The sequence below is a fragment of the Scomber scombrus genome, chromosome 1 (genome assembly GCF_963691925.1).
Source record: "Scomber scombrus chromosome 1, fScoSco1.1, whole genome shotgun sequence".
Taxonomy (NCBI): Eukaryota; Metazoa; Chordata; class Actinopteri; order Scombriformes; family Scombridae; genus Scomber; species Scomber scombrus.
Window position 1 is genome coordinate 9874195 of NC_084970.1, and position 72089 is coordinate 9946283.

General features: G+C 39.3%; 2 protein-coding genes across 4 annotated transcripts; both read left to right on the plus strand.

Moving 5' to 3' along the window:
- Positions 1-1082: 1082 nt before the first annotated feature.
- On the plus strand, positions 1083-18574 carry nod2 (nucleotide-binding oligomerization domain containing 2). Of its 2 annotated transcripts, XM_062441763.1 has the most exons (13): positions 1083-1111; positions 3472-3541; positions 13199-13326; positions 13522-14072; positions 14538-14655; positions 14901-16680; positions 16823-16906; positions 17001-17084; positions 17203-17286; positions 17370-17453; positions 17674-17757; positions 17907-17990; positions 18265-18574. In XM_062441763.1, exons 4-13 carry the CDS (start codon positions 13587-13589, stop codon positions 18335-18337), a joined length of 2961 nt encoding a protein of 986 aa, XP_062297747.1. In that variant the 5' UTR covers positions 1083-1111; positions 3472-3541; positions 13199-13326; positions 13522-13586; the 3' UTR covers positions 18338-18574. The 2 variants fall into 2 exon arrangements, with proteins under 2 accessions (XP_062297747.1, XP_062297820.1); XM_062441836.1 differs by lacking the exon at positions 17001-17084.
- Positions 18575-19218: 644 nt separating this feature from the next.
- On the plus strand, positions 19219-44251 carry cylda (cylindromatosis (turban tumor syndrome), a). Of its 2 annotated transcripts, XM_062420128.1 has the most exons (16): positions 19219-19544; positions 20749-21291; positions 24721-25032; positions 26528-26633; positions 27576-27677; positions 32631-33019; positions 34436-34601; positions 34716-34857; positions 35479-35601; positions 35975-36066; positions 36297-36363; positions 37880-38012; positions 39351-39459; positions 39707-39825; positions 40169-40385; positions 41909-44251. In XM_062420128.1, the coding sequence occupies exons 2-16, from the start codon at positions 20800-20802 to the stop codon at positions 42091-42093; spliced, it is 2754 nt and encodes a 917-aa protein (XP_062276112.1). In that variant the 5' UTR covers positions 19219-19544; positions 20749-20799; the 3' UTR covers positions 42094-44251. The 2 variants fall into 2 exon arrangements, with proteins under 2 accessions (XP_062276112.1, XP_062276121.1); XM_062420137.1 differs by lacking the exon at positions 27576-27677.
- Positions 44252-72089: the final 27838 nt, after the last annotated feature.

Genomic DNA, 72089 nt, shown 5'->3' on the forward strand with positions numbered 1-72089 from the left:
AGCTTACTCTTGCTTATCCTGGAGATTTTTCAATTTCAAAGACGGAGGAGCAAGTATAGTCCTGGCTTGAGTCGTACTATTAGATGCATACAAATTGCAAAAAAAAAAGAAAAGATAAAGAACTGGCTTTTCAAATCATAGCCATCATCCCCTGAAAGTGACGATCCTGAAGCATTAAGTCTGCACAGGTTGATGGAGCAGTAACTTCTGCAGAATGGGCTATTCATGAGAAAAAATAAGCTTTTGTCACTTGTTTGCTGCTGCAGGGTTGAATTTCTTAAAAAAATATCTTGTGTATATCTTATGTACTTATTGCATATTAAAACTTAATAAGTACATAAATCAGAAATTTGAGAGAACTATGACATTAAAAACGGTAATCAGACAGTGGAATGAGAATCATAGTGCATCAGAAAGTATAAAATATACATGTATGTACTTTCAACAAAGTTTAATTTCTACACATTAACAGTGTTGGTTGGTAATTTAAGAGGATTGTAATGTTAAAATGTTTCATTGTACAATGGAAAGTAAACACTGTATGCCAAAATACATGAACAATAACTATATTTAAACAATCGCTGTACATTTAGTGTATTATGTAGTTCTGTTATGGATTTTCCCATTATATCTACAGTGACTCCATATTAAAATACAGGTTTTACTATGTATAAAACAAGGAAACAATACATATACATGTAATAAAAACCTTCAATGAAACAAAGGTTTGTAAATGTATGACGTTAATAGTTAGATTAAAGACAATCATTCAAGGGTATGTCCATGGCCGTAGCTACCATTGAGGACACAGAGGTCATGTCCTCGGTATTTTTTTCTTTTCCACCCACTTTTAAAATGTCAAAAATCAGTACATCAGTCTATCCACTCAGCGCTGTATTCAGTATTGAATCCGTTCCGCTTGTTTGTTGAGAGAAAACCCAAATCAATGAAACTCCGCTCCACGTTTTCGCTGATACCGGCACACATATACACACACACACACACACACACACACACACACACACACACACACACACACACACACACACACACACACACACACACTGCGCTGCTGACACTCGGTCGATGCACACACACCGGGAAGCTTAAGGTGGGTTAAACACTGTCACAACAACATGTTCAGGACATTATTAACTTACTGAAACTAGATGTTGTTTATGTTTCTGTCTCTACACAAACTGCTGACTTAGCAAACTGTTAAAAAGCGCTAATGCTATGTTAGCAAATAGTGAAAAGATGAGGTGGTTAGTTTTTATTTGGTTGTTACTGTTGAGAAGTCTGGTCTGTTTTTGGCTGACAGTCTCTTGGTTTGATGTTTGCTTCCCCAGACAACATGAACATAAAGGTTTTTTTTTTCCAAAGAAGAGTAAAGTAAGTCATCACTGGTAGTAATCAGTTAACTTCAGCTAACTACACCTGAGTCTCTTATAGACAGGAGCTGACTAATAAAAGCCTGGCTGCCTCATTTATAAACTGGCTCATAAAACTGACAAATATTCTACTTTTTGAGGAGCAATCTTTGGCCTGCTGCTGAGGGCTTTGGGTAAATTCCCAGTTTCACAGACTGATATTTTAGTTACATTCAGTATTTATATTCAGTATCATTTGTTCTGATTATAAACATGAAAGAATAGACACTGCTCACTAAATAATGATCATCCACCACCTCTCCTGACATCTAGGTGCATGAGAGTGAGTCAGAGACAGGTACAGGATCATAGACTGTATATAAGAAATGGACGTAACATCCGTGACGTCACCCATTGGTTTGTGGACTGCTGCTCGGAAGCCAATAGTTTCGGATCAGGGCAGCGCCATCTTGAAAATTTCCGCCTGTGCAGGATGCAGGGACAGTGCAGAGAGATCCTTTGCTGTGGTGAGTGATGAAAGGGATTTGACAGTTTAGAATAATTTTAATTTCAGTTAAGGTGCCTTATATGACCAATTAAGTCAGAAGAGTATCACATATTTGAAAATTAGATAACTTAATCTCACCTAGGGCACCAAAATAGCTACAGCCGGCCCTGGCTGCAGAAGATGTGAACTGCGACTTGAAAAATCACCAGAAATATGTTTACATTTGTGAATTGGACTTGACCCGATTTTGCAAACTGTTCATTCATTGGATGAGCCCTTTTCTCCCTTTCTCAGCAGGCCGTGCTCCATTCCAAATTTTAAGACCAAACAAGGAAAATAATATATTGCAGTTACAACTTTTGAATATACAACCATGGAAGTTGTAGAATACTGAAATAGGAGTTGATCTAAGTTGCAAAATTGGAAGTGATAAGAAAGAACTGGACCACAAGAGTGAGCATGACTGAGAAATGCACAGCAAGAAAGCGTTATAAATACATCATGGATTACAATTAACTGATATATAAGTTGCAGTCTTCTTTTTGACCTCGGTATTTGAAAAATCCTGGCTACGGCCTTGACTGTGAGTGTGTTATGTTGACAAAACTGTAAAAAACCAAGCTTTCTGTTAATAGTTTCTTGGACAGGAATTCAATTTTCTCAAAGATGCACCTCCTTCTAGCCCCACAAGAACTTTTCTTTTAAACAGATTTTTCAAGTTAACATATTAACATGATTACACCGTGAGCTGCTAGAGTAAAATGTTTACCATAGTTTTCAAAGACTATCACGTATGTCTGTGCCCCCTCCAGTGTTACCATAAGGGTGGAGAATTGAGCTAGCTAAGTTCTGGTTTCTACTGATTTCAGATTTCAAAATACCAAACTATGCCTTTAGTAAGTAGCTACATTCAAAGAGATGTACAAATGTTACAAACATTTTTTTTTTAAACTTCCAATGTAATTAATACTGACTGCAAATCTCTATTTTCACGATTCAGCTGAAATTTTGAAAATGTCAGGATGACCTGACATCTACCTGAGGTGCGCTGTTGTGATAGCAAATATATAATGCCTTCTGCTTCCTTCAGTAGTCCTGAGAAGAGTGGTATGGTAAAAGTTACTGTATGTAATAACACAGTATCAGTGGTTTTGTTTGGGCATTTCAACCCAAAGAAAAAGAAATGTCTGTGACTTATGTGACCTGCAACGTATCTGCTTATCACCAGCTGGCACAGCCAGTCTCACAGCCGAACACCTGCTCTCATCTATAAACTGTTAGCAACATGTCTCACACTGAATCTTCCATAGTTTGGATATTAATCTGTTCTGTGTCTCCAGCATCATTGCATTGACAACCAATATCTTGTGTTTGCAGCATGTGTTTTTGTCTTTTGTTTTGTTTTGGGTTTTTTTCTCCTTTATTCATATCTTCCTCCCCTCCCTCCCATTGAATTTGCTCTTTCATTGCTGGAATTGTGTTATTTGGTAATTATCTCTGCCTTAGGTTTTTCATTCTCTGACGATATGGATATGTATGGATCTATGACTTATTCATCAAATCTCTTTGTTTTTGTGTATGTCTGTGTTGTAGAACTATTATGAGGAGCAGCCCCTGTAAGACCCAGTCATGCTTTTTCAAAGTGTCCCCACCTGTGCTACATGTGAGTACACACCAAGACAATAACAATATGACTGTATATAACACATGCAGAAAAACACACTCTTACTAATGAGAGAGTTTCTTGTTTTTCTTTTTCTTTTTTAATTACTAATTACTTTCTGTCTTCAGCCATGATGTTGTTAAATGTGGCTTAAAAGACAGGGAGTAGTTAGTGATTTAAAAAAAAAAGCAAAACACAATAAAGATTAAGATTAAGAGGTAAAAATATTCTTTTGTCAGAAAATAATTTTAAAACAGAATTATAATCTTTTACTCAAAGCGTCCCTCTGGTATTCCAAAAGAAATAAACACAAACAGATTGGGCTGGGTAGAAAATGGGAACAACAACAACAACAAGCCTTCGTGCTGTCCCACAGGTCAGTCCAAACCACTGGCCTTACCACAGCAGTGACACTGTGAGATAAACAGTGTTCAAAATGAGGCTTTAAAAACTATCTGCCCAGCTAGCTACTGTCCCTTAGGTACTACAAGTCATAATAAGATGACTGTACACGACAAACATGATTTCACCACTCTCTGTATTAAACTGTCCAAACTGATGAAGTCCCAATTTAGGATGTCAATCCCACAATGCTGTGTGTGCAGGTTCAAATTCAAATGTCACAGTAACGTCCAAGGTGCATTGATTTCACAGTAACATTCAGAGTATAGTGTTATAGTGTGAAATATAGAAGTTAAAGTTGTAATGTCGTAAAGTGATAATAGTGTAATTCATTGAGAAATATTACAGTTAAACCTTGTGAAATCCTGGAAATAATTTACAATAGTGTTAAATTGTTTGATTACATGAATACGTTAATTCATTGCTCAATTTAACTCATTTGAATGGATTGTTTAAAATGTCAATTGAATTTTTGTATATATGTATTCATATTGTGTATATTATGTACATGATTAAGTAAAGATTTCTGTAATTTTACATGCGTTTCTTTACTATCATAAACAGGTCAAATTCTGTAAGATATTACCTCACATTATGTTAAATTACATTTGAATCTGTACAAATACAATTAATAAAAAAAATAAAATATTAATGTAATCTTAAATGATGGTTAATTACCTGACATTTTTTTTTTTTTTGTGTATCATTCACCAGCATTTGTATAAAAGACGAGATGGATGACTGTACACTCTGTTCCAGAGGGTTAGCTCTCTTTGAACCTTGTTGCCTGTTAGGTAAACATTTGTATTTGCCTCGTTGGAAACTAGACAGAGAAGGCAAATATTTCAGGTAATTTAAAGGTTGCACAAGTGAAATAGCACTGTTTCATAACCTGGCAAACCCAGAAAAATCCATACTTTCTCTGCATAATACTGCTTTGATATATTTGCCAAAACTAATGAGAGCCATGACAGATACATTTTTATGTTCTACGGGGAAAACACAAGTTTGAAGACTGGTCATAACCATATGTGGACTTAACTCTTAAGGTGAAAGACCCCTGGAGAAATAAAAGTTGTAAAAACACAAACCAAGCAAACAATGAATTATCCTAAACTAGTTACGCCTGATGTTTTCTCTCTGAATCACAGGATTCTGACAGTGTGCATATTGAACTGGAGACACATTGTTTTGTTGTTGCATAAAATCTAGACCCCGAGATTCTCTTTAGCCTCTGGAGTGAAAAATGCTCTTCATCATCTTCATTGCAAAGTCTCACATAACCGAAGGGCCCATTTCTTACTGTATCATCCTGCATCCTCTCTTCTCTGTAGCCTGGGCTAGGACATTTTTTTTCTGACATTTTCTTCATTTTTTTTTCTTTAACTTTGACTTTGATCTGCACTGCTTTCAACTCTTCACATATGTTGGTAATAGCCTTGGTGTTCGTGGAGTTTTTCTTCTTCAGTGCAGAGTAACGGTGGATAATGTATTCACACCTTTTGAAATGACAGTACTGGAGACAGTGCCCTCTCATCTAAAAAACAGTCTCTGCTGCTCAATCTCTTTGGTTCAGGACTGTGTCAGGTAAAGGAGTGAGGGGTGTGGTCCGTGTTTTACCTATTCCAACTGAAGTCTGCTTTGCAGTTCTGACGAAAGATAATTTTCACTTGCTTTTTAAAGTTCAAGCACTGCTAAATACAGTTACAGCCATTGGTGACAGTCTTTTTACTGGAAGCATAGATGATATTCATATAACAATAAGTAACATGTACATGAAATATGACCTTAACTAACCAAAAACCACCTTATTACCATACTTTCAAAGTAGATTGGAACATTCCTTTAATTTCACCAAGTTTGCTTCAAACCTGTTAAATGATTTAAAGTTTGTGACTGAGGCAAAATAAACATACACCACATGCAGGATTTAGATCAAATCATATAAAATGCAAAATGGTCAGGGTAGTTTTCGAGCATCCACTTCATTCTGCCTCCACAGTACAGCCAATGTGCAGAAATTCCCGTCTGTTGTTAAAGTTTATAGATCAACATGTTTAATTATATTTTAAGCCAGTTGACAGGTATATTCAGTGGCAATGTGACACGTCTTACCTTATCTTACCTTTACTACATGCTGCAGTCATAATGCAGGCCTTCTTGGTCATGTGCCAGGATTCTGTTGTCTTCTACATATATATCTGCAAAGCTGAAATACTTATAGGAGTGTAATGTTTAATCTGTCTCAATATAAAATATAGAGATGTTGATAGATTCCTTAATTCTCTGCTGTAAAGTGAACAAAGGTCAGTCATGGGAAGTGGTTGTCTGAAAAAAAATCTACATGATCATTTATAGATGAGCACTACCCACAGCAATTACAGTGAGCAATTACTCTGAGAATCATCCTCCAGAGACCTTTATGCCTTTTACACCGAAGAAAATACAGAGAGGGGAGCGCTCTTTTCTCAGTGCTGCACAGCGCAGAGGTATTTAAGGCTACAATCATTCACTCACTAAATGTTCATTCTCTTATTCTAATAACTCTGCCAGTACCCAAGAGGATATTCATTTTCTAGTTGTTTTACGGTAAGCACATAGTATTAAACTGTGCAGTATAATTAGAGGTGTCTAACAACTTAATCAAGGTATGATGAGGGATGGGAATGAGTTCAACACAGTAGGTAGTAGTAGATAACACTGAAAAGGAAGCAGTAGTCAGAGGAGACATTTTGTTGATTAAGTGTAATTTCCCAGAGAATAAGAACCACATCTCTTTCTTCTCCATATATAGGGCAATGAACAGCATGGTGACTATCATGGAAAAATTAAACACTGGTAAGAGCTATAATGGGATAAACCTTTCCTGTGCATGTGTACTGTGTTGTGTTTGTGTTGTTGGGAGACACAGGTTACAGGGAATGGTCTTTTTGGGTAGAGATAAACTGCATCTCTGTGTTGCCTGTGGCAAAAAAAAGCATTGATGTTGACTTAAATATGGGGAAATGAGAGGCTGCCATAATATGTTCTGTGTGCTTTGTTTCCAGCAGATAGGCAGAGAGCTTTGAAGTGTGGATAGGCACAGCAGGGTGCTAGCTTCTGTAAAGGCAAGATGCTAAACGCCAAGGATGAGAAGGACATGAGGTAGTGTATTACCAATACAGGAGCAAAGAGGGGAAAAAAAAGGCAAATCCAATGATAATGTACATCTGTTCCAGTGAATTTATGAGCTTTGAACATTTTTTCATGTGGGATAAGTGGATCCTTTTTCTTACAGAATCTCAGAACTTCAAAGCAGATTCGCTTTGGATAATGCAAATGATCGGAATATGCTGGTTTCTGCCTACTCAAGAGCATGAAACGAAAGAGGGAAAAGGGAGAATTAATGCTAATTGGCATGGCAGTCTTTTATGTGTGGAAAGAAGGGCAAAAATAAAACACTTCAATTATTGTCAAGTTCATTCAATTAGGAAACAAGCTGACAAAGTGCTAAAGTTCAGTGTGCCCGACCCAGTGGCCATTTGCATTAAATGTCACTTTTCACTGTCGACGTTTCCCTCGTTATATCTGATGAAATTATAATTAGCAGGATTAAATCCACCCAATAATCACCAAGCTGGCACGGGAGAAAGAGGCTGCTTTGTTCAGCTCTGATGCTGTGGTGGATGATATTCCTCCACTAGTCCAATTTTGCTAATGAATATATTTGCTAATGAATAACATTTAAATGAAAAGAAATCACTTTGTAAACAAATTCAAGGAATGGGGCAATAGAACGCAGCCAAGGCCAAAAAACAGGAGCCAGTGTGAAAGTGAGTCAAGATGCACTCCAACTAATGGCCACAAAATTGAGTTTTTCCCTTTATATTTATTTTTTTTATTTTTATTTTTTATGTTCAATCAGATTAATAACAGACAACCACACCATGAAAGAGCCACTTGTGTCCGGGGGAGATTTTTCATTTTGTATTGTCTTATATCTGTCTGGCTCCAGGAAAAATATTTACTGTTAGCTAACTTTATCTGTCACCAACAGGAAAAGCAAAGTAAAAACACATTTATCATCTGCAGAGAGCAAGGTTCCTTCCAAAATAAAAGATAATAACTGCAGCACTGGGTGTAAAAAGACACTAAAATAACACTTTGAAACTGATTACATAGACTGGACACGTTTTGTGTGTGGGTGTGTGTACACGTCAGGTTGAGTATGATCTATATCCTGAAACAGAATTTAACTACTTCCTCAGTTACTGTTCCTCCCACAGTTCTTAACTATGTGTTGTGGTGTGCTGGTTATACACTGTATTTTATATGATTGTCCACAAATCCCAAACCAAAAACCAACAATGAAAACCAACATGAATTAATCCTTCTAACACGTGCTGTTTACATAGCCAGAGCCCTTTATAGCTCACTTCTCTGTGCCATAGCCCTACGTTGTTATCCAACCACTATTAAAAACACATTAATGAGCCACATCACTGTGCTGGCTCACATGTTCTTTCTTAACAATGAACACAGCCATTATAATTTATTTTGAGAGAGAGGCTGCTTTGTTATCCCTCATACAATCTGTACATGGTGCTGCTGTTGTTAATACTCGCTAACGCATGCATCAAATGTGTATTTATCTGCAGCTGAAAATAGTTCACAACAGATGTACTATTTACTTCTATTGGAGTATTTTTTTACTGAAAACTACAGTGTCAAGCTCTTTAAGGAAGCTACTTTTCTCTACTTTGCCAGTGAAAGGGTGAAGGAAACAGGAAAAATATTGAGAGATGGACTAAAACATTGTCAGTTTGGCTTCTAAAGCAACTAAATGCTTGATAGACAGACTTGCATATCTATTGATGGGTGACATGAACGTTCCACTTCTTTCAGCTCAATTTATAACTGTGTACCTTTATTGATTCACTAAACTCACCACAGTACAATTACAGCTGCAGTTTCATTAATGACATTGTCTCCTCCCTGAGTAGAAAACAATGTTGTGCTTCCCTATTCATTGACCTACTTCATAGAGGAAATGAAGATTCATTCGCTTCATAGATGAAGTTCTAGTATTACCTTGCAGAGATATTTAGACTGTTGTTGCTGACGATACTGATCAGTCAAGCCCTCTTACCATCATCAATGGGGTGCCACAGGGGTCTATCCTTGGTCCATTGCTGTTTACATTACACTCCAATAACATAATCTTCTTATTAACAGTTATAGTTAAAAGTAATGGATGCTTGCTTTAAAACAGGCCTGGTTTTCTCTCTGCACAGCACTTTAAACATGAAAAAGTGACGGTGCCATGCAACTTTATAAGATACAAAACCCACTATAAGAAATGCAAGGCTGAAAGCAAACCTCACCACTACTATACAACATGTAGTACATCAGTCTTTTCACAAGTTGTTTCTTCACTTCATTTCTCAGTGAGGACAGTTGAACTTTTCCAAAATTCCAAGTCCGGACTTCTAGAGAGTGACTCCAGATTAATGAATAAAACAAGGCTCCAGAAAGTTGCATTGGTTTTTAGTAGATCATTGGAGCTCTTTCTTTTTGCAACATCAAAGCCAGGCGCAGCTCTTTGATGTGGCAGCATGCTGTTTAAGGTACAGAGTGAATGGAGAGATGTCAAGCTGCAAGGTGCCTCTGTAGTTTACGTTGAGTGCTGCAGAGAGCTGCAGATGAAAGGAGCAAACAGAGTTTGATAATGAATGTCCAACAAGTAGGACCCATCTCAGACAGCGCACACGCAGCAGGGTGCCCGTGCTAACCTTGAGTGCAGCACCCCAAACCACGGGCGGACGCTGAAGACCAGACTCCTTCAACTTGGCTGCTCCTCAAAAAAGGGAGGGGCTTTCAGATGTGAGCTTTAATCTTCCTGTCAATTAAATCCTGATTGACACACACACCCATACACACATGGTCATTCACACATGCTCCTCTCAACCAATTACCTCTAAAAGAGATGGCATGCACTTCCTCTGTTAAATACCTATCTTTCTGGCTTGGAGAGCCCCCTTTAATTATACACTGATCCTTCCAATGTATGAGTCAGTTTGTGGATTGAAAGAATGCATTGCTATTGCTGTATATAATAATCCTCTTACAGTTAATGTCTCCATTAATGAAATGAGGTAATCTACCTTTATTCGTCAGCCCCTCTGTCTCAGAGGTTTGTAAGATTGCAGGTTGTTGTTAATGTGTAATGTACAGCTTATTTACTTTAAACCATTGATAAAGTGGTTGTCATTGCTCTTTGAGTTTTATTACCCCCTGGTAATAAACATAAAACCCTTTCCTAGTGATAAAAGCCTATAATTATGTAAATAGGTCTGGTCAGAGAAATACAGAATTGGTTGCATAGTATGTTAGGAGACTCTTGCTAAGTTTAAGTTAGCTATAAGTAGTCGTTTCCCCTCTGAAAACAATTTCAAAACACAATTTAAATCTAGTTTTTAGCTTACATTTCACATACCTTATGAGCAACAAAAACAACAATCTATACCTAAACTAATACATAAAGTACAATAATGTCTCATTTGGGTTAAAGGAGTATTTCTTTTGTTTATCATTATTTATTTAAAGATAAATAACTTGGCATGGGATGATTGATGTTCAATGTACAGTATGTGTGCTGTGTTGTTGGGGGTTGTCTCGTGCAATATTGCTTGCGGGAAAAATGAAGTTGCTTGTGCTTCGTTTGATTGATATTGACGAGGGGATTCATTGACATGTTGCTCCGTGTGCAGCCCAGTCATGTCTTCAGTTCAATTTCACAACATCAAGAAAAAATTATTATTTCTGAGCAACGGGAGAATTGGTTATGCGTAACATCTTGCAAAATACATGGAAGATGAGACGTTCTGATTTGCTTCTGGGAGTTCTGTGTCTCTGGCAAACCAATCAGTACACGTACAGTATATCAGTGCACCTGGCCGGACACTGAGCTCAACACATGTGCTTTTGATATCTGCCAAAGAAAGAATGCACAACGATGAATTCACTGGAGCCAATTTATTTCATCTCTGCTATGAGAGAGGGATGAATCCAGCACTAGACTGCACTGATATTCATTGACACACAGGTTAAACTGACTGTGTGGATGATGTTACAGTATTTAGTGCTGTGCAGCTGAACCGACGCCATATGGAGCAAGGCTTAACTTTCTTGCCCAATAAAGTGCAAGTTGAGAGGTAGGTTCTCAAGGCCAAGTTTAAGTCAACCATCTGTGCGTCTATGGTTGTAAAGTAATAAAAGGATTCTGAATTGGTCTTTCTTAGTCCAAAAACCTTGATTTTGAAGTCTGTGTTGAGAACATACATAGAATAGCTCTAGGCAGCACAGGCTGATGCCTATTAAAAAGTCAGTTGGTACAATCAAGGTTGACCGGTCACTGCAGCCTCTGACACTTGAACATTTAATATTATTATTCAACAATTTATGTTTTTTCCCAACGTTCTTCTGTGAAGAACTGCCCCCACTCTGCCTCTGATTGGTCCTGATCCGGATATTTTTACCCTAACTGTCTCACTCCTCATGCCTAAACCTAACCAACCTAACCAATGAGGCCAACAGGTACTAGTCAATCAGAGGCAGAGTAGGACAGGTCTTTGGCCAATAGTAACAAAACATCTTATCCAAACTTCCCTAAATAGTGAAGTTGACTTTTGAAAATACAAGTGTCGCAGCAACAAAACAGTATATCAAAACGTGTGTGAGTTGAAGAAAATCATTAAGACTTCATTCAGCACTTATTTATTGATAACTTAGTCGTAGCTATAAAAAGTTGTACAAAGAATTGCATCCTTTGTTTGCCCTATGTGTTTCTTGGCTAGTTTACAGGCCCAACAACAGTTACGTAGTCCAAATGGATGAAGTTGTAGCCACATAACTTTCTGTACTTTCTCACAAGCTGTTAAGAATTCTGTTGCAAGAGAGGACAAATTATCAACGATATCTTTTGGGATTATATCTGTATTTTCTTATTGTCAATTTCTTACCTTCTTACTTATCTATCCAAACTTGTCTGGACCCCCTGCTGTGATTTGGATGACAGAACTATACACTGGCGCTTCATGTAGGATGCCTGACAGAGAAGTCCAGTACTCTGCTTTACACTCCCTTTGGTAGAGTTGCCTATTTCATAGTCAATAAACAAGAGAAAAGAAGAAACTCACTTTAGAAAAAGTTTTACTCTAGTCTGTCTTTGATTACTCCTGCCATTGTGTGTTTGAGGATTTTCCCCCACAGGGCACAGAGAAGAAGCACAATAAACTAATCATGGCGCTCAGGAGGGAGCTATAATTGCAATAATGATAAATCATCTGACTTTCCAAAAAGTAATTCTTGCATTTACTTTATCTTGACATCAGAAAATATATGGGGAGTAAAAAGCAATCACAATGTGAGCGCTTTCCAGGACTGTGTTTTACATGAACTTTTTGAAGTCCACATCAGAAACACAACATGCTAGCTGCAGGTTCTCAGTTTCTACAATAGAACTAACACTGCAAAAATTATTACCACATCAAATAATGCCACTTTCTGTATATTTCCAACAAACAATTCAAGCCATACAACAGCTTGCAATCGTCAAAAGATTGCCAATTAAACCTCTATCAATTAGCGGACACATATAATATTGCAAAATTATTACTGTGTGCTCTGCACAAAGAGAGAGAGAGAAAGGTGAAATCAGCCTCAGAGGAATGAAGAGAAATAAGGAAATCTAACAGAAGGAAGAATAGATACTTAAGAGATGTGTCAAAAGGGATGAAAAGAAAAAGAGAACAAAGCAGTTTTTATTTAAACAATACTTCCATCAAGTGGTTGAACGACAAAATTGCAACCAGTAAAAAAACACAACTTTCAACTTGCAGTTTCCCCATTCAGTAAATCTACTGGTATTTCTTGTAAATATGCAAAATAAAACAATAATCTTCAAAGTACATGAGCTTCTGCTTTTTTAAAACTATAATTCCGCTTTATGTCATGCCCAAATGCATTACAATCACTTTGAAAGCCTGAGGCAAGAGGATGTGGTAATGCCATTATATCACTGTGAATGGTTTTCCCTAGCATGTGGAAAATTATATTTAACTTCCTCTAAATGTCAGGCCCCCTGTGTAATATTGCTTTTGTTCTGTTTTGAAATAATCTGGCAAACAAATCAAGTGTTACACTGTGAAGTGTGCATACATGTACACAGTTGTTGAACTCTCATCTCATTTGCTGAGTTTGCTTCCCATTTTATAGGTGGGGCTTAGAGCAGAACAAGTTTCGCTATTTGGTGTGCAATGAGGAAGACGCAATTTGGAATTCATGCAGTCTCTGTCCAAAAAACAGATGGAGGGAAGAAAGCTCTCTGCTGTGAAGACTCTAACGTGAGTGACACATTTATTTATCTGTTTATTATATGCCGTTGTTTAATCTAATGTGTTTGTACATGTTTTAAAATGGTCAGTGTGTGTGAATCAACAACACAACATCTATGTTGTTGAATGTTGAGTAACAAAATAGGATTGAAATTACTGGTGGGTGCCAGCAGCATGATGTCATGTCGGTGTTTCTTGTGACAGGATGTGATACTGGCAGCAGTGTTACATTGTATGCCTCTGAGTATGGAAGCTGGCAGTCAGAAAGCATGTTTAACCGGGACCTTGTGTTGAAACAACGGGCAGAGATACTGCATGCACTGTGTAGCAGCGGATCTACTGAACATCTGGAAAGGGTACTGGACAAACTCCTGTCCCAAGGGGAGCTCATATGGGAGGAGTACCAGAACATACAAGTACAGGGTAGGGCACTGTATACCAATGTCAGACAGTTGCTCGACCTGGTGTACACAAAGGGTGAGGACACCTGTGAGTTCTTCCTTGCTGCTGTTAAACAGGTCCTGCCTGAGGCACAGGGAGCTGGCATCACCTTTTCGGGGTGCTGTTCAAATCTAGAAAAAACTGGAGAATCTCAAAGCACATCAAGTCAGACTCTTCTGACACAAAGAGCAAGCCTGGTCACTAAGCTACAAGCCTGCATTGATGGCGCTCTAGAAGCTTTGGTGGAATCAGGACACTTCACCTCATCAGACTGTGATGATGTGCTGTTACCTATACATACCCCCTCACAGCAGGTACTGTAAATAACCCACATTTTATACAACATGATTAAACTGTGGCTTGACATTACTGTTCTTTAGCTATTAGATTGTTTTTGGAATTAAAAAAAACATTGCTATGGTTTTGTCATTCCTGACAATGTGGCATGTTATACAGGAACTAAAGCTGTTCCTGGTTTCATATTACTCACTCTACCCACAGTGTTTTTGGTAGATTGACAGTTTGATTTTAAGTGTTTTGCTTAAAATAGTTTTTATATTATAATGAAATAAGCTACATTTTACCAGTGTTAATTATAAAGCAATAAGTCAACTGAAAATGCACTTGTCTATTTTCTCGGTAATGAAAAGATTAATACTTTACATTTGAGAGTACTATCTTCTCATCTACTTCTAGAAAAGAAAGCAAATAAATGTATTTTCCAAAATGTCAAACTATTTCTTTAATATTGGATCTGTTACCATTCATATGCCAAACAGGCGAGACGTTTGCTTGACCATGTCAGATCAAAAGGTGAGTCAGCAGCAAAATGTGTACTACACTACATTCAGGAATCAGAGTCCTCACTGAACCAAGAGAAATGGACCCTTTCCAAAGGTTTGTCATTATCATAATTGTGTTGACAACTAATGTACTATGTAATTTTATAGACAGCAGTAGGTAACATAAGATTGCACATGCTGAACCTATGAGAGGCTTGAACATTTTCTCATTTCCTTGAAAAATATGGAAATGTGTGGTTGCTCCAAAAATGGAACATGGTTGAAAAATTACTTGTTACACAATGGTTGTATGATTTTCATTTACTGTAATGTATCTCACATATTCACTTTCTGTCACAGAGTTCTCAAAATATCAAAAGAAGCTCAGCAGTTCTGTGTCTGCCCAGTCCTGCTTTCTCAGCAGCTATGGACGGACCAGCCACATGCCTCTGGATGAGATCTACACTGAAGCCCAACTGGAACTAGCTAATGACTTTGCTGATCTCAGTGGAGCTTTAGACCTGGACGACATAGTTGGTGCGGCGGGTACAGTAAATGATGAGGCAGACACGGTGCTAGTATCTGGTGAGGCAGGCAGTGGGAAGAGCACCCTACTGCAGAGGCTGCACTTGCTTTGGGCTCGGGGGGTTTCCCTCAAAGGATTTCTCCTACTGTTTCCATTCAGCTGTCGCAGGTTGAACTCAGAGCAGAGGGAATTGTCTGTCCAAGAACTGTTGTTTCAGCACTGCTGTTGGCCTGACAAGGAACAGGAAGAGATTTTCCAGTTCATCCTAGACCACCCACATCTCATCCTCTTCAGTTTCGATGGCCTGGATGAACTCAAGCAGGGCTTTTCAGATGAACACATGGTCTGCTGCCCCACTCAGCGTGCACCTGTTAATATACTGTTGTTCAATTTACTTCAAGGTTTCTTAATGAAGGGTGTGAGAAAAGTGGTGACAAGTCGCCCAGAGGCAGTAGGCCCTATGCTGAAGAAGCACCTTCGCAAAGAGGTCCTCCTGAAAGGCTTTTCCCCTAGTGGCATTGACTGTTTTGTTAAGAAGCATCACAGAGACCCCACAGTGGCTGCGAAGGTTTTGGAGTCCCTACAGATGAATACAGCTTTGCTTGGACTTTGTCATAGTCCAGTCCTCTGCTGGATTGTCTCACAGTGCCATAAGGAGCTGCTGGGCTGTGGAGAGGGCAGCCCACAAACCATAACAGATGTTTACTTAATGATCTTACAGCACTTCCTCCAACACCAAAGCCCCCTGAAGAGCACCATGGGGTTAGGTTGGCTACAGGAGCACATAAAAGTGGTCTTGCATCTAGGGCAGCTTGCTTTTGAGGGGTTAGGAACATCCTGTTACATCTTTACAGACACAGACCTGGAGACTTGTTATGTAACTGAAAAGGATATTTGCATGGGCTTTCTCATCCTGAGCAAAGATATGTCCTCCACCCACAGCAAACGATATGAATTCCTTCATGTGACTATGCAGTGTTTCTTTGCTGCTCTGTTCATTGTTTTGTCAAACAACACTGACCGCTCCACCATCCATAAGCTCTTTGAGCCGCAGAACATGAAGGGGACACGCCTGAGTAGCAACTGCTTCATGGGCTGCATACCCTCCAGTGACCAACAAGAGCAGGGTTTGGAGGGGGAGTCTGTGATAGCAGAAACATCAAATCTGCAAATCACAGCCACGTTTGTGTCTGGGCTACTGTCCCAGCGGCATCGAAGTCTATGGTTCCACTGCTGTCCCAGTGCTGGGATGGAGAAGAAGGTCAGACAGGTGGTCAAATGTCTCTCCAAAGGCATGCATAAACACTTCAAGTCTATCCCTCAACCTGTACAGGGGGAGAAGAAGAGCATGCACGCAATGCCAGGCTTTGTTTGGCTTATCAAATGCATCTATGAGATGCAGGAGTGCAAGATTGCTAAAGATGCTATGAGTAAGCTGGAGGTGGACCACCTGAAATTGACCTACTGTAACATTGGCCCTGTGGAGTGCACTGCACTAGCTTATGTACTCCAGTATTTAAGGAACCCTGTTGGCCTTCAGCTGGACTACAATTCTGTAGGCGACGTGGGTGTGGAGCAGCTTCTTCCTTGCATGCATATTTGTAATTCCCTGTAGTGAGTATGAAAATATTTAAATTCTTTCTCTGTTTATTTGTATTCATTATCAGTGAACAAAATTTCCCCAATAGCATTTACTGTAATGCAGAAAATCCATGAAATGCTCAAGTTTCCTGTTTTTTTGGGGGATTTTCATCAGCCTCAGAAATAATAACATCACGGATGAGGGGATTCGCAAACTGATTGCTAAGGGTATCCAGTGTGACAACTTCCAGAAAATTGCGTATGTCTTGTCAAGATGATTGATATTATACTACTGTGAAGTTGCAAATGACACTTAGCCAATTAGCATGCATGATCATTTTGTTTCTCTTTAGGCTTTTCAACAATAAACTAACTGATGCTTGCACACAGCACTTTTCTCTTCTTCTGAAGACCAAGCAGAATTTTCTTTCTCTGAGGTCAGCAGATAATTTCAGCACTCGTCAGATGTGCCACTAATATAGAACTTTATTAATACAGCACCAAGATTATGTAGTTTAAAGGGAATTGCAAATGGCCTTCTCTATTTTCATTCAGGCTAGGCAACAACAATATAACTGCAGAAGGAGCAAAGCAGCTGGCAGAAGGACTGAAATTCAACCATTCACTGCAGTACTTAGGGTAAGGTAAAAGTCTTTCTGCGAAATTCCCTGTAATTCATTGATTGTGCATTCTCATTTACTTATCCTTCTTACTATTTCTAGGCTTTGGGGCAATAAGATAAGTGATACAGGAGCTGAGGCCCTTGCCAGTGCCCTAGAGGGAAGCAAAACTCTTGTGTGGCTTAGGTAATATTTGCTTAAAATATTGGTGCATGATAGGTAGACTGAGGCATTGAGGAAAATACATTAAAGATACAAAATGCCAGAAATAAATCTAAAAATATTTGACCACTATCAGGTCCTTTCCAAATGTATATTTCTGCCCCAGCTATACATTTTCCTGCAGATGTAAAACACTGTACTTGACAATGTATGTGAAACTAACTGTAATGTTATGTCATGGCAGCTTGGTTGGCAATGGTGTAGGGAGTGCAGGAGCTTATGCCCTCGCCAAAGTGATCGAGAGCAGTGCATCACTGGAAGAGCTTTGGTAAGTCTTGGAGCAGACATTCACAACAGGTTATACTTGTTTTAATGATGCACATGGCATTTGCTTAAGTGGCTGTTTTGACATTTGAGTACTTATAGTAGTGCTTACATTGCTCCATCTTCTCTCCACCCTCATATTTCCGGTAAAAGGTTGACAGAAAACTGCATAACCAAGGCAGGAGTAGAATGTCTGATTCAAGCCCTGGAACGCAATACTCATGTAAAGTCAGTATGGTAGGTGACTTACAATGAGACATACACTCAAAAATACAATGGTTCTCACTGTTTCTTATGTGGTTTTATAGTAAATACATGTGCTTTAGGGTTGTTTATGTTGTGTGTATGTTTAGACTTTGGGCAATGCTGCTAGTATTAATTTCAAGATAAACTTTTGCTGTGAACGCTAAATCCTATTTCGGCTTAACTACAATGTTATGTTGGCATCAGACTTTCTTAACTTGCTGTGCATTGTCATTGATTGATGTGGTGTTTTCCTGTTACACTGCAGGTTGAGAAACAATGATCTCAGTTTGGAAGAGGTGGAGGAGATGACACGATGTGAATCAAGACTGATCTTCTGATTTGTGTATTCAAGCTGAGGACTGCCTAATGTTTTTATTTATTATAGTTTATTAAAGTTTATTTCAGTTTGCTGCTTAGAGGAAAAGAAAAAATGTTTATACATATAATATACAAAATAATTCCACCTATATATGTCTTGCATTTCTTTTCAAGGTGTACGTAGTGCATCATGCATCACCATAACCACCACAATCACTACAACGACTACTACTATTACTTTTTTACTAATAATATTACATCTGTACACATTATTGTCTAAAAATAAACATTTTGTCTCTACTGACTGGCCTGTAGTCTGTGGTGTACATTCCAGGGGGAAACATTGTATTTTCATTGCACTGCTGCTGTTTGACTTTGGATATTATTGAGATTCACAGTTTCATCCAAAACACAAGATAATGGAAATGTATGCATTGGGATATATTAAACCTTCCAATACTATAAAGCTGGTAAATAGCACTGTAAACTGTAAACTGTAAACCAACTGAAAGAAAATGGTCTGCTTACAGTGTATATAAATGCCTCATTACAATAATTCAATAAAATCAACATGATTTATATTGTAGAATTACAGTATAACACTCTGAAGGGGGCCTTTTGGCAAATTTTATTTGATATTGTTAAGCACATTTTTCTGATCATAGTCCTTTTTTAGTTTTTTATGTGTAAACATTTGAATGCTATTTAAGTGTAAGGCAGCAGCATCTGCCCTGGAAGCTACAATTCAACCAAACTACGCCATTCATGGGGGAAAACCCCACAGAGTGGGACTTTGTAATAGAAATAACGGTAAGCCAATCAGCGCTGGAGAGAAAAGCGCTCGACCAATGCCTGGCCAGGAGTTTCATGACGTTTTACATTCAGTTTAGTCAGGTCGGTCTCCTGTAAATAATATATTTCATAGCTGTAGCGTTACACTGTATGATTTTACGTATTTCCCGTGGAGAACAGGTTCACCTAAATGCTGTTAGCATACTGTAGAGGGTGGCAGTCCTCTGCCGGCCTGCTTTGCAGTTCATTAGCTGGCGAGGCTAACTTTAGCGTGATACTTGGATGTTTAGGACGCTAGCATTAGCTAGCAATTGAGCTAATCAGAGGTTATCACGGGAGGAATCGCTCTTGTTTTCAGAGGCCTGTATCTAATTAAGATGGACATTTGAAATGACAGTCACCTCTGACATCTAATTGAACTAGCGCGTATCAAAGGTAAGGTATTAATGTCGTTGGCGTTAAACGTAAAAGACTTATTGGTGCACGTTAACGTTAGCTACTTCCCTCTCTTAAAGGGCCTTTGACTGACAGTTTTTTTCTGGATGATGACACACTGCATGTTCATAAAACCAGTCATGATAATACTGTTTAGACACGCTGGCTTGAATAATCAAAACTGTATCAACGCTGTGGTTGTCACCTGAAAACAACACCTACTGTTCGCTAATCAGGTCAGCGACTAGCCCATGTCAGGTGGAAATTACTTTCATTTCTCTCCCTGTGTTATCTGGACGTTAATATGTTATTACACCGACGTTGACGTGCCATCATTCATTGACAAAACTACAGTATGATAATAAATCTAATAACTTAAAAACAACCTTTCACGGTCACGCTAAACTAATTACGGATGTAGTGTGAGTTTTTGACTGTGTCGGGTGGCTGATCATCATATCCGAGGTGTCATCAGGGGAAGTCCACTTGTCTGGTATGCGAGTCTTACCCCTGCGTGCCAGAATAAGTCAACTGTCTGCTCATCGCCTATTTTTAGAATATTCAAATCAGGAGATATGAGTAATTTCACACGAAGTCCTTTAAAAACAGGGGCATTGTACAGTGATGACTGGACTGTAGAGGGGAGAATACACAGCGGAGACCCTCAGGAGTGATTACATTTCATATGAAGAATAATTTAAGCCTTTGTCTGCTTTTATGCAAATGAACCAAACAGTTTGCCGGGTAGCTGGTTTCAGCCTGTGCTTAGTGATGAGATGTGCACTGTTACTATCTGAAGTACTGTTTGTGCAGTGAATTGTGCATTCCTCCTCCTTCATTTAGGTCTTTGTCAGTGTTGTATTTGTGTTTAATTTGTTGTGGGATGGAAACACTGTATTCACAACTATAGAAAAGCTTCAAATGTAAAAAAACAAAACACAAACAGTGATATAACGGTATGCAGTATGTGCAACTGGGTATATTCGTGATTGTTTGGTGTAGGTTTGCATCCCACCTGGGTTAAAAATTACACTGGAAAGTCTTGAGAATTAACTGTGTCGTTATTCATAATACGTTTTTGAAGAATATTGCATTGTCATTTATTAAGCATTCTCACTTGTGTCTTTTCAGTTGTACATGTTTTGACATGAGCTGGCTTGAATATATTTATTTTTTAAAGATCAAATGTTATTCTTTATTACAGACCACAGGTCAAGCTTGCCTTGACATTGGACCTCCTGCCTAGCATGCAGCCATGAGCTCTGCCCTGTGGAGCCAGGAGAAGCCCGGTGGGGGCTTCAGGGAGGACTGGCGCTTCTACATGGTGGTGAAGGAGTGTACGGTGGAGAAGCCTCCCCAGAAGACCCTGAGGATCCCCCGAGGAAGCCTCGGCCAGGCTTGCCAGGAACGCAACAGCTTGGGGCGCACACTCCCCCCTTGCAAGGGCAAGAAAAGTCTCCGCATTCTGGACCAGACCAATGTGGTGCTGAGCCTGGACGAGCGGGACGTCCTGGAGCTGGACGAGAAACTGGCTGAGCTGCTGTTTCCCATTACCAACTGTGAGGAGAGATATGCCCTGCTCTGTAACAAGTCTCGGCTAGAGCGCGTCCGTGATATTGACTGTGGTTCTAAGGTGCGCGTCCAGCTGCGCTCAGGAGATGACTCTCTGCCTGGTGTGGTCCGCTTTAAGGGCTCGCTGCTCCCTGACAGAGCCCTCTCTGGAATCTGGTTTGGAGTTGAGCTGCTGGTGAGAATTCTTGTGTTTTTTTTCTCTATTTATTGGGAGGTAAGTGGGTAGATGCTTATTTTGTGTTTGCGCTGCATTCATTGAGCTCCATTACAATAGATATACAGTATAAACTTAAACTGTATATTAGGAAATGTACTCTTGATGTTTACATTTGTTTCAGGATTTTCTTACAATAAAATAGACCAGTGGTTCCAGTGCTTTCTTGGGCCAGTGCCCTCTTATCCATTATACAGGTGCCTTAAGTGAAAACCATGAAGCTTTGCCCAATAACTGTGAGTGATGTGCATGTGCTTCCCAAGAAATATGACCCCAACCTACCAGATGGTGGCACTGTAATTAATGCCCCAAAATTGAATTTTTGGAAAGGCTACGCTCCTCACACTGAAATTTGACACACAAGTCCATCTCAATGTGCTCTACAAAAAAGGGTCATGGGCCATAAAAGTCTGCTGTGATAAGTTGCACGTTTAGCTGAGCAGCATCAGCGAGTGCTCCATGTGTCTACACAGGACAGCATGGGTCACCTGTATATTTGGAAGCACTCAAAGCACAGCATACAAATTTGACTGTAGCTGTATGTAAAATGGAAGAAAATGTGAAAAAACATAAGAAAACCTTGAAGTAGGGATGTCACGATATACCAACATTGATGATAAATCTGATATTTTCAAAATGAAATATTGATATCCAACCAAACAAAAGCAAATGTGAAACCAAAAGTAAAATTACAAAAAAAACCCACCCAAAACATAGCTGCTACTGTATACACATTAATGACCTGAGTCTGATGATTGCAGCCTAGCTTTCAAAAAATGCCTTATTATCAGTTAAAACACAGATAGCATATGTATTTGTTATCCAAAACATCAGAAGAAGCCAGAACAGGTTCTTGAGACTATCCTGAAATCAGGCGATTTTGCTTTGACCCAAATAACGTTTTCTGCATTACACCCTAATTCCTAACAGTGCTTCACTTACCCCGGCAAATATATAAAATGTTCCTCACAAAAACTTCTTGCTTGAATTGTATATTTAGAGCAAAAGTACAAACATTGCAGTGTACGCTCATCCTTTATTAGTGAAAGTTCTCATGGCAGTAGCAACTCAATGAAGTGTTTGTACTGCCAGAGTCAGAGAGGAACGTGTGATTTTGTGAGGAACGTTGATTTTCTAGCGTGAGTGTCAACTTTAGTACCTACATATCTAACAGAAGGGGAAAAAATGCAATGAGTAACACCAGATTTATTCATCCAGATCCTGTCTACACACAAGTGTCTTGCTGCTGTCGTGTGTGCCTCATCAGCTTGTGCTTGTACAGTGTTTGAAAGTTGTAAACACAATGCATCACACATTTGGAAAAAACAAAATGGACCTTGAAACAAATCAAAGTTTTTGATGACTTTTGTAAAGGTATTCTGGTGACTATTTGAAGCTATTTGTATAGAGCACCAAGCAGCGCTGCTGAAAAGCCCAATGTTCACATTGGTATTGAATTTGTACTGACAGGGTCACATCTTTGCATCTTCTGCATTGTATATGGATTAAAATTAGAGTCATTAGTATTTTAGCTGTGTATCACCATATCTGACGGTGTGAAAATGTTTTGTGTGAATACATTTAAATTTTTGTGTAAAAAATATCTGAACAAATAGATTTACTTCTTGAATCTGTAAGGAGATCTGTTGCTGTGCATGACATTTTGTGAAAAAAGGAAAAAGATTTGCGCATTAATATCTGATGTGTTAGTGGATAAAGAAGGTGGATGCACAAAGGTCTTTAATTACAAGAAAAGGTTTGTGGGTGAAAAAAGTTCCCACATAATTCAATTGTATGTGTGAATCCCAAGTTTACAGCTACGAATCAAATCTAATGGCACTTTTCCATTATACAGTTCGACTCTACTCGGTTTGGTACCAGTTATGTCGTTTTCCATTACTTCAAATTACCTCCTCAACATGGGCGAGGTCGTCTGCCACCACACATAGGAACGTCTGCACGTCGTCGAAGGACCACAATGTAGTCTTGTGCATAGGAGCCATGTTAAGTTGTGTGAAACTGGCTGTAACTAATGGCACTTTTCCACGATACAGTTCTAGCACTACTCGGCTCAACTGGGCTCGACTCGACTCGGTTTGGTACCAGGAACAACCTTTTCCATTACTATAGTACCTACTTAACGTGGGCGGGGTCGTCATAGCACGGCTGCGCGAAACTGATGTGACTTCGTTTTATACACGACACAAAACACATAAACAATGGAGGACATTGAGGCAGTGGTGTACTTGCTGCTGTTTGTGGCTTTTTGTCACACAAAGCAAGAAAATTGAGCCGTATGGCTGTAACGCTGTTGCCGGTATTTAAAAATGCCACATTGTTGTGTAGGACGGCTCATGACTCTTCCAGTGACGACACTCTCTGACCAATCAGTGGCCAGCAGTCTGTTGACGTCACATTTAGTATCGGCTCGGCTCGCTCGGAACCTCAGCAGAGCAGGTACTAAAAAACTATCACTAATGGAAAAGCAAAAAAAACTGTGTCGAGTCGAGCCAAGTAGTGCTCGAACTGTATAATGGAAAAGCCCCATATGATTACACATCAAACCTACCAGTACAAATACTTTTGTCTCATCAAGCACTGCGTGGGAAGCTTTCGCAAGGGTGATGGCGAAAAAGAAGTTGCCAGCAATTGTCCCGTTCCGAACAAACATGTTTTTAACGGGCACTGCACTAGTTTTTATCGTGAGCGTTGTTAAGTTTCGAGCTTAGTTGGGTTATGCCTGACATGAGGGTGAGCAGATAATGACAGCACATTCATTTCTGCGGCAACTCCTTTAATCTCAGTATTTATGCAATTATATGACTGTCATGCCATTTGTTCTGTGCTGTATGTAAGCAGCAAAATACAAAGGGTTGCTTATTGCAGCACAATGTTGTTTTTATTCTACTGAGTTCAGCTGTCGTCTTCTTGAGTGGGCTGATGGAGCTCAAACATTCAAACTGCAGCTCAATATAAAGACTTCAGTTAGCACATGTGCTTCAGATAAAATTCTGATTTAATGCCTCTTGCCAAATAGAGATCTCTGTGTCCTTTCTGTTGATATATGCCAGCAAATATAGTGACTTTGCACTTTTACATATTTAAAGGAGCCACCAAAATAAGTGCAATATGTTACAGTATCTTTTGTAAGAGCGTCTAGTGTCTCCACTTGAATTTTGAATGTATTTATCATCGCAGTAAGCTAAGTTGTTTTCCTGCTGCAGCAATCGATTACATGCTCTCACAGCTCTATGATGTTGACATCCCTTCCCTGAACAATGCTGAGCAAGCAGCTTTTGTACCTGCCCTCCTTTTTATGACAATAAGTTGCTCATCTCTTGCTCCTCTTTCTCTACTCCTTTCATTTTTCTTCCACTTCTTTTTCCCCAGGAGGAGGGCCGGGGCCAGGGCTTCACGGAGGGCTCCTACCAGGGCCGCCAACTTTTCCGCTGTGAGGATGAGTGCGGCGTGTTTGTGGCACTGGACAAACTTGAACTCTGGGAGGATGATGACGACGACAACCTGGGCAAGCTGGAGGTGGACCATGTTAATCTGGTGGAAGAGGACCAGGACTACCCTCCACTGGAGATCAACTCTAGGGTCCTAGTTCAGACCAGAGAGGGACCAGAGAGAGGCACCATCATTTTTTGTGACTTGCTGCCAGGCAATGAGAGCCTGGGTTACTATGTGGGAGTTGACATGGTAAGTAAGACTATTTCTAAATGAGAGTCTAGGTAACCACAACCCAGACAACCTCCTGTATCTCTACACGGGCGCTGGAATAAATACTGAATAATAATGCTGACTCTGGTAAATGGAAAATTGAAAAAACATCAGCTGCTTCCACATTATAAAATGTGAGGTTTTGCTGCTTTTTTCTGTTTCATATAATTGTAAATTTTGCACCTTTTAAGAGTTTTGCAATGTAGTTTGCACCAAATAATTAATTTGAAGTCAATGCTTTCTGGCTCTGTGAAATTGATGGATACTTTACAAAATTGTTTGACATCATACAAAACAAAACAAAAAAAAAAATCAACAAAATAATTAATAAAGAAAATGATCCTTAATTGTGGCCCAGAGCAAAGTTAAAAGTGAACTTTAGGACTCCTGCTGTCAGTAAGATAGTGGCTATTGAAGTTGGTGAAGGTATTTTCTAAGCATTTGTAAAATGACAGTGTGAATGGTTTCACTAGCATATAGTACAATGTATTTGTTGGCCCTTGGTATTTCATGTGATTTTCATGGTATCATTTGTTGGATGTTAAGACTGGCACATTTCACTGTAGTACTGCGAGAGTTGTGATCTTTATTTCAGTCGCCCTCATCTCAGCAGAGGGTGACAACGTGCGGAAAGTTACAAAAATCAGCTTAAAAGTGCAGAGTCAAATGATCAGATTTAATTTCAGGTTTTCTGTCATGACATGCTTGTTTTTGTTTATTTTTGTCTTCCTTTGTTATGAGTGCTCACTCGTACGTTTAGGGGCCACGTGTTGTTTCCTGGGATCACAGTAACTGGTATCTATGACTACTGTTGTCAGGCGGGAGTGCTATTGTAGTCATAGAGAAATTGAAACTCATAGCTGAGGCATTTGACTGCTGATCGTTAAGCAGCAGCACCACCAACAGCAACAGCAGCAGCAGCAGCAGCAGCAGCCCACTCAGTGCATCTGAGCCACCCACACAAAGGCAAGGCAGTCACGCGGGGAGTGAGGTAAAGACTTAGTGCTGTATGACCCAACAGCATGGCAAGGGGCCAGCAGGCAGCTGAGGAGAGCCCACTGCTCTGCCTCACTCTGCGTCCAGCCTCGCCCTGCCTTCTCTCGCTGGTGGCACTTGCCTCACACTTATTTTAGATGATCCCGCCGGAGCAGAATCCTGGATTACAAACTCGAGAAGAATAGCATGGTTGCGCTTGCAGAGAAAGTAAAGCTTTCACATGGAAGGTTTTGAGTTGGAAGCTCTATTGTGTAGGTGAAGAAGATGAGATGAGCAGTTGGGTTATCACAATAAGGAGGATTGAGTGTCGTTTTTGGATTAGAGTGATAAGACAATACACCTTCACCTCTTTAATCAGCAAGAGGATACTAAGAGAAGGAGCTGCTGTTGGAGTCAGGCATTTGTATGGCACAAGCGTTTACCAAGATGAAGAGCGTTTGAGAGAGTTATAAGGTTCTCATGTCTCCAACTCTTTCAGGACAATCCTATCGGGGACTGGGATGGTGTGTTCGACGGGAAGCTGCTGTGTAATTTTGCCAGTTTGGAGCACACTCGACTCGTCCCCATCTGTGACGTAATGCCAGGTGAGTCACCTACAGTAGTATCTGTCACTGTTTTTGTACCACGCGCATTTCATCGAAACCTCAGCATTTTTCCAAAAAACATTTAGCATTCCTTCGTTTGGAACAGCTCTGTGCTCCTGAGCATTCTGAGTTTGTGTTTTGCTTGCAGCGGGAACAGAGAGCCTTTTGTGTTGATGTCTCACTTGTTTTTGGAAGTCAAGTGAGATACTCAGGCTCTTTGTTCTCCACATTGGCATATTGATTTGTTTATGTGCGCTACTGCCGCCTCTCTGACTATTCAGGAAATTTAGAGAATCGGGATTGGTAATTTCACGAACATGTCATCTCCCCCTTCCTTTTGTTATCTGTAGACCGGCTACCTGAAGTGTACTTTGTCGCTAAGTAGGGTGAGCTGTAAAATACTAGAAAGTTAAAATCCTCATCTGTGAATGTCAACTTTATTTGCAAAGTGATTCGCAAAAAAGTTGAAAAGTTTATCTCTTGTACATGGTCACGTACTTGCAATTAAATACAATATTTTAAGCCTTGGACATTCCTCAAGCAACACACTATTTGTTGTCACTGGCTAATCATCACAGGCCAGGTTATTACTTCACTGGCTGCAGCGCTACACACCATTACACATGGCAGATCACTTCAGCTACTGCTTATTCCTGTTGCCTGTGTGTAAGAAAACTTAAATAAAGTCTTGAGAACCTTTCTCAGCTATTAAAAGCCAGTCATCAAAATTTGCAAGATATGCTCAGTGTTCTGGGATTTGTTTTGTTTGACACTTTTGCAGTGACAGGGAAAGCAATGGGGTCAACATTAATTTACATACATTGCAAGTAGACTGTACAAGAGATACTTTATACTTATATAGAAATTGTAGTGCATGGTGGTTTAAGGTAGGATGACAGGGGTGCTATGCCTCTAATGTGGATGTATTTCTGGGCTGTGCAGAATATTCCATGCAGGAACAAAGGCTGCAAAAGCACAGTTTTGCCCCCAGAGGCACCAACAGTGACAAGTCGTCCTCTGGCCAAAGCAAACCAAAGAGCAAAGGTACTGCACTGCTGTTATGATATAAACCTAACTGACATACCCTCAGCTTGGTAGAATGATGGTTCTTAAAGGGGCATCCCATCACATTGTCTTGTTGTGATTCAGCAAATATAAACAAGTAGTCAAAAGGCTCTTTTTCTGAAAATGTCTTCACAGATTCTGATTTGGCAAATGATCCCTCTTAAGCAATTTCCTCATAGAAGATGTTTTTTCTTTGTTTCTTTTTTACAGAGAACATCTTTGTGAAACGTACAATATTTTAGGGAAGCAAAGTGAAGATTAACAACCTTTGAAACATGTTTGGTGGAAAGTCCCTTTAAAGACGTAACACTAACAGAAGGCTTAACTCCATTTTATAGAAAAATATGAGAAATTGCGGCTGCAGCTGCACTGATTTGATGTGAATGGAATGTGTCTATATCTTCATTTCTTTTCTTGTGTTTCTTTTCTAGAGAAAACTGTCTAAAGTTTCAGATTAATTTACCCTTTTCTTAAGATTTTCAACCGTTTTATTTCTCATTATGCCTGCTGTTGAAACACAGAGACAAAACACACATGAACACACACACACACGCTTACACCATGCACACATGAGCACATATACATTTTGCTTATATCTCTGTGTTTTTTTTCATGTACTTGTGTTACTTACAGGATTAGGTCATCAGTGTGGCAGTAGGACCAAGTCTGAATTTTACTATACTTTAAATGGCAGCTCTCTTGATCCCCCAGTCCAGCCAAAATCCAAAAGCACATGGTACATTGATGAAGGTAAAATATGGGTACTTGTGGGATGTCAACCATCTTGGCGGCAAGCTCCTGTTTACAACAAGCTACTCACTGATCTATTTCACTAAGGCACACCTTTCATAGGTGCTTTTTACAGTTTAACACACTAACATTGCCATGAATGAGGGGTGATTATCAACCCTTTGGTGAAAGATGTGTGTACTCTGGTACTGTGGCTTGCTCTAAAGAGAAGGATCCTCCAAAACCAGCATTTAATTGAATCAATTTGTAATAGTTGTAGAAGATGGTATAGACATTAGTCATGAAAAGGAATCTGTTTCTTCCACCCTCTAAAACATGTGGCACATACTTAAAACATTCTTTTGAAGCGTTTTTGGTCAGATGACTTAAGGTTTTTCATAATGTTTAAATACAAGGTCACAACAATGAGTTTCTCACAAGATCTCACAACTGAGGTACATAACAACATAGGTACTTAATATTTTATAATTTACATTAATACTAAATGTAGTATTAAGTGTAATTATGAGGTACAGTCTCTCATATTAGTTTTATGAGAAGTTTCTATGAGTTCAAAGTAACTCATAAACAGTATGTAAGCATTATTTAAGAGACCATCTGTCCAAATCACCCCATATATGTGTTGTATTTGATACATATATACTGTTTGCTTGGAAGCTGACTTAGTAAGTGAGCTTACTAATATACTTTCAAACAGCAACTAAATGGAGCTGTGGTGCTGAAACAGTGTCTTCACCACGCTGGATAATATCAGAGATACCACCAACACAGCTGATCTGATGATCCACAAACAGAAATACATTTCAGAGGCTACAAAAGAGGTATATTTTAGACATGGTGTGTAAAAATGAAAAGTGAGGGTTAATGACTAATTCTTTTAAAGTTTTAGACATATGTCATTGTTAAACTGGGCATCTGCCCAAAATTAAAAAGACTTGGATCATAAAAAAATGAGGGGGTTGCATATGCATACACAACTCTCACAGTCAGTGTGGAGTGACACATTTAGAGAAATTGACTTTTTATGTGTTCTGTGATACATCTGACTAAAAATGCTGCAGAAACCTGGGTGGATTAGCTTCACTTGAATTCCAGAATTCTGACATTTCCCCTCCAAAATCAGTAGAAAACTTTAAGTCATGAAAAATAGAGGTTTTGTCCACTAGATCTTTTTCTTTTTTAAACACGTGGGAGAAATGGAGTTCCACAGAAAATCTGTTTTAAACACCATATGTACTATAACGGTGATGTACTGTAATAACTGTGTGCTGGAACAAAAAAATCCTTTTAATTCTGCATAAGCGGGAGGACTGTTACTTTAGTTGCTTGCAAGACGTTACTACAGGCTTGAAGTAACTAACAGAAAAAGCAGTAGCTTGCTGTAAAGGTGTTTCCACTAGTCATATCCTTCATCACCATTTCAGTGTGGAATTCCACCTGCATGGAGTCACTGGTGTTGTCTACGGCTTTTAATAATGCTGCAAACATTGCTGCAGATTACACCTTAACTGGCTGCTGAGCACAGTTAAAAGATGTAACTTTCTGTATTATACTATTTGCCGGTCAAAGCATTAGTAAAAGCCTTCATCTCTGGTGTCAGAGCTGACTAATACAGTCAGCACATTGTGTCATTGTTTTTTTATTTCAGTTGGCGTAGGGATGGATTTATTTTTTAATTTTTTGAATGTAAATCCATTGCCCATGTCATCACCGATACATGTCAGTTGTGAAGTATTTGATAATAAGTGAAATCACAGTGTTTCTTGTAGACTAAAGGATGGCAGGCAGAGTGCCACTAAGTGTGTTTTACATGTACACAGCATTCTGAATGTTAACTTGTTACTCTGTTTATAGTCACATTATTGATATTATTCATATCCTAATCATGAATAAATACAAAACTACTAATTTTCTTCAAAACCTGTGAACTTGTATAAAAATAAGAAAAAGAAGAAAGAAAAGGGGGGTAAGTGTCTCAGTTCTATGGCAAATATGAAGTGACCAACGCTATAATTAAAACTGATAGTGTAACAATGATTCTAGTGTTGCTATCAAGGCAAAAACAGGTCACTTCAGTGCCTGCAATAGTATTTTCATACTAATGCATGTAAACTCTCTCTTTCCTATTTGTATTAGATTAGGATGGGTGGGTGTCACAAATAGCTGACGTGGTGTTTTCACAACTGCTTACTCATCAGTGAATGTATAATCACCTTCACCTTTCTCAGGGGGAATATTTCACCGTTTGAGTTATGTTTTCTTTTTCTTTATGGTGTTTTACTTTCTGTCATGAAGCCATCAGGCCAGTCATCAAATTCATGTGGTCCTCTCAATGTGGGAATATTGTAGTCAATAACTGTCTGTTTGGATATATAAGCTTAAAGGCGAGTGCCACCCACTTCAAGAATTCATGATATTCACGTTATTGCAATCTTGCATCGTTCTTTCTTTAAAGTAAGAAATCAGAGGAAAAACTATGACCTTGTGATGTCAGTGGGTGACTCAGACAATAAATGTTGTGATGACTTTCTTCAGCCATGAAATACTTTGTGTTTGAGTTGTCACACCAGAATTACAAACAGATTTATCTGTATTGTTTAAATATATTTATTATGACTATCTGTGTGAAAAATGAAATTTATTGACATTTATAGTATGAACGACATTATCACCATTATCATACGAGTATGATAATGGTGTAGTTGTGTCATTGCCAGTAAATTTAGCATTGAGATGACTAATGGGACATCATTTCACTAATATCTCACTTCTGCAAAAGGTTATGTGAAAAGTTCCAGTAATTCCACGTTTTGGTTGAAGGACTGCTTGTACAAATGTACAATGTATAAATGAAATAAAAAGTAGGGCAGCATCAGATATTTATTCCTAGTGACATCACAATACCTCCAGTGTTTATTTTTTAGCAAAGAATATGTCTGTATTGACTCAAAAATGTCCATGTTCAAAGATTTTTTCTTGTGTGAATTCTTACACGGGGTGGCACTCCCCTTCCATAAACACATTGTTTTACATTGAATAATCAGTATTTTGAAAGGTGTGATTTGTTCCACGAAGCATGTGTTCACAAGTCATACTAAATTATCAAAGAAAGAGGATTCCACATGTGACCTCTCTGAAAATTGTGAATGAAGTGCAGCAACACTGTAAATGGGAAAATAAGTCTGCATACCAGACATCACACCTCAAGTAAGGGCATTTTCACACTTAGGCTAAATACTTGAGCCTGGATGGAGACTTGTTCCCCCAGGACTAATGGGGGTTAATCTTTATGAGCTTTGGATCAGTTGTTTTAGCACTATACACATAAGACTATGCCATTCCATAATTATCTTTAAAGATTTTCTTCTCTTTCAAATGTCAACAACACATCCCCTCCCAACTGCAGACTGCCACATCACTTCCCCAGCAATGGTGAATTCATATTGTATGTCTGTACAGTATATTGTATGTTAAAACAATCATGTTAGTTCAGCCTATAGTGTGTGGCCTGTCAGGTTCTTACATCTGGCACTGACCCCCCCACCACAGAGCATAGTATGAAGCACAATATCACATACAAAGTGACATTGCTAAGTCAGTTTCAGAAGTATTTTGTAATGTTTCTATCCTGAAGAGCAAGTCTCTCCAACTATAGCTAACTTGTAAATGTGTTTTAAAATACCTCTAGAATATAGAGACTTTTGCTTGATATTTTTCAAGATATTTTTATAACTCAGCAATACGTTTCTTTCTGCTGCATGTGATGGCTATAAAACCTTACAAATAGTAGTCATAATGTGCAAATTGAGCAGCATACAGTAAGAAAAGTTTTCATCAGCATTAACTGGATTAACATGTAACATACAAAAAGGTTTTAGATGGCCTAAGTATGAAAATGTCCTGTAAAAAACATATTTTTTGGTTGACATATTTAAAGATGGAAATGTGTCCAGGTTCCCTTCTAATATGGTGTTATTAATGAATAACTGAACACAAGCTGAAAATCTTGCTTTTGCTGGTTGTTCCCAGTGTGTTCACTGTGACATCCCTGTTACATGTGCACATAAACCAGAAGAACTCAGTGAAACAGGGATTCTCAGCTTGCTGCTAAGTTACTCTTTAAGGACTGACAGTTTACATGATATGAAGGTTGAGTTTTGGTTTCTGGTTTCTCTCCTGCAGTTGGGGAGGACCCTGCCAAGTCACTTACTGACACCCCCCCAGACTTCAACCAGTCCTCACCGCCCTCCAGGGCCCCGCCCTCTGCCTCGTTGTCCAGTGACAACAAGTTCCACTCTCTGCCCTTCAGCTTGAACCGGAAGACTGGGCCCATTGACAGCATGAGTCATGGGCCTCTCTCCCTGTCTGTGCAGTCAGTGATGGGAGAGCAGCCCGAGCCCCCGTCACCTGCTGCACCTCCCTCGCCGCAGCCGCCGACACCTCCCCGAGGTCAGCCAGGTCTGGAGGTGGGCTCTTTAGTGGAAGTGAAAGAGAACCCCCCACTGTGTGGTGTCATCCGTTGGGTGGGTCTGCCTCCTGGCCTGCTGGAGCCTTTGGCTGGGCTGGAGCTGGTGAGACAACACAGTAATGTAAACTTGAAAGTTCACATATATAGTATCAGATAAATCACACATACTGTGTATGTGTGATACATATAAGTGTTAAAAATAATATTGTATTAACTGTTCTGCTTTGTGGCACTACAAACCTAGCCTGTGTTTGTTTGACATTTAAATAGCTGTGCATGTGTGAGAATGGGCCCATCTTGGTCATTTCCACTAATTATTTTCTGTGCATTTTTCAAGCCTGATTATTCCAGTTTCCCCTATTTTCAACTATTAATACATATTGACAGCTTTAAGCTCTCACCTTGGGTTCAGATAGGAACATAGAGTCATTAATGCCACCCAGATGTCTGTTTCACCACATTTGCAACATTCAGGCTGTGACTTGCAACATGTGATCCTTCCTTTATTGTTACATTTGACACATTTAACTGATCAACGCCATACTTGGGACCTATGCACGAGTATGAGTGAGCACTGTGGGACTGGGCAAATTTTCTACAATTTCCGTGTGACAATCCACAAAATTTGAGAAACAGAGGGCTGGCATTGTTTTCAATCTCTGTGTAAGCAGTGCAAATTTCTTTAGTGAAATCAGATCAGTAGATTTATCTGATTGGCAACTACACACCACACTACACAGAAATTCACATAACAAAAGGATCAATTTCAATTTCTGGCTTGATACATCTCATTGCTACTGCTGCCGTTACAAACTGAAATCCCCCCACTCACTCAGTTAAATCTGTTTCTGCTTGAAACACTACTTTTGTTGTTGCTATTCACTGTAATGTATTGAAACCTGAGCCTCCCACCCAGCCCGCTTATTAACTCAACCTTTACTCGGTTCTGTTGATAACTTCTGCTGCAGCTTTTAACTACTATTACTTAGTCTAACTCTGATCCACATACAGTATGACCATCAAAACATCAACAGCTGTTTAACTCATGCACACATTTTTGTTGTCCTTGTTGACTGGCTCTGTGGGAAAATGAGTGAAATACGGGTTGTGATTAATCATGTTTCTCTGAGTGTTAAAACTTAGTCATAGAAGACATATAACTGTTTGGGTTTGTAAGTTATTAGCACAGGGAAAATGCAGAAAAAACTCTGTTAAACACAATCCTATAAAAAATTTTAATATTGATTTTTGGTGTTAGCAGAAGGTCTGAGTGAAATACAACACATCCCTTGCTAACAGCCAGTCACAAATTGGTCAGTAAAGTGTGTTTCAAAATACTTGATCATGAAGTTGTAGCTTCCCGCTCATCAGTTGCTTTTTCTGAGGTTTCAGGTTTCAGGTTTCAGTTTTGGTTTGTACTTATTGGAATCAAAGGTGTAAGGACAGAAGATGTTGTATACTGTGCAAATTGCAAAGACAACATTTGTGATATGTGATATCGACTGACTTTCTCCTCCAGGAAGAAGAGTGTCCTGGTTGCACTGACGGCACCTTCAAAGGTACGCGGTACTTCACCTGCCCTCCCAAAAAAGCCCTGTTTGTGAAGCTCAAGTGCTGCCGGCCCGACTCCCGCTTCCCATCCCTGCACCACTCCTCCAACCCTATAGAGCGTTGTAACTCCATTGGTGAGTCAGCAGGACGAATGAAGATGATTAGGACAGTAAAAAAAAACATCTGAAAGGCTCCTCATTGTTCCCAAATGCTTTGGTTTCATAATTGTACTCTCTGTGTTTATGCAGCATTTGGGGGATACCTGAGTGAGGTAGTACATGAGAACACTCCTCCCCGCACAGAAAATGATGGTCTGGATGTCATGGTGGGAAAAAAGAAAGGCATCCAGGGCCACTACAACTCCTGCTACCTTGATTCAACCCTCTTCTGGTCAGTGCTCTTTTAGTCCAACAGTAAATACTTTCAGTGACAGTGAATGCCATTTTATATTTCATTGTCCTAGGACCTCAGTCATATTGATTGATAGTGTTTCTCAGCCAACAGTGCTGTGTTTGCCCAGAGGCGTATTAGTAAACTGTTTTGATTTTGACCACTGACTCTAACAGGAGGGTGTGTTCCAGCTGTGAGTTGGCTGGTGGACAGTGGTGCATCTGTTGTTTCTGCCAACACTGCCAAAGGGCCTTTGAACAAAGCAGTCAACCCAAACTATAGGAGACCCATGCTTTAAATATGCTTCAACTGGTTTAGAGTTTTGAAATCTATCTTTAAATTTAACCAGTTCAGAAGTAATAAAAACGACCTCCAAGTCCAAAGCAGGGAAATTCAAGCTACCAAAAGTATATTTTTAATTGACTAGACACAAGTACAAACAAACGGCATTATTTGCTTCGTATGAAAGTTAAAAACTTTAATACTTTTGGATGGTATCATTTTTTTAATACAAGGTGAACAAGGTGTCAGCCAAGCAAATAGGTTCATCATCATTGAACTTAGATAAATTAGATAAAAGATATTCATTTTAATCCTTTGGTTGTGTTTTCTGCTCTGCAGTCTTTTCTCCTTCAGCTCAGTACTGGACACAGTTCTGCTGAGACCACGCTCAAAGACTGACGTGGAGTATTACAGAGAGACCCAAGAGCTATTACGCACAGAGATCGTCAATCCCTTGCGCATGTGAGTCTGCAGCTACAGAGCTTTTGGGTTTTTGATCTTGACCATATTGTAGGTTTTCTTATCGCCTGACTTTTATTTATTTATATTTAGATAAGAACTTCTGTTGTAGCCTTGAATGCTAAAGATTTTTAAATAAGAGTTAATACATCACTTAAATATGGATAGACAAAACAACCTATATGGTTTTGAATCCATAATATTCTCGGTTGCATTATACTTGCTTATTTCTTCTTCCTTATTATCATATTTCCTTACTTATACTTCATCAAACCATGGATGTAACATCTGATGCAAATTGCACTGGCAGAGCTAATGTCACTAAAATATGCAGCTGTTTAAGTAGCCTGTAACTTCATTGTTCTTTGTCCTCCAGACACGGGTATGTGTGTGCCACTAAAGTGATGAAGCTAAGAAGGATCCTGGAGAAAGTAGAAGCTGCCTCTGGGTTTACCTCTGAAGAAAAAGGTAGGAGGATGAGACACATCATTTGTTTATCAGTCTTTAAACAATTTCTCATAATTTGTCACCATAACATATGCTGCTGCAAGTCAAGATAAACAAAAGAAAACGGGCTAAAAGCAATTTTAACGTATACTTACAGTACATTTAGCATACACAAAATTGTCTGCACTGTATGGCAGCATTTGTACAGGAATGTTGCACCCAACAGTCTCAAATCTCATCTTGTCCTGCAGATCCTGAGGAGTTCCTCAATATCCTTTTCCATCACATACTGAGGGTGGACCCGTTGCTCAAACTAAGGTAAGGGCCTTTTGAAAAACAAATACAAAACCTCTTTGGCTACATCTAGTGGCCAAAGGCACAGAAGAGGTACAAGCACAACCTTGAAACGTGTGTATTGTTCTTATTGAAACAGTTTGTTATTGTTTTTATGCCTCTGCACCAGTGACAGCTGTGGCCGGAGTGATCATGTTTTTGGGTTGTCTGTCTAACCCTAACCCGAGTACTTGGAAGGAATATCTTCACATTTAGAAACTTGCACTGAAGGAACTGATTAGATTTTGGTGGTCAAAGGTCAAAGTCACTGTGACCTCACAAAACACATTTTGGCCATAACTCAAGAATGAATACGTTAATAATAATAGGATAAAATGATGATATTTAAAAGTTCAAAGGTCAACTTCACTGTAACATCAGGAAGAGAAGGGCAGATTGTGACCATATTTCACATTTGATCAGATACTGAATTGGTGACACTAATCTTTGGTGTCCATCTTGAAACTGTGGTGATTGTTTAGATCTTCTGTGCTGCTGGATTGAAGATGCGTGTGAAGCATCCACGTTTTAGAATGTGTAGCTTCTTAGCAGCAACATCCACATCTGAAGCATCGTCTACTGTCATGACTACAACTTTGGGCTCAGAATCAGCTTTATTGGCCAAGCATGTGAACACATAGAAGGAAAATACACTTAATACCTTTTATTAAATTCCTTCAAAGTCCTCACCACAAATATTATGAGTCTGGACAGACATGGATGTAAACTGCAACTTGACTGGCTGGCAGAGGCATACAACCGCAAGGAGGTATTTCTAGTCTAGTAATGTTTTAGTTGCCAGTTTTACAGAGCAGAAGAAATGCTTGAAATAGTTTAATGATGCATTTATTACTTTTCATACATAAAACCATGTGTATTACAGGGGATACAGTAATGAACATATCTCTGGTTGCCACCCTTTAGCAGACTGCTTACCAGACTCTGCAAATATAATTCTAAAGTCATCACTGCTAAGCCACAGAAATTTACCAGACCATCTCTAAATCTGTAATATGTAGATTTACACAGTCAGCTAAAGTTTCACTTCTGCTGCAGTGATTACACTGGAGATTGAATAGCGGACAGCGTGGGAACTGCAGTGGTTTAACTGTGGGAGTTTTTTGGTCACAGTGTGGAAACTCCCTTTATCATCACGTTTAAGGATCTCTGTAATTCACATGAGCAGAATAAATGGCTCAGAGAGCAAGAGGTCATCATTCTTACGTGCTGTAATACAGGTTTATGTGGTGAAGTGGTAATTCCATAGTAATTCTGCAGTGAGCCGAAAGCCCCCCAAAAATATATAGATAGATATACTTTATTGATCCCATGCTAGGAAATTACAGTTTCAGAAATATGAGTTTCCTCATTTAATAATGCTCAATTTCTTGGAATCATAATCTAAAACATGCAAATACACACAGTCCACTTGATATCTTGCCATCTTTAAAAATTCAACTTTTAAATTTGAAAAGATAAACTAATAAAACATTTTCTGCAGGTCAGCAGGACAGAAGGTCCAGGACTGTTACTTTTACCAGATTTTCATGGACAAGAAAGACAAGGTTGGAGTTCCCACCATCCAGCAGCTCCTGGAGTGGTCCTTCATCAACAGTGACCTAAAGTTTGCAGAGGTGAATTTCATTTTGTTTAAATGCTTTCAACAACTGGTTACCTTGAGATAAAAAGAACAATTGGTAATATTGTTGCTGGATTTGTCAGACTGAACTAGTAAAATAACAGTCATTCAAGATTATCACCACATCACACTGGGTCAGATCTTATCATATTTCTAAAAATGTAGATAACCTATGTTTTTTGAGCTTTAAAATGATCCAATAATTTCATTTATTTAATTCAATAAAGTTAATCAAATTCAAAGACATTAGAAATAGAGTATGCAATAAGATGTCATCAGTAATTAATCATGTCAGTGATAAATATTATTATTCCAGCTTTGCTTTATAACGTTGTAACTAATTTAATAAAAATGTAGCCTTGTTATCCAACAAAAGCAGACAACAGACTCGAGGAGAATGTAAATGGACTAGTGGTGTTTAGGATGAATTCAGAATAAGAAAACATAAGCTAGATGTGTAAAGTAGTGTTCACTTATGGTTGGCTTTGGGGTCTAAGTATTCAAGTTTCAGAAAACAATAAATACATTGTACAATCCTAAATTTCTCTAAAAGTACACCTGGGACACTAATCTCTCCAGAATGGGTTGTGGGATTTTTTATAGCCTTGATATCCTTGATAAGGATACATACAGTATGTGTAATTGAATCTTATGTAAATCAAATTAAACTAAATAATTCAATCTATTTTGGCTGTTTTAAATGAGCAGAAGGAAAACCTTTTTTAGGTAAGACAGACAGAAAGAAAGAGTTCACACTGTGTAGTATCACCTCATGCAGATATCTAAATGCTGTTATTCAAAGGGAAGAGCAGTGGGAGTGCTGGAGAGTTAAAACAGTTTCACACAGGTAAGCTCGTCTTCATGATGTCCTGTATTCCTACCAGCCCACTAGCAGCACTGACCCCACAGCTCCAAAAATCATAGCACTGTGTGTCCCAAACTGGAAATCCCAAAAAGGATACTTCAGTTTCTAATACTGATCAGCCACCTAATGTAAACAGGAAATGTAGAACATAGATCTCAGCCCAAAGCATGAGACAGTTTACAATTTATATTCTGATTTTCAGATCTTCATTTCCTTATCTTTAATTACCCTCGATAAAGTAACACATTTTCAAAGGAACAAGATTGTCTGTCATCTATATTTACTTTCAGACATAACTGTTCATGTCTGTAATGTGATGGATATCAAGTACATTAAGTAGGCTGTGTTCTGGCAGCCTCTTTGCTTCAGGTTTCAGTTCCTGTGAGCTTTGCTGATATCTCCACGCTGCTTTGTTGACGACTACATAAGCGTTCTCTTTCTCTGTTGTTTTTTTTTCCTGACCCCCAGGCTCCCTCCTGCCTTATCATCCAGATGCCCCGCTTTGGCAAGGACTTCAAAATGTTCAATAAGATTTTCCCCTCGCTAGAGTTAGACATCACAGACCTCCTTGAAGACAGTGAGTTGTGACTAATATATATATATATATATTCCCCCCCCCCCCGTGTGTAAATGTGATGTGTTCTTGCCGATCAATGGTGATTCAGAGATCTGTCGCATTTTTTAACGAAATTCCACTGTGTTGTCACTGCAAATCAACTGAGATGAAGGACCCTCTTTTTTTTTTCTTGTTTTCAAACCTACTGAAGAACTACACCTCTGTGCAGTATGTCAGCAATAATAAATATGTGTGTTTGACTGTTCAGCTCCCAGGGAATGTCGAATCTGTGGTGGCCTGGCTCTTTACGAGTGCCGAGACTGTTATGAGGACGGGGATATCACCGCTGGCAAGATCAAACAGTTCTGTGAAAAGTGCAATACACAGGTAAACAACAGAGGGCATTGTTGCAACATTACTTCAACAAAAATCATGTTGTAAAAGTGCTGGTCAGGATGATCCATTTGGTGGCGCCAAATCCAAAGAAATGACACTGTCTTAATGCAGAAGTTATGTTGCAGGAGAGTTGCTTCTACTGTAGATTGTAACACATAGTCAGTTAATTTCCTTTCTTGCCAAGAGTCATTGCTTTTGCTGAAATAATATTGGATTTGTATCTAAATTGCCCATCTGGCAGCGTGAATTATCAAATGTTTACTTTCTGTGATTTTTTGTTTCCTTTACCTGACTTATCCCACAGTATGATGGTGTGTGTCTGCTTGTACTTTAGGTTCACCTCCACCCAAGACGAAAAGCCCATCGGCACGGCAAACTGTCCGTCCCCAAGGAGCTACAAGAAGGTACGGGGCGGCAGGGCAGTTTTCCCCGCCAGAGGATGGAGCTGTTCGCTGTGCTGTGCATCGAGACCAGTCACTACGTGGCCTTCGTCAAGTACGGCAGCGCAGATTCTTCCTGGCTCTTCTTTGACAGCATGGCTGACCGTGATGGTAGGTGTCATGGCTCTTTTGATTTTTGGGTTTGTCATGACATCAAACTGATCCTTGAAACAAAGCTGTTTTCAGGATATGCACAGGATTATCGTTTTTGTAACAGTGGAAAAAGAATTTTACAGCACTTAGTGACACAAATAGAGCCTCAGAAATTCTGTAATAGATTATACTCCTTAATCACTACACCAAACAAACATACACTGTAAATTACTGTTTACACGTTGGACCAAAGCTGTAGTTTGTTAGATTATATTGTATTGTAAGACTTACATTGTGACTTTTCTTTCTATGACATTAAACATGACAGCCACAGCAACTCTGATAACTACTGCTATCAATTTAGCTCCAGTCTGACTTGAAAAAAATGGTTATCAGGGCTGCACCTAATATTTACATTTATTAAAATGAATCAGTTAATTAATTTTCTGATTAATTGTTGATGCAGTGAAATGTCGGAAAAAAATGACTTATATGAGTGGTGCATTATTAAACCAGTTGCTGTGTGTTTTATGCCTCTGTGCTGGAGACAGTCGTGGACAGAGGCATCATTTTGCCCGTATGGACGGATGAACAGACAACATGTGAAAATTATATTTCAGGAAAGCTGTCAGGGAATTTCTTCAAATTTGGCACAAATATCCACTTGGACTGAAGGATGATCTGATTAAATTTTGGTGATCAAAGGTCAAAGTCACTGTGACTTAATAAAATACGTTTTTTACAATAATTCAAGAATGAACTTTCACTAAAATCTAGTCTAATAGAATAAAATGATGAAGTGATGATATTTTTTATCTAAAAGATCAAAGGTCAGCTTCAGTTTGACATCATAATGTTCTGCTAAAACTTTTTTCTGGCCATTATTCAAATACCATGAGTCAAGAACAGAAGGGGAGATTGTGACCATATTTCACATTTAGTTGGATACTGAATTGGTGACACTAATCTTGGTGTCCACCTTGAAATTGTGGTGATTGTAGAGATCTTCTGTGTTGCTGGGTTTGAGACATGTGTGAAGCATCCATGTTTTAGAAATTGTAGCATATTTGCAGCAACACCCATATCTGAAGCATCATAACTTTGTGGTCTGTCAAAATCAACTTTAATGACCAAGCATGTATACATATACAAGGAAATTACACATACAAATTCCTTCAAAATCTTAACTACAGATATTTTGATTCTGGACAGATGTTGATGTAAAATGCAACTTTACTGTTTGGTGAAGGCATAAAAATGTAAGGTGGTATTTCTAGTTTTGTCAATCAACTAATTGATTAATTGACAAAAACGTTTCAGCTTTAATTATTTTTAAAATTATAGTTATTAACATAATTGCATAGTTAAATAAATAGTATGAAAAAAAGTGAATAACTTACCAGTATTCAATAAATAATTTGATATGCATGTCTGCAATTGTAAACTTGTGGCACACCCTAAGAATCACTTGTGACTATGACATAGTTTCGGCTTCACTGTTTATTATGTTGTTTGTAATATCTTTGCATGTGGCTCTGCAGGAGGGCAGAACGGTTTCAACATCCCCCAGGTGTCTCCCTGTCCGGAAGTGGAGGCCTACCTGAAAATGACCCCAGAGGAGCTGCACACCCTAGACCCCAAGAGCATCCAAGGCCAGGCCCGACGGCTGCTGTGCGACGCCTACATGTGCATGTACCAGAGCCCTACCATGAGCCTCTACAAGTAGAATCCTCTATCCCACCCCAGCCCTTCCCCCCCAAGCCCTTCGGCCACTCCACCTACCCCTCCCTCAGGGCAGGAGATTCCCAGAAAGACCAAAAATGAAAAATAAACTAAAAGAAGAAAGGCTGCCTGCAAGCAGGGTAACCAGTTAACCCTCTCTACCCCACCTCTCCTCAATGCCTGTTCATCTCGAAAGGTTGTGATGGAGGAGAGGGGGAGGAGCCTATTTGCACTGTGCATTAGTTGAAGTGTTGTGTTCTTCATGTAGTCCTATGTAGCTTCCCTGTGTGTGACAGCTGAGCATTGGTGGTGGATGATGAAGCAAAGGTAGGCCTTATGAAGATGAACTCCCTTCTCAGGGAGAACGGAGGAGGAGGTGGGTGGGAGGGCACGTTCGTGTCGCCACAACTGACAAAACACGTGTAACAAAAACAAGAAGAACTAGTGGGATGACCCTTGGCCACCTCATTTACCTTAAGAAAAGAGGAGTCCTGCTATTCTTAATCACTGTAAAAGATGGGAGCTTTCCATAACGCCACTTTAAGGAAGCAATGCCGTGCGCAAATCCTCATCCAACCTGTGTGTACTGTTCTAAAAACTTGTGTAAAATCTCTTAGTAGCATAGAGTTCTCCGGGTAGTAACATCAACAGTATAGATGTCGACCTACTGTGCAGTTGCATTAAGACCAGAGCATTCTGCTCTTTGTGAACCGGTTTGCATATTTTCCCATCACACTGTGTAAATGTCTTTACAGTATATGTTTTGCAGAAACAGATGTAGCCATTGTAAAAGTCTCACGTTTTACTGCATACTTGCTCAACCAATGCTGCACTTTTGCTCTATCCCCAAGCAGACCTATCAGGAAACATTTAGGTTTTGCTTATTTTTTTCCCCCTCTCCCATTGAAAGTCACAGCGAGTGCTAATTTGTTGGTTGGGAGACATCAGAGTTTTGTGTTACAGAATACAAATTTGTTTCTCCTCTGTAGCTGTAAAGAATGGTCTGCATTGCTAATGCAGAGTAGATGCCAGATAAATGCATGAAGGGAGACTTGTACAATGGCTCCTGTTGTAAAGCTGGTCGGTGGAGCACTCCATGCATTCATGGGGTCAATGAGGTGAAATACTGGAAAAGTCTGGCAGTTTTTTCTTTAAAGTAAGAGTGCGATGTGAAGAATTTCACATGGAGTGTTTGTTAGTCTCTTACTCATTGTGTTGATGACTAAATCTAAATTATATTTTATGTTTACGAAGCCTTCTCTCTGCCTGTCATGGCGGGTCTGATTTCCTTATGGGTGAAGAGGAGCAAGTATTGACTCTCGCTGCCTTTCATGAAGATGTGACATGCGACGTTCCCAGCCGTGCACCAGATAACAAAACAATTGCGATCAAATATTATTATTTATTATATTCTAATCATATTAGAAACTCATATGTTGTCCCTTTATAAAAAAAAAAAGAAAAGAAAATTAAATAGGGTTGTTTGAAGTGAATTATTGTAGTTTACGCTGTCTCAAAGCAACTACTGAATGTTAATAGTGACACGTTGAACAGTGTAGAGTTAACAGTGGATGGGTAATGAAGAGGCACAAGGCTGGTAACCTTGAGGCCCCGTGTATATGTATTTAAAGACAAGAATTAAATTAAAAATAAAAAACTTTATCCTTGATTTACATGTATTCCAGTTTGAAGGGATACCATAAGTATACCAATCATGCCCTGGATTGAGATATAAAGTATATGTTGGTTTTTATATATGTACACATAACACGGAATTGGATAAAGATAACAAACTACAGATGTTGGCATCAGCATTATATATATATTTTCCTAAATCGCAACTTAATCATGGATTTAGTTGTGAGTATAATATTTGTGTGTACGGGCGTTTTATAAATGTGGTTCCCGCTGACAACTTCCGTTTTGCTCTGTGGTTGCTTCCACTGTCCCAGGGATTCTGACAGCGGACCGTCCCATGTGAACTTTTTCTGCACTGCTGAAGCTTGTCACTGACTGGAGCGCATTCTCTATGAGAGAAGTCTCAGAACCAGAGGATGGGATTTTGATTTTTCTGTTGCATCTGTACAGTATAGACATATGTAACGGGTGGAAATTAATGTCAGTGATGTTCCTGTAAATGTTAACAAAATAAAGCCCATTTTGAAGGGTACTCTGCATTTGAGTAAATATGAGAATGATGGCAGCATGGTGAGGTCACGGACCTTGAATATTTTGTGTATTTATACAGATGCTTTGGTTTGGAGTTGGTGAGTTTTCATATTGCCGTCTCCTTGTAACAAACATTTATTTACAAAGGACAGTACATTTAATATCAGGTTTCTTGTTTCAACATGTATGACACTGAGAGAAATTCAATTATTTCACTGACACGACACAGAATGAGAATTAATGGACATATACATTCTACTGCCAAAATTCTGCTACACAATACATTTTTTGTGCCTGGGATCATTCCTGCACTAGTTTTCAGTTAATTGGTGGCTAAAAAACACATTACCATGTTGGATTTAATAACCAAAAATTGTGAAACAAAATCTCATGTGCATGTGATGCTGGAATGTTCAATTCCTAGATGCAATATATTGCTTTAAAATGAAAATGATCTTATTTCACATCAACACACTAACAATTATTTTCATTAATTGATTTCTATGTCAGTTATTTTCTCCATTAGTTGTTCGGCAACAATAGTCAAAAATAGTACAAAGTCATAGGTGACACCTTCAGATGTTTTGTTTAGTCTGACCGACAATTTAAAATCCAAACATATTCAGTTTTATCATGTATGACAAAGAAAAACATTCACATTTGAGAAGCTTAAACCTAATTTCTGGTGATTTTACTTAAAGGAGCAGTGTGGAAGATTTAGTGACATCTAGTGGTGAGGTTGCAGATTGCAACCAACTGATTACCCCTCCCCTCAGCCTCCCTTTCTAAGTTTGCAGGAGAAACCACTGGGGACAAAAAACATTCAAGGCCTTCCATAGAACTAGTTGTTCTGTTCTGCACATTTGCAGAAACATGGCAGGCTCCTGGGAAGAGGACTCGTCCTAAGCTAACGAAAACACAACAATTCTTATTTTCAGGTGATTATACACTAATTAAAATTAAAAAAAACACTTGAATGAATCACTATTATATTTAATTCCTGCCAAGTCTGTTCCACTAAATGTCACTCAGTACTGCAGACTGCACCTTTAAATGACTAAAATAATTATTTACTTATCAATATGGTTGCTGATTAATTTTTTGTAAGCTAATTTTTGCAGCTCTGACTGAGAGTTACAGTCTGCAGCACCTACAAGAAAAAACTATTCCATCAGAAATGAATGAGGACACTCAGCAAAATGTATGTTTTTATAGAGCAACTGTACATCAGCTGAAAATCTTTTTTGCCCTCTGTGGTTTAACTTCTCACCTTGTTGCAGTGATGTAGAAGGGGACTTCAGGGTGTGTCAGTGCATTATGACATCGCTGTTAGGTGTGGTTACAGGTACACAGGCACACCTGTGACCAAAACCAACTGCTATAGTGCAACAGACATGAAACATTGAACCTGAGAATACAATGAAATATTACTTTTCAGAATTAAGTTACTCTTTAAATCATGATTGTACTTTCCCAACTTTCCCATCAATCTTAGATACCTATAAAGACAATACATCAACTGTTCTTAAATATATAATATACAATATTTCCCGGCGTTATTGTCATGAACAGTTTTGTCACACTGGTTTTCTGTTATGACAGTAAATGCATTGTATGTGTCTTGAAACGGGGAGTGGCAGCAATGGTCACCACTGAAAGAGACTTAAGGAATAGCTAAGACTTCTTAAAGTAGCATTCCTAACTGGGTCTTTAGTTATTTCTACTGAGTTAAGTTCACTGCCCTTCAGCATGTTGCTATATATAGTGCAACAAGTTTTACTGGGGACTGTTGTTCCTAGATTCTGTTATAGATAGTACTGAAAAAGGGGATTGTTGTGTGCAACAACAGGGGGTTTGAAACATAACTCAAACATGTTGACTACTACTCAGTGTTTCTCTAAAATTAACATTTCCTCTTCTACGTCCTCTGATTATTACTCTGTTAGGTAAATAAAAGTGAGTTATGTGTTGTAACCCTTAACCCTGACAGTACTATAAGCAAAGAGTGGTGATCCAAATGATCAGCACTGGAGCAGAGAGCAGCAGAGCAACATCCAGATGTAATGGGTATACATTTCCAAGGAGATGCAATTCTGTATTGTACTGTTGTATTAAGGCTAAGAATTTATTATTTTTATTATTGATATTATTATTGTTTTTATTATTATTATTATTATTATTATAAACCTGGCTTTTTGGTTTGTTTTCAGTGTTTAAAGAATGCATTATCCACCACTAAAAAGATCTGATCTTCTTAATAGGATTACTATGATCAAGCCCAATTTAGGCCTCTGACATGGCGATCATCTACTGACTTGTAAACATATAGCACAATATGATCACAGCCTGTTATACTTACAGGGGGATGGGAAAGATTACATTTAGTCTGTTTTGATCACTTGGTTGGCTTTGGTCTCATATCTGCCCTATATGTTCAGATTAATTCTATATCCACTGACCCAATTCCCCAGACAGTCTCTAACAAAATGATACCCCGGAATAAATCGGCATGTATTATACATGCATCTCCCCCACAGGAACACTATTCTACACCTTACCCCGTTTAGTTTTCAGTCAAACTTGAAACCAGCTTAGCAAGCTGACTTCAGAAGTGCCAGATAAGTATTTGTCAACAGAACAGCTGGCACACAATGCCCTCTTGTAGCTTTATGCCACAGCATATGCCAGCCGCTCGTAGCTTGTGGTAATTTAGCCGGGGCTGGTTGTACAGGAACAGATGGGCTCAAGTATTGTTATTCTCGCTCCAGCTCAGGGCCCCTGGGGGGAATCACTAAATAAAATCAAAGCAGATGGACCTCTCTGGGCTAGGCTGTGTTTATGATAAACAGCCAGTACAACCAGTGTCCATCTAACACCTTAACCCCACCCTCCACACAAGCTCACAGGAAACAGGATTACGGTAGTTTAACCTTACCTGGAGCGCTGGGATTCAACTCTCTATTCAACAAAACAGCAGCCAAACCCAAACAGACAGAAGACAGGAAGTACATTATGACATTACATATGCTGTGGACAGTTTCAATGATTTCTACCCACCATAACAAGTACGTTTTTTCCCCATTTGACCTTAAACGGTACAATTCTCTCACAACAGAAACTGAAACATCTGAATTCTTCCTGTTCTTTCTCACTGACAGAGGACTGTTTTGTTCTTTTACAACCTTGCCAAGATGTCATTGTGGTGGTTCTCACACCCGCTGCATGGATACAGGCCTTGGAAAATGTGTGCCAGCATGGTCATAGTAAACAACATCTCATAAGCTAATATGGTGTCTCCTGTTGTTATACAGTACATGGGAATGCACAACAGTTCTCACCTAGCATTGAACTCCAAAGCTACTTTTATTCCCATGGGAAAAGACAGCAATAAACAAAGAAATCCTATCAGTGCAGAAGGAAGGTAAATGTTTAAGACCATTCAGACAACAGGAAAGCAGTGATTTCCGGCACTAAAGATGAAAAAGAGTCAAACATGAACAGTTGTAAGCCAATCAGTCCTAACTCAATATACCACTTAGGTGTTGTTTTAACTCCATCATGATAACCAGTTTTATTTAGTGTCTTCAAAGGTCAGTTTCTGATGAAGTCAAAGTAGTGTAATCAGCCTAAATGTTTATAGCCAAAAGTATTAACTCAGCAGTTACTCAGTCACTTGGAGCTATCTTAAAATCTTTGTTTTAGTTTTTCTTCAGGCCTTAGCATACCGTTATTTTTCATCATTAGCCAGATCTGTTTTCTTTCCACCCACAGAAACATGCCCCTTCAAAATTGCACCAGTCAGTTATCTGTCTCTTAAATTCATCTATAGGGGGGGACACAAGTGCCTCTGGCTTGAATGTTGTCAGGACACAAAATTAACATTTATATCTCCTGTCATTGTCCCTTAAAGAAACAACTCTAGGTGTATTAGTTTACAGCTTTATCAGTTTTTATACATTCATTCTCAATATGAATTCAATTCAGATTTAGTTAACCAATAAATAACTTTTTCCATTGGTATTCTTTAATTATTGTACAGTAAAACTTTCTTTCCCCTCACTTCATCATTTTGAAAACACTGAAAAAATAAATGGAATTACACTTATATAGCAATTAAATCCCAAATTGTAAAGTAATGTCTTTGGATGCTGTATAATTAATTGCCAAAAGAAAATTGTGACAATATTTGACTCATCAGTGGGTATTTGTACTCATCTTATACTCTCTCCCACATTTGCAGAAAGGACCCTGGTTGCTTGGATGAAGAATTAATTGCCTCTAAAGCAACAGCTACCAGATGTTGTTGCTCCTAAGAGCTAGGTGTGGATAAATTGCATAGGCAGAATGTGTGTAAAATATTTAAAGTTGTATCTTTCACTTAAGGTGTGAAGTGTTTTTATTGCCCATCACTGCTTTGAGTATGGCGAGAGGAAAGACCGGCGGCCCCCCTGGGCCTGCCATGTGGGAACTCAGCACCTGTGGTGTTAAGACTACGGATGGTGAGGCTGAGAGTGAGACTTGGCATGGCAGTGTGTCGTGGTGGTGAATGTGTGGGTGGGTGTGTGGGTGAAGGGTGGGGTGATGGTTTGTTCATCCACCTGTTCGCCCTCTAATCCCCTCCTGGCTGCCACCTTTAACACTGCATTATTTACAGGTGCTCACTGGATGGAGACACAAGCTGCTGTCTGCTTTAAATATGGATGACTGTGTGTGTGTGTGTGTGCGTGTGTGTACTCTGTATGTGTTTTACTACTTGTGAAACAGACTTAGACCATGTCCACACTTATGTCGTCCAGAAATATCAGTTTTTTTATAACTGACTCCAAAGTGGATACGTTTGAAACTGCTGAATTTGCGCTATATTGTGGCAAGCATTTTGAAAGCTCTGACATATGATTGTCATCTTGTCATCCTTTTACAAACAGTCACAGAAATGTTCAGAAACATCTGACACTTTGCTTTATAATCACTTATTTTGTGATTGAATATTGCAGACTACATCATACAGGTATCTACGACATCATTGCACATAGGAACATATTTCACATGCAGATGTTAATGCTCTTTAGGAAGATTTTTTGGAGTGTAGCCTTTTAGATGATGTATGAGATGGCTACAGATGAATGATACTGGTCACCAGGTTAGCTTCAGTTACCAGCTGATGTACTACTCATACTATATTTTAAAATGCATTGCAATAAGATGACATATCTACACGTCATTGCCATCGAGTGAAAAACATGTATCTCCAAATTTGGTAACTTCAGTATTTTTCAGACAAAAGGGATGAAAATTCACAAAACTGAAAACAGACTTATTTGTGTTAATGAAAAGTTAATGTTTTGAAGATACATTGTTTTCACAGGATGAGATGACTGTGTGCATGCTATTTCCATGCATTCATGCTGCAGGCTACAAGTAGTAACAGTGGGAATCGAACCTTTGACCTTCTTCTTAGTTCTATGAGACCCATGACCAATGATGTACAAACAGTGCTCCACATCACATTCATATAGTTACCATTATTGATAATAGTTTCAGTTAAAGCCAACACAAGATAAGAGCCATTGTGAGGGCAGCATATAAAGAAATTGGTCTTAAATAACTTTTGTTTTGGTGTATTTTCATGAACTGCATACTATCATCCACTGTAATCAGTAAAAAAAAATGACTGTGGGGTTGGATTAGGCTATTTCCTGCTCGCCTCATCAAATACCTTTTATAATCTCCCTCACAATTTTCCGCTCACAAACTATGCAACAATGATCTGATTGGACAGATGTGTTCAAAGCCTCTCATAGTTATCTGAGGACAAAGATGTCCAAGTCCAATCAAAGGATCACTCTGAAAGCACTTATGACTCTGAAAATAGGGAGCTTATTTTTCAGCTCGGTTTAATTAAAGTGATACCCCTCACACAACAGCAAAGTTGTGCATCACAGTATCAGTGAGCAGCTCTGGACTTTTACTGTGCCTGCCTGGGGACATGTTCATTATCATTAAATTGTATTGTAATGTCATAAACTTAAATCTATACATGTGTCATTAAACACGATGGTTAAACATTATAATCCACACATCAAAATCTTCCACATCTTACAGTCTATAATAAAATAAATGAAGGGAAACAGTTTACTCATTCTTAGAAAACCGTATTATTACATCACTTATCTTTTTTTTCAAATGTATCTTGGTACAGAAACTGTCTCTTGGAAAAATGACTCTCTGCTGCCTGCTGGATGGACGAGGTACACCCTGTACAGATAAATGCATAAACACTCCTTGTACCCACACAAAGGCATCAAGCAGGCATTTCATTAGACCATTGTGTGATATGGCAGGCCGCTGCTGTGAATGTATTTATTAGTTTGCGATACATGCCTTTTCCTGTTGTTCCCGGGGCACTGGATAATGCTGGTTTTGTTCACGGCCCAGTGTGAACGGCGCCTCGGCTGCCAGCTGTCAGGGCTGATACCGTCTCATTTGGATTCCCAGCCTGCTTGCTGAATGGCTAATTAGATTTGCCATTTTCAATCCACTGATTGCTATACATAGTAGGACAAAGGAGCTGACAGCATGTAGCATTCAAGTCCAACTGTAACAATTAATAACTGCGGTAATTAACATGTGTGTTGGGCACCATTGATTATGACATTACCTGCAGAACGGATGGCCTGGGCCCTGCCATTTCATTAAGGAGCACAGATATAGATTGTTATTAATAAACTGCTCTCTGCAGCTGAGAGGAGGTTATTAATTACACAAATTAGCGGGTGCAAGAGTAATCAAGTTAAAGCGATTTTGTTCACAATAATTGATCTAATTTTTACTGACCATTCCTGTTGGATCATGTCACATGCCCCCGTGTGAAGAGAAATCACCTCATTAACAAAAGTTTAATCCTAATCATAGTTCTTGGTCTGCCTGGCTTTAAGGTCATATCTGAATGTCAGAACCATTTGAAATTGATTGGTGGTAAATTGAATCAATGTCATGTTTAGAGAAAACAATAACAACTAATGGATGGGGCAAGCCAGCCTCAAAACAAACAGGTTTATTGGGAGGTGTGGGAAGTGTGTGTGTGTGTGTGTGTGTGTGTGTGTGTGTGTGTGTGTGTGTGTGTGTGTGTGTGTGTGTGTGTGTGTGTGTGTGTGTGTGTGTGTGTGTGTGTGTGTGTGTGTGTGGAGGGAGGCTGAGCTCGGTCTGCCACTTTCATAATTCATTATGTCCATAGTAAGAGAAATGTCAGGATCTGGGCAATTAGCAGCAGCTGCAGGGATCTGTTGGTTAGTTGGTGGTGGTGGTGGTAGTGGGCAGGGGGGGGGGGGGGGGGGGGGGTGGCTTACTGGGGAAGAGACAGAGATGGAGCGAAACAACTACAGTGAGACTGACTGAACTCTAGAAAACACAGTTTCACATTTTGTTTTACGGTTTTTAGTTGTAATTCAAAAGTGGCACAAACTTAGATGTCCCATTTAAATACACAGAACTCTATACATCCCTTGTGTATCATAATACACTTGCACAAACAGTAGTTAAGCCATTAGTCAGGGACAAGACAGACAAGGAGAGTATTTTTTTAAAAGTTAGTCACAAGGCTTAGTCTATGAAACAACTGTCAGAGCCATACAGGTGAAATTTTTGACCCAACTGATGTAGCAGACATTTGACATTTGGCATCAGTTTTAGTGGGCTATAGGCCACAACACAACCCAGAAGTCCCTTTCTTCTTCCTTGGCTTTTCTGTTTCAAGTGACGGGCAAGCTGCCAGCAGAAACAAATCCTCTTGATCCTTACAAAGCTGCAAAACATGAAGGGAAATGGCCACTCTCTGTGGTTCTGATGGGCCTATATTGTAGCTGATAATAAAACCTGCATCACCCCACCTCACACTCAACCTCTTTGCACGTCTACAAATACACATCAGATTTCTATTTTCCCCTCTACCTGGCAAAACAGCAGCCATTTTCATCATCCGGAGCATGTGAATTTTCACACTCATTTTTCACAACACGTCTTTTAATATGCACTGCTCCTTTTCTTCTTCCGCTCCCCTCCCGCATATGAGATCCTTCCATTCTTGGCTGCCAGCACTGAAGATGCAGCCAATCATCTCTGAGCGATGGCAGTTACAATTTTCTGTGAACAATTTGCTCCCTTAAGAGGAAAATTGCTTTCAATATAAGCTCCCTTTGAAAGACAACAACAATAAAAAGATACAACTGTAATACCGTTGCCTCTGTCAGCACTTGGCCGGGACAGCTTCAACAGGAACATATGACTCGGGGATGAGGTGCTTACAAGTCAGCCTTGTAATATCAGCATCTATGTGACACAGTCCTGGCAAATGAATCCCACTTTGAACATAACAGCTTGGCATCACATGAAAATGACTGCCATGAGCAGTGGTTGTCAGATATGCTCTTGCCATTGTGATGGTGAATTGTCATTTATTATATGTTGTGCCTGCCTCTGTCAGGTCCTGTTGACTGTGTGTATTGATTTGCAAGAGCAAAGGGGTGCAGAGGTCACTTTGATCAACACTCTGCATCGCGCAGGAATCATGCCGAGCTGACATTCCATTACCTGAGACATAAAGGACTCAAAACAAAGAATATGTTAAGGAACACTGGACTTCAATGCAGCAATATGACTATAATTAACAGAGAAATTGATGGCTTACGTTGAAATGGCTAGAGGCTCTCTGCTCCCAGAGGCTATTGTGCACTGGAGACAAGTGCGCTGTCTCCTTGATATTATATGCTTGACATTTTGTCTCCCTCCTAGCGGCCTTGTTACATTTCCTGAGCTTCTTCAAATCAAATATTGCCCTTTGACGGCTGTGATTGGACCCATGTAGGTACAGACTAAAAACACTATTTTCATTTGCTTGTATTCCACTTTGAGGAATACCTAAAAAAAACATTTTTACATTTTCAGTAACACCATTGTCTGATGTAGAGGATGAAACACAGTAGTGTTGATAATGATTTCAATATCTTTTCCGTACTTAATTTTATGTATTTAAAACAATTGAATATCTTCTTTGCAGTTAGTCTTTCCCTTTTTTGAATTCTTTGTTGTGGTATAATAACAGCTGCAATACTGCTGTTTTTCTTTTCCTAAGGTCATTGAAATGCTACATTTACAAGGTTTTTATGTTTTTCTTCGACGATCCCTCATGCAAACAGACAAGAGGGATTAATGGGGCTCATTTTAGTTTTGAGGTCATTCGTTATTGAAAAACCATTTAAAATCTAGGAAATAGCATAAATCTAGGGAGTGCTGCTGTCAGTAAGGGTTTATCAACTGTGGGACCACCATGATGTAATTAAGATCTCGCTGGATTGGAGTTTATCTGGGAACTAAGGAAATTATAATAAAGGAATGTCTAAAATCACTTTAAAATTAATAATTAATATTTTATTTACGAAATAAAAGAAAATATTTTAAATGTATATTAGTTTAAATGATATATAAAAGAGAGTGGAACACAGGGATTTTCCAGGAGTGAGTTGGGGGTTGGAACCCTGAAACAAAGAAAGTACAAACATTTCAGGTTTGCGTACAGTAGGAAAAAATCTCTTACAATCTTTATGGCCTTAAAAAAAATCTAAATTAACCTGTTTAAAACCAGTGATGCAGTTTTAAAAAAGGCACATTTGTTAATCTTGAATCCTAGAAACAAAATGAAGGACCTTTGCTACTGACCTGACAGCAGCCATATGCTTTTATTTAAAGCTGCAGGCAATAATTAGGGATGTGATCGTAGGTGTTTAGTTTGAATGCATTGTTACAGATGAATCGCGTGTCTCAGTGCTGTGGTTTGAGCGAGAGCCTGGTTGACTGGCGTTATTGCGTGGGCCGGCCCTGCTGCTGTCTGTCGTGCCTGTCAAAGTCATGAGAGGATCACTTTATCATCGTTTGTCTGCTGTGTCTGATGCTATTGAGTAGGAGGAAGCCCTTAGGGAAATGGGGGCAGGCTGCTGTATTTGCTGTATGCTCCGTTTTTACTTAGTTGCTAGCTTGGTTTTATCAGGATTATTGTTCTAGCCTGTCAAATTGCTTGGTAAGGTTTGTTACATGGCTCGTAAAAACCAACAGTCTGGCCTCATGTGGTATTACTCAGTATGACGGCCTGTCAGGGCCTCAGTGGCGCTATAACAAAGCTGCTCTGTAAGGCCTGAACAGCTATGGCTGCTATTACACACAATCAAATAATGTGTACAGCTCTCATGCAATTCGAAGATGCAGTGTAACTGTGCGCATGATTGCTATTGGTTTAGTTTCTCATGGAACATACAAAATAACACAATATTCTTTTTATTTTATTGTTAATAAAACATGTTATATAAACACAATTTATATCTAAGCCCCACCTCGAAAAAGTTAAGTCTAAACTATGTGTGAATAAAAGTTGTGTAACTGCTGGTCTGAGTGGAAAAGTGCATGACTTATTGTATGTTGTGCATATAATGGCAAGGGACTCAGATGAATATAAAGTTGGTTTTAAATGTCCATGAAAAAGAGAAACTATAGACAAAAAGCAGGCTATAATAACTCACTGGGTAATATTGTGTAATTTAAAAAAACTAAACTAAAAACTGGCAGTTTTGTGTGCCATAGGAGGGGTCCAGATAAAAGTTGACTTGGATTGTCATGTTTATGTTTATCATATGACCAAAAGATGATGACTAAATGACAAAAACTGACACATCTTTCATGCACAGTTTGGCCTTTTGACACGGTCCCTAACTTCAGCCCGGGAGTTTCCTGTACAGTCAGGTTGCCAGGCTTCAATATCAGAGCATGACGTAAAAATAACCACTCAAGCTTTATCCAACACGGCCCAACAAACATAGCCTTTTTTGTTTACGTTTAGGCCAATCTGGATCGTATATAGCGGTACTACTTTCACATTACTTTGTTAGAGAAGAGTCTTATTATAATTTTTTAAGACAGCCACGAAGAGAGAAGCTCAGGGCGTACAAGCAGATGGACAAACATGACTTGAATCCATCTCGGTTTATAAAGCTGTAACGAGGCCAACGGCAGTCTCTCACTATCACCAGCAGAAGATATGAGCAGTGCCTGCCATATGAAAACATGACACAACACTGAGAGCTCATTAGTGCAACATTATGATGCTGAGAAGCAAATTACATGGACTATGAGCCTATAAGTACAGGAAATCACAGTATTATTCCAATGCATTGCACTCAAGTGAAATTGATGTAGCTTCCTGTGAAATTGAATAGTCATGCTGCGGCCCAGTGAAATGAGGTTAATGAGTTCTGACTGGTTATTAACATTAGCAGACCGTGTCAGCTGAAACAGGCCAGTTTGCATGACTCAGACAAACTTCTGCCTGTTTTTGAAAGATTATCATGAGTGGCTCAGTGGGTATTATGAACTAAACGGCCGATGGCAGTTTAAGTTGGACGATATGGATGATTCAGAGTCAGTCACTGTAACGCACATGTACCGCTGCCAGTAAGCCAACATGTCAGCTGGCTCCATAGATTCTTTGTAATCGTCCATTACATCAATTAAAAAGGTCACATCTACAACTTTGAAATTAATTCCAAGTGAATTTCCAAAGCAAGCAAGGAAAATAAATTCTCCCCCTAAGTGAAGCCAGACTGTCACCAAAAGGATATCAGGCTGAATCCATGGACCTGCAATGTATCTTGGTATGATAAATGAGATTAGCGTTAGAACAAATATCCTTTTCTCAGTAAATAATTGTATAAAGAAAGGCCTGAGAGTGGGCATTGTCGGGCATGTGCACACCCAATATGATAACGCTTAGTGATACTGAATCCTCTGAATGGTGCAGTCTCCTCACAGTTATTATCAGAAGTTTGAGTGAGGAAGCATCTGCGTACATCCATCCCAGCAAAGACACTGCATGTATTACACACTGCTCCGGGGTAATCCACAATGCAAAATTGATTAATATTTGCTTTCAAAATGACACGGCTTGATGCATGGGGGCTCTCCACATGTAAATGAACACTTTAAAGGAGATGAATAGCCTCAACGGAGGATTGTAAAGTTCAAGCAGCAGATTTGCATATTTATATTACAAGTTACTGATAATAAGCAGGGCAGGAACAAGTAAATGCAATCCGTTTGTCAATGTACAATTCCCACATTGCAAAAACTAGGTTCTTATTAGCTTCTGTGAACTGATATGTTCAATTACTTGCCACAATAGCTGTGCTGAAGATGTATTGTACTGCGTTTTGACTTTATAATACAATTTAGATGAAGGCGGAGACATGAGACCGTTGATAATTCATTTAGGATGACACACCAAACATGGTGAAAGAATATAGATCTCGTCTCAGCAGCATTATATTATTTCCCACTCAAGCTGTTTCTGAAAATGAGTATAAAATTAATTTCACAGACTGACAATTTTATAACGTTTATTAAGTATTGAAAGTGCTTTAACTGATTTCTTTGTAGTGTACTAGCAGACAGCTTACATATTTGTACTGATCAGCAGTTCAATCTGAGCAGCTATGACAGTATTCTTTGTAGTCATCTCTTTCTTTAGTTACACTTTGCCTTCAGTGTGGATTTCCTGTCGCTGAGGAGAGATACAAAGACTGACCACCACAAGAGAGACAAACCGCTGTTATGTTTTGTCAAGGTGGAAAACAGGAGGCTTGTGGTGTCCACTTATGTCCAGGATGATGTCACTATTTTCTCTTCAGCAAAGCATTATCCTAGTATTTCCAGTACTCTGTTGTCTGTGCTGTTGCTTCATTGGTCTGTGGGAGGCAGCAGCCAAGAACATGAGGGGTTTTTAGATGCCAGTCGTTTGGCTTGAGAAAAAAAATTATTGTATTAATCAAAATGAAATGCCTACTAACCATCAGAAATAAGGATTATCCAGTAAGTGGCCATTTATTCTGTTGTGTAAAAGTGACAAAATTCATAGACTTAAGGTGTGAAAAGAAAACATGGAAATGGAAGAAATGCATTCAGTTTTATTTGTATATAATTAAATAGTTTGAAAAATGTGTTGCTATGCTATTTTTTTAGCTACAGTATCAGCATTGTTGTATGATGTCAGTTGGTTGGTCTAGCTGTTGGGTGGATTGCAAGTAAGTTTCTCAAATTGGGCATTAATGCTCCACAGACGATGAATTCAGTGAGGAGATCACTCATCTCAGTAGCACATTTTTTTCTAGCATTATTCTTCCACTTAAGATGATCATAATAACTTCAATCTTTTCAAAATTTTAATTACTTAATTTTTACTTTGCTTAATGACCAAATAGCTTTCCTGCAAAACTAATAACATTCCCATCAGACTCAGCTGTATTTGTGTTTGGTGCTAACATGCTCATCAGGATGTTATTGTGTCATTGTGAGCATGTTAACATACAGATGTTACCATTTAGCCCGTGGATGTATTAACAGCTTCACAGAACTGTTAGCATGACTGTAGACTCTTAGTGTTATAAATGTACAAGGTTACAGGTGTAGAAATGCTGTTAGGAAGATTTTCTCCCTCAACAACTACCACTGAAGTGCTAATAAAGTGGTTTGTATTGTACTAAGCAAAGCACTGAGCCTCACTGGCTCCAGCAAATGAGGATAATTGTTCCAAAATGTGAGCTAGGTAAGTGAATGCAGTTTCAACAAGTGCCCAGTTCACAATGTGTTCACAGTCAATTTTTTTTGTTTTAAAATAGGGATCAAAACAGCTGTTTGCCACTCAGAGCTTTGTGGTGCTTTATACAAATATAAAGTGCTATAATAGCTGGTATCAGATACCTCCATGACTTCAATAGCTGGTGTGATGTGAGGAATGGGAGAGAACATATGTTGCATGAAGCCATTGGATGAGAAAGATGATACTGCCAAAACAAAACACAATATATGAGTAATCTAATATGTGCCATATGTTGACCATACATATAGGACCTCCTCTCTTTGCTGAAGTGAAAAATGAAATCAAATATCACAAATGAGGAGAGGCCATTAAATTAAGATGATAGCGACTAACCGTGGTGTAACACACACCATCTTTTGAATGGGACATTTTTGTGTTTGGCTGACACTGAATATCTCAAGTTGGTTTTTTCCCCCTCTCTCTTTTTCATCAGGTGAATTGCCCCTATTGAGCTCCTTAACAAGTCATTATGGTGTGGTGCTGGGAGAGGGCCTAGCCAGGACTGCAGGTGTTAAAACGCACTTGGCTCAGCCAGCAGGCCAGACCAGCAGGAGAGTCAGCCAGTTCTCTTCCCCACATCCTCCACTCCTTCACGCTGCAAGGAAATTCCAGGTCTGCTCACACAAACACAAATGCTGCACACGCTCATGCACAAACGAACACACAGACTTTATTTACTTAACAGTAGCCTTAAACCCTAACTGTATAACCACCTCTACTTCAGTACATGCCTAATCCTACTCTTAATTTAAGTGTAGACCAGCAAACTGTCCTTGACTTTGAAGGATTTTCCTTATATTTCTGTTTATATGATGCTTTTCTTATAAAAATATAAGAGCACACACACACACACACACACACACACACACACACACACACACACACACACACACACACACACACACACACACACACACACACACACACACACACGCACACACACACACACACACACACACACACACACAGTCCATAAGTGGGTGGCTAAAACTTATTGAAAGTACTTACTACAGTCTTAAACATGTTTCCTACTAAAACACCAAGCGGACATTTAGTCAAGTACACATTCACTCACAGTACATAATAAAAATGTTAGTTTTACTAATGAATTGGACATAAAAAATCTAACAGCAGACAGATGTAGATTTAATTTAATTTAGTACAATTGCTGTGACTATTGGAGAATGAAATATTTTTGTTGGTGCATTCATGAAGCTGATGTGGGCAAGGACAGACAACAGCAAAGACCTTGTGCTACAGCCCAACCATAAATCTCCATCAATTTAACAAGAAGAGACAGGAACCAATTTGTGAGATTTATGTTTTTATTCCTCTCAAATATGAACCAAGAACAGACATATCTGTGAAGTGATGATGATAATGCTAAATCTAATCAGAGTGGAAAATGAATTTTAACGGGCTTGTCGTTACAATTTAAGTCTCATAAGGAGCTACTCCTTCTGTCACGTTAATTCAATTCCCGATCACGATGATCTCTACAGAAAGCAGAAACTTCTGAACCATAAAGAGGGGCTTTAAGGGCAAGCGTTGCATGTTTGAGAGGGAGAGATATGTCCTGTAATTGAATAATAAACAATGTCTAAATTGCATTATAGACATCCAGACTAATTGGTTTAGAAGAAAAATGCAAGTAAACCACATAATAATAACATATAAAGAAATGGATTGAGAGCAGTATGCTGGTCATTGATGGGACAGGAAAGGTCTGTGCTGCACACTACCGCAGCTCTGTGAATGTACCACTTTCAGCCTGCCTTGTCTACAATAGAGGTTTCACAGCCAGCCGAATGAACATGGACAAGCTCGCTCACACATGCATGCAAACATAAGTCACACTTTAACTGTAAATAAAAACATACAAAATGAAATGTCAACTTCAAGTTCTGCGCTTGAAAGACTGTTTCTTTACAGGCTCTGACTCCAGTTTAAACTATAAACAGTCACTATAGCAGAATCCTCGATATAGTTATACATTTTCTAACCTAATAAATGAAGTACATCTCTCATGAAAAGGAAAAAAAAGAGGACGTGTGTTTTTTTTAAAAACAAGAAAAGAAAGGAAAATCACAAAACCATAAAACAATGTTAATGTATTGAGGTGGAAGAAAATGTGAGGTGCTCAATCCAATCATTACACTTGGGGAGTCATACAAATGTGGCGGAAATAAACCAGTGAGGGAATGCGCCAACTTACATTTCATAAAAACTATTAATTTACTTGAGTAAAGAAAAGTCAACTGCTAGGATATTTGGCAAGGATATAAGTTTACTGTATATTCTAGGGCCTCCATCCCAGAGTTTGACCTTTATCTCGTTCATTGGAATGCTAATGTATTCACAAACTTATTCCTTACCTACACACACACACACACACACACACACACACACACACACACACACACACACACACACACACACACACACACACACAAACACACACACACACACACACACACACACACACACACACACACACACACACACACACACACACACACACACACACACCTACACACACGTATACTGCACACAGCCACATGCACCTTCACCCCTTTACCACAGACACACCATTTTTCCCACTGGAGGAATTAAAGCAGACATCTCAAAAGAGTGAATACCTCAGCTCAACTCACCCAGCATGCCTTGTCGTGCATGGCGTAATCTGATAATATCAATCATAATTGTGTTAGATGTAATCCATCTGACTTTCAGTTTGTCGGGGTCAGGGTAGGAAGCAAGGCCCCACTTGCCATCAATTATCAGACATAAGAGAGTAGTGGATGGAGCTCTCCTCTATAAATAATATGGTGGGGCCCCGGCGCTGCCGATCGATGCCGTACAGTTCCACTGTCATGGCTTTAATGGCAGCTGGCTTTCTTGGCTGTGCGGATCAATAGCGTGTCTCCTCAGGGCTCAGTCTGGGTCCAGGTCACGCCTGGTGACGGGGATGTAAATGACACCTCTGTTGTGATTGGAAAAATGCAATCCTTTTGGGTTATTTAGTCCCACTACTGGGTGACTTTTTCCCTGTGCCTTGAGGGAACACCTGTTGAGATGAGTCACACCGTCTTCTGATGATCTGCTGCCAGTTTCTTCCAAAATATGTAGAAATAAGGATTATTTTCCATTAAAAAAAAAAAACATCGGCCATTTGCATTTGTTTTCCACTACCAAACAGCACCTTCATGTGTATAGTAGACTAATGTTAATCTCTTTTATCATTATATTTGTCTGATCATAGTATCTTCCCATTCATCATGCAAACAAGCTCCACAATGTCTGAGTAAAATAAAAAGTCACAGGAAAAAAGTATTCATATATGTCAATATTTCGTCAGAAAATCCTCACACTGCAGACTTTTATTCCCTGTGTTCCCAGGGTGGTTAAACAAGGAAAGTGAGCTCTTTAAATTCCCAACAGGGTGGTTTGAAGTGATGTCTAATTGAAAAACATGAAGAGGCACAGCTGCTCAGTCTGAATGTCAATGGAAGCAAGAATGACAGGCAGCACAGCAGGCAACCAGGCCAAGATTGCTCGGCCAACTTACGAGACACATAAACAAACACACACAAACTGAGTTAACATGGAGACACAGACACAAAGCCAAACTAGGTAGTATCAACAACAACAACAAAAAAAGTACAGACACATAAAACCAAGAAGAAGGGGAAGATGGCTTCAAAGAAACACAAGAATAAAGGTTAAAAAATAACCCCTTAAAACTGCTGCACGCACAGACTTTTAAAGTGTTCCTCCTGTAAAGCAAAACAGGTATAAATCATCAACGTCAGGCTAAAGGAGATGAAGCAAAAATACAATATTTAGCATGAGGAAAACATCTTCTTAGATGTCAGTGTCACATGTAAAATGCTGCAACAATATCTCCAGACATGAGATAAGACTTGTTTTGTGTCACTGAGAGGTCACAGAGCTGACACAAATCTGTGTCCTTGTCCATTTTTACGTGGGAAGTAGCCTGAAGGTAAAGGCTGAGGGTATGAGTGAGAAACTACATTTGTAATTAACAGAGATATGGGTCAGTAGGCAACAGAGGCCTTGTCTACCGATTGGCCCTTTATGTTGTTCTTTTTCCTCCCTCACTGTTCTTCAGTGGGATAAAAGGAGACATTAGAGTCTCATCTTCCAAACTACAAACATTTTTGCTTCATTCTAAAGAAACACCCCCAATGAGAAAATGAATCAACCTGTGGTGAAGCACTCAGGATGAGGAGGAGCTCCTCAGAGCATGTCTGACTTTGATGTTAACACAATCCTTCTTTATAAACTGTGCTGGATAACTTGTGTTCCAAGCTCAAATGCTTCGGCAAAATAGTACTATTCAAGCTACTTCACAGTTAATACATTTAACTGACAGAGCAAAGTCTTCAGATACTTGGAGTTCAGTTCCCACTCTGTGACTTGACTATGTTGTGTGGACATGACATGTGGTAAGACTTCCTCGACTTGATTGCTTTTTCAGTGATACAATACTTGGATTAAAGTACAAGCTTGACACTGTTCACAGTCAGTGGTCTACATCAAAGAGAACATGCCGTAAAGAGCTCGGGCTTTGGCCACACTAGATGCGAGACTCAGGTACAATTCCAGTGCAATTTTCTCAAAAACTTCTTTCACTAAAGAAAAAGAAAAAAAAAACGTGTAAATAAAGTATACATCAGCCTCCACCACAAGGCTGTGTTCATTGTCCGTAGACCTCTTTCCCAGAGAAGTAATTGAGTGTAGAGGGTCGGTGATGCCGGAAGAGAAGGAGAGTGTATTTCTGCTCTGTTGCTGCCATTGGCCACTCAGGGCCCAAGCCGTCCCTGGAACTAATGGAGCTTCCTCTGGGCCACTTTTCCCCTCAGATAGGCACAGCTGGGGGAGATCTGCCATCCAGTGTTGGGTTTACACTACCCTCCACACCCAGCTGCTGCCTCCTCCCTCCTGCTCCGACCTCCCAGGTCCTGCTGTGTCAATGCTGGGCCTGAACCTTCAGTCTGCTGCACAGGACTCACTGCTAACAGAAGGGGAGGTGAGCGTGGGAGTTCCAGACGTGAGTGGACCACCGCGATGAGTACTGTCAGGCTCGTATCTGCCCTAGAGGATACAGAACGATGCCTTGCTTGCCCATTTCTTCATAGCAGGTCCCCCCACAGGCCAAGAGACAGGCATGCTTAAATAACACAGCCATCTAACGAGGGCAATGAAGCTGGCTGTGTGTGCTCGACCAGGGGGTGGTCGGCCTTTTGATATGCCTCTGTGGAGCAGCCCTGTGGGCTTGCTCAGCCCTCCACCTCTCTGACATTTTACATGGCCTGGGAGACAAGGCCGGGAAAAAAGAACCTGTGTCATAAAAACGTTACAACAGTGCTGTGAAGCAGGCACACAGGAGTGTTTGATGTTTTCACCCTGCATTCTTTGTCAACCAAAAAAAGATGTCCACTTGACTCTGTACCGGCTGCTTGTCTATTAGTTTGCCCATTTAACTCAACTTTACTAACCTCTGAAATATGAGTGCTCTATTACAATATGTTGTATAACCCAATATTGGAATGCTAAGGCCTTAAGTAACTTTATCTAAATAGTAATATATTGAAACGTTCACTCAATTTAACTAAAACCGTCACAAAACAAAGGAAAGTTTTGCCAAGTGTTGTATGTCTGCAGCAATGATCTTTCACTAACAATACAGGAGAGCAAGAACTCTCCTCCCACTTTGTGTGTGACGGATGGTGCGTGTGTGTGAGCAGGTTATAAAAAAGTGTACTTCCACACCGTGGAACTTGTAAAACATAGCGAGGGCTACACCCTCTACAGCCACACAGCAGGATCCAATTAGGACTCTTATCTACTAATTATGTCCCTTACACATCTGCATTCCAGAATTTAAAAAAAAGCCTGCTGTCCTCTCTCGCTAACAAGCTCTCGAATTAATGAGATTGCTCTGTAATTGAACCTCTTCATGGGTCCCTTGGCAGGGAAAATACGCTAAGTTAAATTTGTATTAACAGAGCATCAATCATAGCTGATCAAACGATAAACAGTGTTGATGATCACAGGCGCAAAGTGGTTGCACCTTTATGTAAATGTGCTGTCCACCTTGGAGCAGAGGCACATGCAGTTAGGAGGATGGAGGTGCTAGGGGAGCTGGGAGAGAGGAAACTTGTCCCACATTCGGCCACTGTGGGGCACTGTGCTCTAGATCACAAACTGTTATAAGACAGGGCTTATGTGAAGACACAAACACATCCATTATGCACATGTTTGTATGTTGTAAGGACACACACTACTCTTACACATATGGACATATAGGTATTAATGAAAGCTGAACTAGTTTTTTATTGTCTTTGGATAAAATGCTTCCAGACTTATCTAGATACTTTATGGCAAAACTACCAGAAAAAAATACTGCACACTAGTGTTATTTCTTTCTTTACTTTTCTTTCTTTCTTTTGGCCTCAAATGACATATCAAACCATGATACATTTAGTTTCTATGCATAAAGACAGGACATTTTGTGATACTGTAGATCAATTTCAGTACACTTTTTGAATACAAATAAAAAGTCCAAGTCACATCTTAAATATTTTCCATGTGTGCTCCATATTAATCTTAATTAATAGGTGATGGAGTTGAAGTCATAACAAGGTGTTTAGTTCCAGCGTGTAAATGCATGTTTGTGCACAAAACACACAATTTGATCCCTAAGTTAAACAAAGTCACAAGTTTGAGTATGACGAAAAGGACTAGAGTTCATTCAGTTTCCATGAACATTTATTCCATGAATGTAGATTAAATCAAACAGGCCTTGTGTAATTTGACCTCTATGAGCAGATCCTAGTAGGCCTGTACTATGCACATGTAAACTAGATCAACACAAGGTTACATAAGACTTGATATTTCAATAAATACTAAAGTGACAACAAAAACTAAAACTATATAAGATGGAGCTGAATTTCCTCACAAGACCATTATATTCTATTTTGCATGGAAAATGCCATTATCTTCCATAACAGATGTTTTTACACAGATATACTATTATCCATATTGGCTTTAAATGACTGCAACATCTACATAAAGATTTCATTTCCAGATTCCCATTTAAAAAAAACAAAAAAACAAAACACTTTCTGGTATTTCATTCTAATCATAAAACTATTGTCTGTGTACTAAGAGTTTGTGCTTTCCCAGCCACACTGTTTTGTTTTAAAATTTCTTTTGAGAACACAGTCATGCAGTCAAGTGTTCTTAGAGTTTAACAGGTGCTTGAGACTTAAGAGAGGGAGACATGCTTACAGTGTGGAGGTTAGCGCAGGTATGTAGAGTAGATTCCCGGAAAAACACCATGAAAAAACAGATGGAACATATCACTTTGTATGCCGTTAAACACTATGCTTTCTTCCAGACACCGTGATATTGTACTTTTTTAAGTCAAACTGGGAAATCCTTGGTGAATCATTGTTTTTCATGGCGCTGATATTCAAAACACTACAAACTGTACAATTTGAGAACTTTTTCCTGGAACACAACTGGTCAATATAACAACATTAGGGAAATGGGTAATCATTAACAAAACTGTCCCCTCAAATGATTTTATAAGAGAAGAAGGGTTTTTTTGTTTTGTTTTTGATATGATATACTTCCTCCCTCTTGCTTTACTGTGAGGAGGGACCTGGTAACTAATAAATGTTAATAGATGTGATCCCTGACCTATTCTTTGTGTCACTGACAGTCCACCATGTCTCACGTTATGGCTGGACGAGGACGACAACAAATCTGGAGGTGAATGGAAGGGACAGAGGCTTTCTTGTGAGGTTGAGCTCACTTTATTAGCATTGATTCACTTTTTATGTATTTTGTCACAGCTAACGCTATCGATCAGGGCTCCCACTAACCATGCCCCATTTAAAACTTTAACAAATTTTTGCGTATGTGTGCAGTTTGGCCTCAAAAGTGTCTGATGCCCTTTTAGAGGCATTAATCATCCTTGGAGTGAGATTGTGCTCCTATTACAACATGAGCACAGTGGAAGTCTCAGTTTAAAGTGTGCTATATTGTGTAGACAATGTCATGCTCTATGTATTCACGTGTATTCGGAAAATATATAAAAAAAATCTTCCCAACTTTCAATAAAAAATTGTTTGTAGCAGCTCCCTCAATACAAATGGAGGCAAATATATCTAGTATACAGGTATGTTTAACACAGCATCCAAATAAACATCCTTCACCTCATATTGTATGTTTGTGATATTACCTCGTTGATGTGGTTATACAGCACACAACTATTGAGTACCAGCTGTGGCACTAATGGAGGGGCTGAGATAAAGTGCTCTTTCTTTGAGAAGAGAAGAAATGAAAGAAAAGGAGTTGGGTTTAAAGATTTTTTAGCAAGTGTCAGTGTCCACGCTCCTCTCCTCCCTGTGGCCCAGAATGTTGACAGTACAAGCCAAGAGCGGCATCCAGGGATTGAGAGGAGTTCACATGTACCCTCCATCTCAAACAGGATCCCCACTGAGGAGTAGAATACAATTAGCATGCTAAAGGTAGCACCAATGCGCGACCATCTTTGAACCCCCTCCGTAGCAATCTGCCCATTACGAGTGTTGGTAATAGGCAGATTGGTTCTGTGTTTATACAGCATAATCAAGCATGTGGGGTTTAGAGAGGAGATTTTGGAGGGTAATTTGTGTTAAACTGAGGGTCAGACAGTCAGTCAGGAGGGATCGGAGATGGAACGTCACATGTAGCAACGTTAAATTGATTTATTTACTCAAAGAGACCATATTGAATACTACAGTAGATAACATACAAAACTGTTTTAATATTTAACATTCCCTAACCATAGCTATTGTGTTCACAAGCTTTATGACATTATGAAGAGAAATGTATTCAAGTGTTTTCTGAGGTCTTGCCTACACTTAATTTTGATCTATTAAAAAAAAAAAAAAAAATCAAGATAAATGTAAAAATGGTGTTAACGTGTCATATGTGGCTATGTCCACACAAGTGTCTCAGATTGTTTTCTATTTGTTTACTGTCCACATTACAACACTGCAGGTGAGAATAGTCTCAATCTTCTGTATTGGTTTAATGTCAGGTGGCAAATAACAGCAGCAGATGGTTGAATGGATAGATTACTCTGACAAACATTGTTTGGAAACTTTGTTTATTGCTTATTTTGTGTTCTATTATGGCCATACACACATTAAAATGTCATTTTTATTACATAGCTTTCTGTTTCTGTTGTCAGTCGACTTCTGCTGCTCAGTAAATCCAGGCCAGTTGCACTTAGAACCTGGTTCAAATCACTATTTGATATGTCAGCAGTTGTCTGAAAGTATAAATATTCGGATCTAGCAATGACAACAAATGTATTGTGCTATCAAATGTATTCACACACAAAACAAGTGATCACAGAGTGTCTGCAACAAAAGATAGTAGACATTGAGATTCTCTACCATAAGAGGGTTGATATCAACCTTTTTAAGTTTTCACACTACAAGATGACGCCATTTTTTCCCAAAATCAATCTACTTTTTATTTTTAGTGGTGAGAAATGCCAGTTTAGTGAGGAAGAAACTGAAAAATCAGAGAAGCAGATGCATTTTCAGATGTACGTGCATTACAGTGGACATGGGACTGAGTCTCCCGTGTGCACATCAGAGCTGCACATCAGAGACTGTGTGGACTGAGACGAGCTCAAGCGCTCCTCATCAGCTTATGGTAATGTTGTGAACAGTGTGACTGCTCCAATAGAAAGCCAGCTGACAGCCAGTGACATGGCCTGCCTGTCACCTGACACCTGCCAATAGAGGGGGAGGGCCACGCACACACACACACACACACACACACACACACACACACACACACACACACACACACACACACACACACACACACACACACACACAAACACACACACACACACACACACACACACACACACACACACACACACACCTGATAATCATTGAATTATACACAGCACGCCTCTTTGACTAACCTCTCCTCTCCCGGGACCCAGCTGTTCATGAAATACCTCCCAGTAAGACAGTGGGGATAGAGGAGAGGGGCAGCTGGGGGAGGCTGGAGGGTGGGGTGGAGAAGGAGGTGGAGAAAAGGGCATGAAAATAAAAAAAAAACATCACGCCTCACTGGCTCCCAATACCATGCACATTTTTAGAGAGCCAAAGTGAAAAGATACAATTTCACTCAATGAGGCGTGCTGCAAAGGCAGGCACAAAGGAGACAAGATAGTGCAATCTAGAGGTCACTGACACTGCTTCTGCTGTAATTACTACACTTCCTTTAATACTTCTGCAATGCAACTGTTCTCCCAACCCCATCACCCTCCCAACTACCCCACCACACACACACACACACACACACACACACACACACACACACACACACACACACACACACACACACACACACACACACACACACACACACACACACTTCATGAACATGAACATATCAATACGATCACTGCAGCTCGCTGTTGCAGCTGCATTGTGTGTTCTCATTCTCTAAGGATGAGGCTTTTTAATGTGCTGATCTTGTTGATATTAGATGACAAAGCGAAGGTTTCTGACCCTTCACCCCAACCCCTGGATGCTGCAAGAAAACATGCACCATATCCTCACTTTTCACTTTGCTGACTGTCAATAGGTGAATAAGATACATAATAATAGTTGCTCTTTGGTTTCTTGTAAGATGACTGTGGCATTAAACTTCACAGCTGAAATAGGTAAACCAACCCTGAGGACACACTAACTCAAATGGACATAAAAGCTATTGCAGATCCATGGGTTTTGTCTGGTCTCCGCTGAAACTTTAAAGTCTATTATTTGGCCTTATTCAGTGTTTGCTCAAAGTATAGGTCTACCACAACTTCCCCTTAAAGTACAGGGTTTCAGCCAGATTAATCTGGAACAGTTTTCTATTGCGATTCAGGTTCAAATTTACAATTTCCAAACCAGAAAGTAATGGTGGAATCTAAAAGGATTCAAAGAGCGTCTGTTTGTACACTACTCAACACTTTATCATTTTTCAAATCAAAGTTGTGCCCCACAAGAGAAATTCAAGGGCTGAGCAGGAATGAATCACATCAAAAAGCAATGTATTTGTCTTGTGTTAAGTTTTGATGTGTGTGCTTGTGTTTCTGTTTTAAAGGATTGCAAACTGGGTAAAGGAAAGGGCTGCAGTCAACAGAAGGCATTATATACCGTGCCCAGCCAACCACTTAAGATATCTTTGAAGATGAATCAATCACTATATTATAGTGAAAGTCCACAAGGTGCCTGGCTCATGATCGAACACTGCGTCTGCACTTCATAGCAGTCTACAGGGCATTGATGCTCTGATTGATCGCAGAATGGAAGTGACTGGAAAGAAGAAAAGGATTACGCTTGTCAAATGCAGTCAATACACCAGGCCGGTGGTCAAATGTTTGCAGTAAATCTCAAATAGTGTCTGCAAGGCTAAAAAGGAAAAATAGGCCAAAAAAAAGAAAAGAAAACCATCGTCTTGCATCCCCACTAAAACTGACAGGCCTGCAAATATGCAGTGGGATGAGTAGCCTAAGGCTTTAGAAGATTAGCAATGCTTTAAACATCAAAACAGCTCTTCTATCATCTCAAGAGGGACCTGCTATCTAAAACTGAACAGATTCAACTCAGACGAAAGAATATACTGCTTCATACACAATCAATATGCATTATTGTTTCACATCTGCAGGATTGTGATTTAAAACTTTTTTTCCCCCCATGATGCTTTGCCTCATACCATAGGTTCAGTTTATGTCTCTTGACAGCATTGGTATTAAGTGTTTCCCCATTTGAAGAAATTATATGCAAAACTCAAAGAATCAAATCCCTGCATTGGCATGAGGATACTGGAAACAGGTAACAATGATATCTGCACATGAAGCACAGCTTAGCAGGACTGCTATTGGGCTTAGTGTATTCAATGCACCAATAGCTCAAGTGTTATTTACAGAGGGTTTTTCTTTTATGGAAAAATCAAGACGTGATTGATTCAGGTTAAAGTGACTGCAAGCCAGCACCAAGCAGCATTTCAGTGCTCAGGTTAACAGAAAACACTAACTTCCATAAAGTGCTATGGAGATAAATCACTGTTATCCTGACAGTGCTGACAGCAGTTTAAGCAGCGGCAATCATCGGAAGCACCTCGGGAGCCCCTGCGCTGCATTTTGCAAAATGTCATGGGGGGTTGATGGAGGGGGAGGAGACGGGTGGGCTGGCAGAGAGATTTGGGGGGGTGGGGCGCGAGGGTGGCACTGGGAGAGATGGCCATATCAACCACCCATCAGTGTGCAGGTGCTTTACATAAACATCCCAGAGCAGTAAGCAAATTCTGTTGACGAATAAAGGTAATAAAAGAGAGAGGGGATGGGGGGGCGACCGGTCCCCGGTGTATTCCCCTACATTGCGCGCTCACTCACTCACCAGCTCACCCGAGTGAGATTATGGTGTTTGCTTTTATCTGTCAGAGATCAATATTTCAAACGTCCGATAAAAGAGGAAATTGAACTGGGAATAGACTGAAGTGCTGTAAAAGTACAAAGCACAATTATCAAAAAGCACTTAAACTGCCTAATAGGATACACATATTAAAAATGCTCAAATGGATGTCTCAAAGCCATAATGAGGGCTGATTCTGGTTTCCCATTCCCAGTAGCCTCACCACTGTCTTTTGATCATAACACAGTGCCCTTCGGGCTGCAGTGGCAGTGGTCAATGCATTCTGGGTTGTATATGGACCCCTAGAGGCTGCGTTCACTGTGTTTTAACACGGCACCATTAGGTGTGATTGGACACTTTCGGCCTTTATGGTAAGTGCATTACAGATTTAAACTTTGCGTGAGAGTGCTAACTGACAGGATACAAGGACATATGAGAAGCACTGAGAAACAAATAGAAGAGGATGTGAGTCCATAACCTTCTTTTGTTAGAGGAACTTTACTCAGTTCACTCTGTGTAATAGTCACTTGGCTGCCAAGAACTCTTCACGTGATACAACATGGCATCACACTGTTGGGGTTCTGTGTAGGTCAGAGGATAAAACTGGCTCCATGTCCATTCCCAGAGTAACTCAGTGGGTAGAGCATGGCACTAAAGCTAGCTTAGGTCATTTAAACCAGTGTTATTGTTAAAAAAAAACAACCTGGATAAAAATCTGTACATTCACTGTGCTGTATACGATCTTAACTTTGACCTGTCTCCTTTCCCTATGTAATGAGCAGCACCTCATAGTATTTCTCAATCATACTGGCATTTTCTGGGCAATATTTTTTACTTTTGTTGTTTGAGTTTTCTTTTTACTAGAACCTGCTTGGATAAGTATATCAATTATATTCCTTCATCAACTCTGTATGTGACAGTATTTTTAAGGAGTTTGTATGGTGGCCCAGAAGTGCACAAATAATACGATATTACAAAAATAATAACATTTCATGAAACACAACAGCCATTTAGAAAACACAATGACTTCTCAGAACACACAGTGGTGTTTCAATTTAATTTGTCTTCTGAAATGTTGTCGTGTCCAGCTTATCGCCATCCATATTTACAACCACTTATGTCAAAAACCCTCCAGCAATTGATAACATTGATTAAAAACAAATCAATATGAAAATATGAAATGAAATAAAAAAGCTACAGAAGCCACCAGGTCAACTGGAAGATCCATAAATTCAGTGACACTGTTGCTAAAGGCTAAATAGCAATGCTCAGGGTTCATGATGAGTTGGCAAAACACTGACTTCTGATCCCAATAATTTTAACATTAAACCTACCCACTTTCTTTATTTTGCTTCAGGTTAAGAGAGCTAGATGTGATGTCACAACTCAGGCTTACTGCCAGTTTGCCACAGTGGCCAACCAGAGTATAGCAACAAAAACTGTGGATCCAAAAACTATATTCCCAATAGACATAAAGGAGATATGAAACCAAATTGTTAGCCTACTCTAAGTACTTGACATTTAAATCTATTAATTAGAATTTAGTATTTAATCCAATTTAATTTAGTTAAATTTTCCCAAAGCAAAAGCTACTTTAATATGTGATATACTTCCAATATGAAGTCTATG

Bases quoted from the DNA above. Each gene is read 5' to 3' on its own strand.
- nod2 (XM_062441763.1), top strand. From the start codon at position 13,587: ATGTTTAACCGGGACCTTGTGTTGAAACAACGGGCAGAGATACTGCAT. The intron at 14,073-14,537 runs GTACTGTAAATA...TATGCCAAACAG, and splicing joins TACATACCCCCTCACAGCAG to GCGAGACGTTTGCTTGACCA. The intron at 17,085-17,202 runs GTCAGCAGATAA...ATTTTCATTCAG, and splicing joins CAGAATTTTCTTTCTCTGAG to GCTAGGCAACAACAATATAA.
- cylda (XM_062420128.1), top strand. From the start codon at position 20,800: ATGAGCTCTGCCCTGTGGAGCCAGGAGAAGCCCGGTGGGGGCTTCAGG. The intron at 33,020-34,435 runs GTGAGACAACAC...TTTCTCCTCCAG, and splicing joins CTTTGGCTGGGCTGGAGCTG to GAAGAAGAGTGTCCTGGTTG. The intron at 35,602-35,974 runs GTGAGTCTGCAG...TTTGTCCTCCAG, and splicing joins ATCGTCAATCCCTTGCGCAT to ACACGGGTATGTGTGTGCCA.